The sequence below is a fragment of the Lampetra planeri genome, chromosome 51, assembly GCF_965212315.1.
Source record: "Lampetra planeri chromosome 51, kcLamPlan1.2.h2, whole genome shotgun sequence".
Lineage (NCBI taxonomy): Eukaryota > Metazoa > Chordata > Hyperoartia > Petromyzontiformes > Petromyzontidae > Lampetra > Lampetra planeri.
The window spans coordinates 5,851,110-5,920,085 of record NC_136157.1 but is presented as its reverse complement, the minus strand read 5'-3'; the positions used below and the strand labels follow the sequence as shown (position 1 = coordinate 5,920,085).

Here is a 68,976-nt window from a genome sequence, read left to right as displayed (position 1 = left end):
ACTCGCACAGAAACCCATAGACTTACACAGAGACTCATAGACTCACACAGAGACCCATAGACTCACACAGAGACACATAGACTCACACAGAGACCCATAGACTCACACAGAGACACATAGACTCACACAGAGACCCATAGACTCACACAGAGACCCATAGACTCACACAGAGACCCATAGACTCACTGAGACTCATAGCCTCGCACAGAAACCCATAGACTTACACAGAGACTCATAGACTCACACAGAGACCCATAGACTCACACAGAGACACATAGACTCACACAGAGACACATAGACTCACACAGAGACACATAGACTCACACAGAGACACATAGACTCACACAGAGACCCATAGACTCACACAGAGACACATAGACTCACACAGAGACACATAGACTCACACAGAGACACATAGACTCACACAGAGACACATAGACTCACACAGAGACCCATAGACTCACACAGAGACACATAGACTCACACAGAGACACATAGACTCACACAGAGACCCATAGACTCACACAGAGACCCATAGACTCACACAGAGACACATAGACTCACACAGAGACCCATAGACTCACACAGAGACACATAGACTCACACAGAGACACATAGACTCACACAGAGACCCATAGACTCACACAGAGACCCATAGACTCACACAGAGACCCATAGACTCACACAGAGACCCATAGACTCACTGAGACTGATAGACTCGCACAGAAACCCATAGACTCACACAGAGACCCATAGACTCACACAGAGACCCATAGACTCACACAGAGACCCATAGACTCACTGAGACTTATAGACTCGCACAGAAACCCATAGACTTACACAGAGACTCATAGACTCACACAGAGACCCATAGACTCACACAGAGACACATAGACTCACACAGAGATACATAGACTCACACAGAGACACATAGACTCACACAGAGACACATAGACTCACACAGAGACACATAGACTCACACAGAGACCCATAGACTCACACAGAGACACATTGACTCACACAGAGACACATAGACTCACACAGAGACACATAGACTCACACAGAGACCCATAGACTCACACAGAGACACATAGACTCACACAGAGACCCATAGACTCACACAGAGACCCATAGACTCACACAGAGACCCATAGACTCACACAGAGACCCATAGACTCACTGAGACTCATAGACTCGCACAGAAACCCATAGACTTACACAGAGACTCATAGACTCACACAGAGACCCATAGACTCACACAGAGACCCATAGACTCACACAGAGACCCATAGACTCACACAGAGAACCATAGGCTCACACAGAGACCCATAGACTCACACAGAGACACATAGACTCACACAGAGGCCCAAAGACTCACACAGAGACACATAGACTCACACAGAGAACCATAGGCTCACACAGAGACCCATAGACTCACACAGAGACACATAGACTCACACATACACACATAGACTCACACAGAGAATCAAAGGCTCACACACAGACCCATAGACTCACACAGAGACACATAGACTCACACGGAGACACATAGACTCACACAGAGACTCATAGACTCACACAAAGAACCATAGGCTCACACAGAGACCCATAGACTCACACAGAGACCCATAGACTCACACAGAGACCCATAAACTCACACAGAGACCCATAGACTCACACAGAGACCCATAGACTCACACAGAGACCCATAGACTCACACAGAGACCCATAGGCTCACACAGAGACACATAGACTCACACAGAGACCCATATACTCACAGATACCCATAGACTCACACAGAGACCCACAGACTCCCATAGAGACGCATAAACTCACACAGAGACCTATAGACTCACACTGAGACCCATAGGCTCACACATAGACCCATAGACTCACACAAAAGCCCATAGACCCACACAGAGACGCATAGACTCACACAGAGACCTACAGACTCACACAGAGACCAATAGGCTCACACAGAGACCCATAGACTCACACAGAGACCCATAGACTCACACAGAAACCCATAGACTCACACAGAGACCCATAGACTCACACAGAGACACACGTGGATTAGGGAACACACACCCAGTGTACAGACATTATCGTCACAATAACCTTCATCCAGCAGTGCATAGACCATGATGGTGATGATGATGATGATGATTACACAGAGAGACAAGTAGAGACACACGTGGATTAAAGAACACACACGCAGGGTAGAGACATTATCGTCACATTGACCTTCATCCAGCAGTGCATAGACCATGATGATGATGATGAATACACAGAGAGACAGAGAGAGACGCACGTGGATTAGAGAACACACACGCAGGGTAGACACATCATCGTCACAATAACCTTCATCCAGCAGTGCATAGACCATGATGGCGATGATGATGATGATGATCACAATGTTGCTTCGCTTTAACATATCTGTATGTGCCTCTATGCATCTCTGTGTGTCAATATTATGACTCTCTATGGGTGTCTGTGCACCTTTCCGACAGCAGTGCCACGATAAAGAAATTGCAGCGCCGCGCCTGTACCCACGTGCACATAGGTACGTACTGTGCATATTTCCTGCAACAGGTCAGTGAGTCGAAACATTGACATCGGTAAATAATGAACTTAATGCGTATTGCAAAGGTTCAGTAAAGTAGGAATGTACACAGACACTTCTCAACACGTCAGTTCGACTGTGAAAGTAAAAGTTATATAATAGGCGACGTTTCGGGCAACGACTCTTCTTCAAAGCACGTAGACAGGCCAGAGAGGTAGAGCTTCCACCCAGAATCATCAATAATTCGTGTGTGTACACGTGTGTGTGGGTGTGTATGAATGTGTGTGAATGTGTGTGTATGAATGTACACACACACACACACGTGTATGTGGGTGTATGAATGTGTGTGTATGAATGTACACACACACACACGTGTATGTGGGTGTATGAATGTGTGTGTATGAATGTGTGTGTATGAATGTGTATATGACTGTGTGTATATGAATGTGTGTATATGAATGTGTGTGTATGAATGTGTATATGCTTGTGTGTATGAATGTGTGTATATGAATGTGTATATGACTGTGTGTATATGAATGTGTATATGAATGTGTGTATATGAATGTGTATATGAATGTGTGTATATGAATGTGTGTGTATGAATGTGTGTATATGAATGTGTATATGAATGTGTGTATATGAATGTGTATATGAATGTGTGTATATGAATGTGTATATGAATGTGTATATGAATGTGTATATATGAATGTGTGTGTATGAATGTGTATTTGAATGTGTGTATTTGAATGTGTGTATGACTGTGTGTATATGAATGTGTATATGAATGTGTGTATATGAATGTGTATATGAATGTGTGTATATGAATGTGTGTATATGAATGTGTGTATATGAATGTGTGTATTTGAATGTGTATATGACTGTGTGTATATGAATGTGTATATGAATGTGTGTATATGAATGTGTATATGAATGTGTGTATATGACTGTGTGTATATGAATGTGTGTATATGAATGTGTATATGAATGTGTGTATATGAATGTGTATATGAATGTGTGTATATGAATGTGTATATGAATGTGTGTGTATGAATGTGTGTGTATGAATGTGTGTATATGAATGTGTATATGAATGTGTGTATATGAATGTGTGTGTATGAATGTGTGTATATGAATGTGTATATGAATGTGTGTATATGAATGTGTGTGTATGAATGTGTGTATATGAATGTGTATATGAATGTGTGTATATGAATGTGTGTGTATGAATGTGTGTATATGAATGTGTATATGAATGTGTGTATATGAATGTGTATATGAATGTGTATATGAATGTGTATATATGAATGTGTGTGTATGAATGTGTATTTGAATGTGTGTATTTGAATGTGTATATGACTGTGTGTATATGAATGTGTATATGAATGTGTGTATATGAATGTGTGTATATGAATGTGTGTGTATGAATGTGTATATGCTTGTGTGTATGAATGTGTATATGAATGTGTATATGAATGTGTGTATATGAATGTGTGTGTATGAATGTGTGTATATGAATGTGTATATGAATGTGTGTATATGAATGTGTATATGAATGTGTGTATATGAATGTGTATATGAATGTGTATATGACTGTGTGTATATGAATGTGTATATGAATGTGTATATGAATGTGTGTATATGAATGTGTATATGAATGTGTATATGAATGTGTATTTGAATGTGTATATGAATGTGTATATGAATGTGTATTTGAATGTGTATATGAATGTGTATATATGAATGTGTGTATATGAATGTGTATATGAATGTGTATATGAATGTGTGTATATGAATGTGTATATGAATGTGTATATGAATGTGTATATGAATGTGTATATGAATGTGTATATGAATGTGTATTTGAATGTGTATATGAATGTGTATATATGAATGTGTGTATATGAATGTGTATATGAATGTGTATATGAATGTGTGTATATGAATGTGTATATGAATGTGTGTATATGAATGTGTATATGACTGTGTGTATATGAATGTGTGTATATGAATGTGTGTATATGAATGTGTATATGAATGTGTATATGAATGTGTGTGTATGAATGTGTGTATATGAATGTGTGTATATGAATGTGTATATGACTGTGTGTATATGAATGTGTGTATATGAATGTGTATATGAATGTGTATATGAATGTGTATATGAATGTGTGTATATGAATGTGTATATGAATGTGTGTATATGAATGTGTATATGAATGTGTATATGAATGTGTGTATATGAATGTGTATATGAATGTGTGTATATGAATGTGTATATGAATGTGTATATGAATGTGTGTATATGAATGTGTATATGACTGTGTGTATATGAATGTGTATATGACTGTGTGTATATGAATGTGTATATGAATGTGTGTATATGAATGTGTATATGACTGTGTGTATATGAATGTGTGTATATGAATGTGTATATGACTGTGTGTATATGAATGTGTATATGAATGTGTATATGACTGTGTGTATATGAATGTGTGTGTTTGAATGTGTATATGCTTGTGTGTATGAATGTGTATATGACTGTGTGTATATGAATGTGTATATGAATGTGTGTATATGAATGTGTATATGAATGTGTATATGAATGTGTATATGAATGTGTGTATGAATGTGTGTATATGAATGTGTATATGAATGTGTGTGTATGAATGTCTTTGGGGAGCTGTAGTGCATCTTTCAGCGCGTTGCGCTACGAACCCGGCGACCCAAGTTCGATTCCCGCTCACTGGAATCCTGGGCCGTCCCCCCCTAGGTCGACTCAGCCTCAAATGAGTACCTGGTGCGGTGTGTAAACATCGCCACTGGGAAGACAAAGGCGGCTGGACGTGGTGCTGCAAATCTACCACCTTCATAGGTGCTACTACTCGCTAACAGCACTTGCCCCAACAGTCTAAGGCGAGAGGGACGTTTATTCGGCTTTGTGTATGTAAATGAGTGTGTATGCATATGCAATATATACATACGCATCCATATACATTTACATTATATATGGGTGCATGCATATGTGTATCTGCAAATAGATATGAGTGATGAAGACGCACGTATGTGTGTGTACATATGTAGGTACATATATAAATATAGCATGTTTGCATAAGCTATATATATACGGATATGCATTTTTCACTTGCGTGCGTATACATATGAGTCAATATGCTTCACGTATACACACACATCAATACCATGACCATCAATCTCACACACACACCGGTGAAACTTACACAGACAAAGATCCCCCGTGTAGCCTGTAACAGACTTTTGGGGCATGTGCTGTTAGCAACCACGCCCGGCCGCCTTTGTCTCCCCAGTGGCGATGTTTTACACGCCGCAACCAGTTACTCATTTGAGGCTGAGTCCACCTACGACCGGCTTCATATTAACTGCCGGTGGCCGTGACCGGGAGTCTAACCCAGTTCCGCCGTGTTCGTAGCGAAGCGCGCTAACCACTGCGCCACCGCTCCCTCCAACACACACGCACACACACACGCGCGCACACACGCATCACAAATACCGTTTCTCTTCTTGGCTCTTTCGGTAAAGTCACGTAGAAGGGAAGTAATAAAATAATAAAAATGAAACACAATAAAATAATTCTCACGACGTTTCGGCCACAACGCAAGCAGCCGTCTTCAGGTGAAAACCAGGTCCGTCGAGGCGACAGAGTCTGAGAATTATTTTATTGGGTTTTATTTTTATTATTTTATTACTTCCCTTCTACGTGACTTTACCGATAGAACCAAGAAGATGAATCCCTGCAGTCACGAAAGCTTTAAATCGAAATTTGATTATTTTATTATGTTTATTTTTATTATTTTATTATTTCCCTTCTACGCGACTTTACCGAAAGAACCAAGAAGATGAATCCCTGCAGTCACGAAAGCTTCAAATCGAAAGTTACCTTTTCTCTCTTTAACATCCGCTGTTGGCAAGTCCAGGAGGGCACTCGCCACCCTTGCACAGGTAAATCCGAGTTCATAACTCAATCGGCACGCGGGTAGCAACACACTGACTGATACATCGTAAACTGTTGTGTTTTACGCAGGAGTTGCGTAACGCAGCCCACATCCGCGCGCACGTGAATGGGCCCAACGTGGTCGAAACGTGGCTCACAGCGGCACGCTCCTTTCGCTATATTGAGCCACAACTGGCTACAATGAGAAACTCACAGGGTAGAGATTTGTACCAAATGTCCCCCTCTCTCTCCCCCTCTCTCTCTCTCCCTCCCTCCCCCAATCACCCCCCACACACCCCCCCCCCCATCTCCCCCACCCCCCACCCCCCCTTCATCATTATATTGTACTCTCTCTTTTTTTTCCTTGCATGCATCATCGGAGTCAATCTGCTTGCTCTTAAAACCCCTCCGATTCTTTTATGTTGTATGCAGGAATATTTAACCCGCTCGCGCCCGGCGAGGTGCGTGGCGCGAGGCCACGGGGCGGCCAGGAACGCGCCGCGAATTTCACACGAGCCTCTCACTGACTGCCTGTGTGTGTGTGTCTGTGTGTGTGTCTGTGTGTGTCTGTGTGTGTGTGTGGCTGTGTGTGTGTCTGTGTGTGTGTCTGTGTGTGTCTGTGTGTGTGTCTGTGTGTGGCTGTGTGTGTGTGTCTGTGTGTGTGTCTGTGTGTCTGTCTGTGTGTGTGTCTGTCTGTGTGTGTGTCTGTGTGTCTGTGTGTGTGTCTGTGTGTGTCTGTGTGTGTGTCTGTGTGTGGCTGTGTGTGTGTGTCTGTGTGTGTGTCTGTGTGTGTGTGTGTCTGTGTGTGTGTGTGTGTCTGTGTGTCTGTGTATGTCTGTGTGTCTGTGTGTCAGTGTGTGTGTGTCTGTGTGTCTGTCTGTGTGTGTCTGTGTGTGTGTCTGTGTGTCTGTGTGTGTGTCAGTGTGTGTTCTTCACCTGAGGACGGCTGCTTGTGTTGTGGCCGAAACGTCGTGAGAATTTCATTTTATTATGTTTTTATTATTATTTTATTATTTCCATTCTACATGACTTTACCGAAAGCTTTAAATCGCAGTCATGCGGTAGTGCAGCGGTAAGCTCGGTGGCGCTACGAACCCGACCCCCCGAGTTCGACCCCCCCCCCCCCTCTTGCTCAGTGGCGAATATTTGCACCGGTTCTTGGGGCGCTGTTCTGCCTCTAGATCGACTCAGCCTCAAATACGCCACCGTTGGAGACCGAATCTGTACCTCGGTTTGTTTTGATTCTCCTTTGATTTTCGACGACGATTTGGCGGGGGGGGGGTGGCGAGTCAAACCCTAAACCCCGAGTAGGATCTGAGTCTGGAGCGCACCCCCACACACCACCACCACCGCCTCTTCGCTGGGCCACGTGGCCGTGCCACGTGGTTCGAAACCAGCCTGAGAAAAACTTCGTCCGTACGTTGTTCCTCTTGGTCGCTGTGGATGAGTTTCTAAACTAAAACTATTTTTTTTAAATATATTTTTTACCAGGTAAGGCCCCACTGGAGCGATGTTGTTGTTGTTGTTGTTTTTTCAGAAGTGACCTGACCCTCACAAATCATAGCTCAACGAAGTGAGCTAAATCATCACGTGGTAATGTGGAGCAGACAGATACTCGAAGCGACTGTTCGATTCTGAACGTGGAGGGAACAACCCGAACGACCCGGAGAAAAATCCACGCGACCACGGGGAGAGAGACACGCAAACTCCAAATATACAGCAGCAGCAGGCGTCAGGGTCGGACTCGAACCCACGACCTCCTGCACACCAGGCGAGGTAGTTAACATCTCCTAGCTACCGTGATGATGATGAGAGACAGAGAGACACGCAAACTCCAAATATACAGCAGCAGGCGTCAGGGTCGGACTCGAACCCACGACCTCCTGTATACCTGGCGAGGTAGTTAACATCTCCTAGGCACCGCCGCTATGAAGTGAGCTTCATTGGCCAAGAAATTCGATCGAGGTGTGGACACGTGGGCACGTGGGCAACACGTGTGTGTGTGTGTGACGTCACAATAGCGTCCAAGCAGCTGACGCGTTAACGAACATGGACTGTGGCCTAAAGCAGTCACCACGTGGCCTACCACCAACACACACAAAACAATCCACCAACGAGCATCGATCTTATGCACTGGCCACTTGAAGAACAAAAAAAAGTACGTTCCGATGAGGAACGACGGGAATGAATGAAAGACAGAGCGAGAGAGCGCGCGAGTGAGAAGAGGACTTTTGGCTGAGCCGGGCGGTGTGGGTGCGATCGGTAAGCACCGGGTTAATTGTAGACAAAAGGTTAGGATGCCTTTTATTCTTCTCAGAGGAGGGACTAATCTCATTTCAAAAACCTGACATTTGAGCCTTTTCAGAATGCCTGACAAAATTATATCCGTCCTTTTGTTAATCAATGAACTGGAACCTAACGAACAAAGGAATTCAATTGCTTGGTCGGTTTAACCGCTGCCTGCGCGGAGCACAGAGCGAGAGCCCAGGCGCGTTTAGAAACGATGACCCCCCCCCCCCAGCCATCTCCGCCCCCCCCCCAAATACCCCCCGTTACGCTAACATTTCGGATAACAATTCCCACCACATGCTTGAGACACGCACGCACATCTCCAAAACCCACCGACAAAACAGAAAAAAAAATCCACGTCTCTTTTCTCTGCCAGAATCTGGCAGAATTCTTCCGATGGATTATCAACATTTTTACTTTTTTTGGAGGGGGGGCACAGGCTATCCGCGGGGTGGCCCGAGTTATATTTGCCTTTTCACATTGAGGTTTTTTTTTTGCTGGGGGGGGCGGAGGGGTAGGGCGGGGGGTAAGGACACTATTGGCAGCCCGAGCAGAAATGTCTTTGAGTTGGCGTGCACTAGTTGATGTGCATTGCAGGGTTAATGAAAAAAAAATCTGTTAAAAACTAAGGCGTCCCACAGATACATCAGCCACAAAAAACACACTTGCCCTGCATTGCTCTTTTGAATCTAGGACTTTTAATGTTATCTGATTATGGCTTTCAATTAACTCTTTGTGTGCACGACGAGACTGACTGATTGTATTACTCTGGGCACAGGCTTAAAGTGTCCGAAAGCTGTGGTAAACTTGCTGTTTATAATAATAAAAAAATGATATTTTCACATACAAAAAAACAAGACATCTCCCGTGTGTTTTCTTCACAATAATTATTCCCATCTGCGCTCTAAGTTGCCATTTCACGCGAAACTCTCCACAGCAATGCATGTCTGTGTTACAGAACTGCCCCGTGGAAGTGGATGTCACAGAACGACTTCTCTAAGAATCCATCAAGTGAGCTTTATTATCCACACACGAGGGCAGCTTTGGTTTCATGCGTTTCCCGCAATTGAAAAATCATTCGCCGTGTGGCGGCCTAACCGGATTCAGAGCTGGGAATATTAGCCACATATTTTGATTAAATAAAAATCAATTTAATAGGAGGGTTTTTAGCACTGCTTAGTGTATTTTTGGCCTAGAATATGGCCTGGGTTTTGGCATAGAATTTGGCCTGGAATTTGGCCTGGATTTTGGCCTTAATTTTGACCCGGATTTTGGACTGGACTTTGGCCAAGAATTTGGCCTGAAATTTGGTCTCGACTTTGGCCTGGAATTTGGCCTGGACTTTGGCCTGGATTTTGACCTGAAATTTGTCCTAAAATTTTTACTGGAATTTGGCCAAGAATTTTGCCTCGACTTTGGCTTGCACTTTGGCCTGGATTTTGGCCTGGAATTTAGCCTGGACTATGGGCGAAATTTTTACATGGATTTTGGCCTAGAATTTGACCAAAGATTTGACCTGGATTTTCGCCTGGAATTTGGTATGGAATTTGGCCTAGAATTTGGTCTGGACTTTAGCTTAAAATTTGGCCTGGATTTTGACCTGGAATTTGGCCAAGAATATAGCCTGGACTTTGGCCTAAATTTGGCCTAGAATTTGGCCTAAAATTTTACCCGGATTTTGTCCTGGAATTTGGTCAAGAATTTGGCATAGGTATTGGCCCGGAATTTGGCCTAGGATATGGCCTGTATTTTGGCCTGGAATTTGTCTGCCTCTGATTAAACCAGAATCTTCAAGAGCAGTTCTTTTGATGTCTAAGCCAAGTCACCAATGACAGCAAAAAGAAAAGATCAAGCCGCAAACCCATCCTCTAATAATGCCACCTGCTGCAGTGATAATGCGTGATTTAATTTGATTGACGCAGGTAAAGGAACACTCAGGCCTAAGATGTTTTACAAGAATGACCCTTCGGAGGGCCTTGGCTGTGGTACCTCCTGATTCTGGAACCTTCAAGGGCAGACATTAGCAAACACTGGGGGGCGGGATTAATCATGATAATCATTTACATTTGTAAAGTGCCAAATTTCATCCGTAGATCCCAATGCGTGGTGTGTATGGAAAATCAGGAAATACATGGACCCTGCAGGGTACATGGCCAGAACTAGATGGATAATTGCGAGTTTAAAGAAGTGAGTTTCCAAGACAGACTTTAAAAATATATCTAATGACTCAGAACCTGCACTTTGGGGGGCTCCCATCCGTGCTACGACCTCACGGTGTCAGATGCAATACTCAGATGTAAGACTCAGATGTAAGACTCAGATGTAAGACTCAGATGTAAGACTCAGATGTAACACTCAGATGCAATACTCAGATGTAAGACTCAGATGTAAGACTCAGATGTAAAACTCAGATGTAAGACTCAGATGTAAGACTCAGATGTAAGACTCAGATGTAAGACTCAGATGTAAGACTCAGATGTAACACTCAGATGTAAGACTCAGATGTAAGACTCAGATGTAAAACTCAGATGTAAGACTCAGATGTAAGACTCAGATGTAAAACTCAGATGTAAGACTCAGATGTAAGACTCAGATGTAATACTCAGATGTAAGACTCAGATGTAAGACTCAGATGTAAGACTCAGGCGGGAGGGGGGGGGGGAAGCTCACGGTGGGGTTTTTCCCGCACCCCCCCCCCCCCCACCTGAACAACTCCGCCTAAATACAGTAAAACCTCGATATACAAAATCAGAACCTCGATTTAGGCTGGAGGAGGAATCCGAAGAGCTGTGAAGCTCTGTTTTCACAGATGTCCAGTATAGGCCGAGTCAGCGAGTAACAACAACAATAACAAACAATATAAAGTAGATGCGTTCCTGGATCTTCGTATATTGAAATGCCGTACGTTGAATTACTTATCAAATTAGTACTACGATGATGCGTTCCCAGCCTGTGTGGCTTACCATGTCATACTGCAAACGCTGCATAACTTACCATTTATATTGTAAACAAAGATGAAAAAAATTTGAAAATAATATTACATTTTATCCTGTGAAGTATTAACATTTTAACCTCACCGGTAATACAAACATAGTAAAGAAATGTAATTTGATTCTTGTTTAGTAGATCGATGCATTTATTGTTTATTTCAGTGGGGCTTTTATTTGGTCGAACACTTTGGCTTTCACGACCAAAATCATCCATAATACAGGTTTTTGGGTTAGATCAATGTGTCGTTAAAACCACCACCACCCGACACAGTTAATTAGCAAGGTTAGTCAAGTAAACAGAACGTGCCAATTCGTTACGAGCACAACACACACCAAGGGGTGCTGTACTAGTAACGAATTGGTCCGTTCTGTTTACGTGAAAAACCATACGAATATGCTGTGTCGGGTGGTGGCGGGTTTAACGACACATTCATATTTACGAGATCTAACCCAGAAAAACCTCTCTGATGGGTTTATTTATTTATCATTCGACTTTTTTCTTTCTATGTAAAATAATTGGTAGCAAAATAAAAACCCCAAGACCTTCATACCGAACAATTTGTTTGCCGAATATTACATTACATTGTTTTTCGGGCCGTCTCGTTCGATGCGAATGCTTTAACAAAAAAACACCACCACGCACACGCAACACGCAAAATTAAAAACCCACATCGTTCCTTTTTTCTTCGACTAAATGTTTGGTGTTTTATTGTCTTTCAATTCCAAAGTGCTCCCTTTCTCTCTCTCTCGCGCGCTAATTCTATCCGCTCTTCAGCTAAGAACGGGAATTGTGAGTGTGTCTCCGCGTATTGTTCATCGGTCATCCATTATAAAGATTCAGAGAGCCCGCGAGTGCGGACACACAAAGGTAAAGCCCCCCCCCCCCCCACCGTGTAGCCTTCACAGACTTGTAGGGGCAAGTGCTGTTCGCGAACAGCACCGATGAAGGCCGCCAAGTGCCCACGATGGTGGTCAGAACCACGCCCGGCCGCCTTTGTCTCCACCTGAAGACGGCTGCTTGCGTTGTGGCCGAAACGTCGTGAGAATGATTTTATTAAGTTTAATTTTTATTATTTTATTATTTCCCTTCTACGTGACTTTACCGAAAGAACCAAGAAGATGAATCCCTGCAGTCACGAAAGCTTTAAATCGAAATTTAAAGGGCAGCAGGTGTTCATCTTCTTGGTTCTTTGGGTAAAGTCACGTAGAAGAAAAATAATAAAATTAGAAAATAATATAACATAATAAAATTTATATTATATTGTAATATTATTTTATTATATTATTATGTTATTTTATTATGTTTTATTTTTATTATTGTATTATTTCCCTTCTACGTGACTTTACCGAAAGAACCAAGAAGATGAATCCTTGCAGTCACGAAAGCTTTCAATCGAAATCGCACCAGGTGCTCATTTGAGGCTGAGTCGACCTAGGGGAGGCCCAGGACCGGTTCAGAACATCGCCAGTAGCCGTGAGAATCGGGAATCGAACTCGGGTCTTCGCACCGCGGCGCCACCGCTCCCCAGACACCCACACGGACACGCATTTAGACAAAAAAGTAAAAAAAAATGAAATTAAAATTCATTAAAAAAAAACTTGATACAGCAAATCTGGCTGTGACGGTCCCACCTGATGACGGAGACTTGTGTTGCCTCCGAAACGTCGTGATTTTTTAATTATTATTTTATTTTTATTAATTTTAATTTCATTTTTTTTACCTACGTGACTTTACCGAAAAAACTAAAAGTATGAATCCTCGCGGTCACGAAAGCTTCAAATCGAGAACGAATTTAGACCTCCCCTCTCACGCTCGCACACGGTGAACAAAGATCCCCCCCGTATACCCTTGACAGACTGTCTGGGGGCAAGGGCTGTTAGCGAGCACCACACACAAAGACATAAAAGACACAAGGACATAATTTTAGGGTGGCGTTTTTTTCCCCCAGACGTGTGGCATGCCAACCGGCACAGCTGTCACGAGTCCCTATTGCATGGCGCGCTTTGCTGAATGTAATTATCCCCCATTGTTGTTTGTGTTATTAGTTTTCTTTCTAAAGGTAATGTAATGGAGGGCAAATTTATCTATGGTCAAGAGAGAAACAACCCTCCCCTCCCCCCCCATTCCCCCCAATCAGAGACCAGTCTGCATGTCTACTGTCTAGATATACCGTTAGAAACCGCTCTGTCTATTGTCTAGAGACACCATCAGTGCCCAGTCTGCCAGTCTATTGTCTAGAGACCTCAACAGTGACCAGGTCTGTCAGTCTATTGTCTAGAGACCTCAACAGTGACCAGGTCTGTCAGTCTATTGTCTAGAGACCCCATCAGAGACTGGTTTGTCAGTCTATTGTCTAGAGACCTCAACAGTGACTGAGTCTGTCAGTCTATTGTCTAGAGACCTCAACAGTGACTGAGTCTGTCAGTCTATTGTCTAGAGACATCAACAGTGACCAGGTCTGTCAGTCTATTGTCTAGAGACCTCAACAGTGACCAGGTCTGTCAGTCTATTGTCTAGAGACACCATCAGACCACCGGTCTGTCAGTCTATTGTCTAGAGACCCCATCAGACCACCGGTCTGTCAGTCTATTGTCTAGAGACACCATCAGACCACCGCTCTGTCAGTCTATTGTCTAGAGACACCATCAGACCACCGGTCTGTCAGTCTATTGTCTCGAGACACCATCAGACCACCGATCTGTCAGTCTATTGTCTAGAGACACCATCAGACCACCGCTCTGTCAGTCTATTGTCTAGAGACACCATCAGACCACCGATCTGTCAGTTTATTGTCTAGAGACACCATCAGACCACCGGTCTGTCAGTCTATTGTCTAGAGACCCCATCAGACCACCGGTTGGTCAGTCTATTGTCTAGAGACACCATCAGACCACCGCTCTGCCAGTCTATTGTCTAGAGACGCCATCAGACCACCGGTCTGTCAGTCTATTGTCTAGAGACACCATCAGACCACCACTCTATCAGTCTATTGTCTAGAGACTCCATCAGACCACCGGTCTGTCAGTCTATTGTGTAGAGACTCCATCAGACCACCGGTCTGTCAGTCTATTGTCTAGAGACTCCATCAGACCACCGGTCTGTCAGTCTATTGTCTAGAGACTCCATCAGACCACCGCTCTGCCAGTCTATTGTCTAGAGACTCCATCAGACCACCGGTCTGTCAGTCTATTGTCTAGAGACACCATCAGACCACCGGTCTGTCAGTCTATTGTCTAGAGACTCCATCAGACCACCGGTCTGTCAGTCTATTGTCTAGAGACTCCATCAGACCACCGCTCTGCCAGTCTATTGTCTAGAGACCCCATCAGACCACCGGTCTGTCAGTCTATTGTCTAGAGACTCCATCAGACCACCGGTCGGTCAGTCTATTGTCTAGAGACTCCATCAGACCACCGCTCTGCCAGTCTATTGTCTAGAGACTCCATCAGACCACCGCTCTGTCAGTCTATTGTCTAGAGACCCCATCAGTGACTGGGTCTGTCAGTCTATTGTCTAGAAACTCCATCAGACCACAGCTCTGTCAGTCTATTGTCTAAAGACCCCATCAAAGATCAGTCTGTCAGTCTATTGTCTAGAGACTCCATCAGACCACCGCTCTGTCAGTCTATTGTCTCGAGATGCTGTGGCGCACAGCGAGTCCATCTTCGTTGACCCGGCAGCCAGGGTCACCACTGGTGCCGGCAGGTGGAGGCCTGGTTAATGGACTGGCTTTGCCAGCTTCGCTTTCACCGGCAGAGCAATAGACGGGCTTGCTGACTCTTGCTATCTGTATCATGTTAGCAATTGGGTCCTGACAGCTCACAAATGCCCCGCGGGACACGGTGGGTTTTTTTTGTTGTTGTTGCGGTTTCTGAATGAGCCACAGCAACGCTGAGCGAATGTAACGAATTTAAAAAAAAATGTGCATCCCGCTCCGATTGCAAAAAATATATAATCCGTTGCCTCGCGTCTCCTGGCTGGTTGGATTGCTTGCTGCTGGGCTCCTTATCCACCAGCCCTTAACGACAACAATATTGTAGGTTCAGTTTCGGTTCAGGTTCAGTCTATTTTGAATTAGCCCGGGAGCCAATACGCTCTGAAATCGTGTTTCATGAACATCGCTTCTGCAACCTACGTAAAAAGTCACAATAAAAAATAAATCAACAAGTGCATTGAGTTTCGATTTAAAGCTTTCGTGACTGCAGGGATTCATCTTCTTGGTTCTTTCGGTAAAGTCACGTAGAAGGGAAATAATAAAATAATAAAAATAAAACATATTAAAATACAATTCTCACGACGTTTTGGCCACAACGCAAGCAGCCGTCCTCAGGTGAAAAACAGGTCTGTCGGAAAGACAGCGTCTGAATGACAGACCTGTTCTTCGCCTGAGGACGGCTGCTTGCGTTGTGGCCGAAACGTCGTGAGAATTATTTTATTGTTTTATTTTTATTATTTTATTATTTCTCTTCTACGTGACTTTACCGAAAGAACCAAGAAGATGAATCCCTGCAGTCACGAAAGCTTTCAACCGAAATTTAATGCTGGTGATGTTCCTCTTCAGGCTGACCATGAGCTCAATGGGAGATGCACGGTCTGGGTTCAATTCCCAGCCGTGCACAAACCACACAACGTAAGTGACACACGCAAGGTTGGAACTGTCCTCCACCCACAACCGATAAATTTAAATTCACAGGTGTTTTTTGAAGCTTATTGTTTCTTAATGGTTCATATTAATGCATGTTATGTACAGCGCCCAGTGATCCGTGAATGAAGAGCGCAAGAAAAGTAAATTTTTCGTATCATCATTATAATAATAACCATGCAGCTGATGATGCTGCTGTTGTTGTTGTTGATGATTATGATCATGATGACGAGGAACACATTCCTGCGGAGGGAGCTGGTAGGAACGTCGGGTTGCTCGGTCAATGGCCAGGGTCAACGGCGGCGTGGTGTATTCCCCAAATATGGCCGACTGTGAGGGCGGGCACAAGCCGGCGTGAGTAGGTTAAACGTTGAGTTTTATAAGGGCACCACGGGGTGACCAGCCCCTCCCCACCCAGCCCCACCCCTCCCACCCCCCACCCAGCCCCACCCTGCCCACCCAGCCCCTCCCCACCCTCCCCACCCAGCCCCTCCCCACCCTCTCCACCCAGCCCTTCCCTGCACGACGGACGGACACAATAATCCCCTGTGGGCTGGTGTAACCAGGAGGTTCCTACCAGTATAATGGTGCTGACCCTGATGATGATGCTACTGCCGAGACTGATGATGATGATGCAGCTGATGATAATAGCAATGCTTTTTCACCTGATGCTGATGATGATGATCATAACGGATCCCTTCAGAGCAATTGTGTGTTTCCTATGGAAACTCACGGCTGACTGAATGAATTGAAGCTTTTAAAGTTCTTGCAGTGGGGGGAGCAAAGAAGGGGCTGTAATGATAGGCGTTGACAGTAAATTGCAGATGCAACACACTCATTAGGGCACAGCAGATGTTCCACATGCACACATACGCACACAATTCAGAACGCGCATGGACGTGTTTATTGTACTCACAAACACATACGCACATGTACCCGTGGACAAACAAAGACAACTATCCCCCGTATAGCCTTAACAGATTGTTGGGGCAAGTGCTGTTAGCGAGCACCTCTGAAGGTCGGCACAGCCCACGAGGAGGGGGGGGGGTGAGGTGGCCAACACTACACCGGGCCGCCTTTGTCTCCCCAGTGCTGATGTATACACACCGCACGCACCGGATACTCAATTGAGGCTGAGTCGACCGAGTCGTAGGCCAGCACCGTTTGGTGTTGGTTGCGAGTAGAAATCGAACTCGGCTGTCGCCGGGTTCGTATTGCGATGATCTTTCTCGATGATCTGTGGTCGTCGTGATGAAAACCTCGACGTGAAAATGTAGCTGTTGAACATCTTTTGCCGTACGCCAGGACAGACCCAGGTGAGATTTTAAAAACTATAAACACGTTTTTTTTTCTTCATTTTACCAGGTAAGGTTCACTAAGGTTGTTTAGCTTCTTTGGCAGAAGCGACCTGGCGCATCACAGATGATGACCCAACGGAAGGGGGCTCATCGTTACGTGGAAATTTATGGCAGCCAAAATAGCTGTGAGAGCACGTTGATTCTCAAATGTGGAGGGGAAAAAAAAACGGTGGGCCCGGAGAACAATCCACGCGAACACGGCGAGAGAGACATGCAGACTCCAAATATACAGCAGGCGTCGTGGTCGAGATCGAACCCACAACCTCATGTATACCAGGCGAGGTAGTTGACATCTCCTAGCCACCGTGATGATGATGAGAGAGAGACACGCAAACTCCAAATCCACAGCAGGCGTCAGGGTCGGGATCGAACCCACGAGCTCCTGTATACCAGGCGAGGTAGTTGACATCTCCTAGCCACCGCGATGATGATGATGAGAGAGAGAGAGACACGCAGACTCCTAACATACAGCAGGCGTCGTGGTCGGGATCGAACTCACGATCTCCTGTATACCAAGCTCCACCTGAGGACGGCTGCTTGCGTTGTGGCCGAAACGTCGTGAGAATAATTTTATTATGTTTTATTTTTATTATTTTATTATTTCCATTCTACGTGACTTTACCGAAAGAACCAAGAAGAAGACATCATTGAGTAATCATCATTTAGTCATCATCTTTTAATCATTTCGTAATCATCTTTTCATTAATCATCATATAATCGATTCGTAATCATCACCATCATTGAGTAATCAAGATCAGTGAATGTTAACTACCTCGCCTGGTATACAGGAGGTCGTGGGTTCGATCCCGACCCTGACGCCTGCTGTACATTTGGAGTTGGCGTGTTCTACGCGTGGTCCGGCAGATTTTTTTTTTTATCTCCGGGTCCTCATGCATTTATTTTATTAAGACTATTTTGCTGCTATAAATGTACACATGATAAGCCCACTTTGTTGAGCTAACATTAGTGGCAAGGTCACTTCTGGAAAAGGAGCTAATCGCTCAGTGGGCTTTTCCTGGTAAAATAAAAAATAAAAAAAAGTTTAGTTTCAATTGTAGATAGAAAATTTACAGCGATGTATACCTATACTCTGCGCTTCTATGGTGTATTCGTATTGCTTGTTGATGTTGTTACTTTCTTACCCACCCCTACGGGACATCTGTGAAAAAGAGCTTTATAGTTAATCGGATTCTTCCAGTATAAATAAACATGTGTGATATCATCCATACTAATCTTGAAGCTTTCGTGGCTGCAGGGATCCATACTCTTTGTTGGTTCTTTCGGTAAAGTCACGTAGGTATAAAATAAAATAAATAAAATATACCTACGCGACTTTGCTGAAAGAACCAAGCAGTATCATCCATACTATATGTTTCTTTCGGTAAAGTCACGTGGGTAGAAAATAAAATAAATCACGACGTTTCGGGCGCAACACAAGCGTCCGTCATCAAGAATGATACTGGTAGGAACCACCTGGTTCCACCAGCCCACAGGGGATTATTGTGTCCGTCCGTCCGTCGTGAATCCAAAAATGGGAGGGGTGGGGCTGGGTGGAGAGGGGAGGGTGGGGAGGGGAGGGGTGGGAAGGGTGGGGAGGGGCTGGGTGGGGAGGGTGGGGAGGGGCTGTGTGGGGGTGAGAGGGGTGGGGCTGGGTGGAGAGGGGAGGGTGGGGAGGGGCTGGGTGGGCAGGGTGGGTCTGGGAGAGGAGGGTGGGGAGGGCCTGGGTGGGGATGGTGGGGAGGGGCTGGGTGGGGAGGGGCTAGGTGGGGAGTGGGAGGGGTGGGGCTGGGTGGGGAGGGGCTGGGTGGGCAGGGTGGGTCTTGGAGGGGAGGGTGGGGAGGGGCTGGCTGTGGAGGGTGGGGAGGGGCTGGGTGGGGAGGGTGGGGCTGGGTGGGGGGTGGGAGGGGTGGGGCTGGGTGGGGAGGGGCTGGTCACCCCGTGGTGCCCTTATAAAACTCAACGTTTAACCTACTCACGCCGGCTTGTGCCCGCCCACACAGTCGGGCATATTTGCGGAATACACCACGCCGCCGTTGACCCTGGCCATTGACCGAGCAACCCAACGTTCTTACCAGCTCCCTCCGCAGGAATGTGTTATCATCCATAAAAAAATGTTAGATTAGATTGCTTAAATATAAATGTGTGGTTAAACCCTCCACCACCCGACACAGCCAATTTCTAATGTTTGTCACGTAAACAGAGCGTCCCAATTCGTTACGAGTACAGCAACACCGGTGTGTTGGAAAACTAATCCACAACATTTGCACTCTGAGTACGACGTTTTGCCAGTAATCACAACTAGCATCATCAGGCGGAGAGTCAGATTTATGGAGAAATCCTCCTGTTTCGTTACGTGCTGTGGATTTCACACCTGATGACGATTGCTTGTGTTGCAATCGAAACGTCGTGAGAATTTAATAGTTTTATTTTTAATATTTTATTATTTCGCTTCTACGTGACGACTTTACCGAAAGAACCAAGAATATGAATCCCTGCAGTCACGAAAGCTTTAAATCGAAATATATATTTTAATTTAAAGTTTTCGTGACTGCAGGGTTTCATCTTCTTGGTTCTTTCGGTAACTTCCTTTATTTAACCGCCCGGCGCTCCATCCGTTGTTGTGAGCGTCGCCCCCCCCCCACCCGCTAGCACTGCCCCCACCCCTCCCCATCAGCCAATAGCGGTGGGGGACGCGCGCCACGTGACCGAGTGGAGAGAGGGTGGGGCGGGGGGCTCTGTCCGTGTCGCCAAGGCAACGGGCGTGTACATAGACAAAGGTCCCCCACATAGCCCCGAGCAGACCTTTGGGGCAAGTGCAGCTTAGCGAAGTAAGCAGCACCGATGAAGGCCGTCACTGTGGCACACGAAGGGGGTGGTCAGCACCACGCCCGGCCGCCTTTGTCTTCCCAATGGCGATGTTTTACAAGCCGTGCCAGGTAACAGCAGCGCGCTAACCGCTGCACCACCGCTCCCCACCCTATAGCCACACACTCCCCCCCTCACCCAATAGCGGTGGAGGACGCGCGCCACGTGACCGAGTGGGGAGGCGGGGCTCTCCGTGTCGTCAAGGCAACGGCGTGTATACAAATTCGGCCACTCGCTGTTCGCAAACTCTTTGGTTAAATGTTCCTTGTTTTTTAACGAGGGAATACAAAACATTTTTTTAAAAACCACATCGCTAAATACAAAGTGAGGCCTCCGACATCGAGATGAGCGACTCGGTGCTCGCTGAGCTGCAATGGGACGAGGGGATGGCGATCCCAGTCGCAAACGAGGAAAACAAAGCCTTGGAGATGCAGGTAGGCCTCAACTTTCCAGCCTGTCATTTGAATTATTTAAAATATATATCTATAGAGTGATGTACCTGTTAACAATCCGTACGGCTTCACCCCGTGTTCTTGTACAGGGGGAAATTTAGTTTTTAGGTCCATGCCGCGTACAGCCGTTTTAATGCGGGGCACAAAAAAGTGTCTATTTGCAGAGGTGTGGACTCGAGTCATGTGACTTGGACTCGAGTCAGACTCGAGTCATGAATTTGATGACTTGCGACTCGACTTGGACTTGCATAACAATGACTTTGTCCCACCTCTGTCTATTTGTTTGTGTTTCTCACTTGGGAGTTTGTAGGATGAACGTTGGGATTCATAAGGGCACGGGGTGACCTCTAAGGTCTGAATTGGTCTGTAATAAGATATGATCTACATTTGTAATACATTTCGATTTAAAGCTTTCGTTACTGCAGGGATTCATCTTCTTGGTTCTTTCGGTAAAGTCACGTAGAAGGGAAATAATACAATAATACAAATAAAACATAATAAAATACAATTCTGAGCGTCATTCGGACGCTGTCTTTCCGACAGCCCTGTTCTTCACCTGAGGACGGCTGCTTGCGTTGTGGCCGAAACGTCGTGAGAATTGTATTTTATTGTTTTATTTTTATTATTTTATTATTTCCCTTCTACGTGACTTTACCGAAAGAACCAAGAAGATTTGTAATACATTTTACAATGTTGCGTTTTTAAGGTGCATTAGAAAGTGACGTTTACGAGATGCATCAGAATCGGAATAATTTATACTGGAGGAGGAATCCGATGAGCTATGAAGCTATTTTTAAATCCTTTATATTAAGTTCACTTGCTTGCTTGCTTACGACCGTGCAAATCTTTCGGTCGTTTTTTAACCCACTTCCCGTGATCCAATCGAGCTGACATTTTCCACACAGACTCGTTGTGCGTGACAATTAATGTTCGTGAAAAAAAATTCCCAAAATTTTACACTGTTTAGGGAAAACAAATTAAATATTTATTTACCAATTGCTTAATACTGGCAGACAATCATCTGACCCATAGGTGGCGGCCATCTCAAGCCAGAGGACGAGAGGACTCTAACCGCCACGCATATAAAGGATTTATATTGAAAAACTTTGTTTTTACGGGTTTACTTGTTCACAGATGTCCAGCAAGGGCACGCCACTCACAACAACATCCTATTTCCCCCAGTAAATAGTAAAGGTGCAGCCCTGCAATTGCCTTCTAATGCACACCCGCTGTCTTCTTGGTTCTTTCGGTAAAGTCACGTAGAAGGGAAGTAATAAAATAATAAAACATAATAAAATAAAATAATTCTCACGACGTTTCAGCTACAACGCAAGCAGCCGTCTTCAGGTGAAGAATGAATTTTATTTTATTATGTTTTATTTTTATTATTGTATTACTTCCCTTCTACGTGACTTTACCGAAAGAACCAAGAAGATGAATCCCTGCAGTCACGAAAGCTTTAAATCGAAATTTTATTATGTTTTATTTTTATTATTTTATTACTTCCCTTCTACGTGACTTTACCGAAAGAACCAAGAAGATGAATCCCTGCAGTCACGAAAGCTTTAAATCGAAATTTTATTATGTTTTATTTTTATTATTTTATTACTTCCCTTCTACGTGACTTTACCGAAAGAACCAAGAAGATGAATCCCTGCAGTCACGAAAGCTTTACATCGAAAGCACAACCGCTGGTGAAAGTAGCCTCCGCTATAGAGGTGCTATAGAAGGTGTTTGGCCTCCTCTTCCACGCTGCCCAATAACTCACACTTTACCCCAGTACAATCTTGTATGAATGCAATGAGTGCATTCGTTAACTGAAATTGCCCTGCGTATTTTTGCGCGGATGAGTCAATCGACTCAACGAATGCATCCTTTATCCGCGGGTTATCCAAATGAATGATTGCAGCGCAGGCGGGTTCATGTCCTCACATCTGCATTCATCCGTTCGTCAATGAATGCATTCACTCATCGTCTAGGACTACGCGGGGAGTACTCACACTTTACCCCACCACACCAGAGGTCGCAAACGGGTTTTAATTCCTTACCCGTACCCGGCCGCACCAGGGTCGCAAACGGGTACCCGTACCCGTACCCGGCCGTACCCGTACCCTACCCGTACCCGACCGGGTACCCGACCGGGTACGGGTAGGTTACGGGTATCGGGTACCCGATTGCGACCTCTGGGATGAAGCCATGTTGCAGGCGCGGGTGGGTTGATTCTAGGAACTTGAATTGTGAGAAGAGACAAGACGTTGGGAAATGAGTGGCAAACGGTTACTCACCAGTGACTCACGGTCTACCCGTACCCGTACCCGGCCGCACCAGGGTCGCAAACGGGTACCCGTACCCAGCCGGGTACGGGTAGCCGGGTATCGGTAGGGTACGGGTATCGGGTACCCGGTTGCGACCTCTGCACCACACTCACACTCCCTGTGGGTCGACTAACCGTGGTGTGTCCGTCTATGCTGCTGGGTGGACAGAGGCGGGGATGTTTAAGAAACGTGCAGCATTGTTTAAACCGCCGTTCCGGGAGATGGAATCGAACCTATAACTTCTGGTTTGCAAGCCTACAGGTTTCGCTCGCTCTATGTGCGTGTGATTTTGTGCTGTATATTTGGCCAGCATGTTTCTACCACGAATCCGCTAGACAGTACGTGGTTTGAATTCACTCAGATGCGGCTATGCAGTCGGACGTGAGACAACATGGTGTGTGTGTACTGTGTGTGTGCTGTGTGTGCATAACCATCCCCCATAATGATAGGACTGTAATATGACAACAGTGTTCTTGTGTTGGCGTGGCAGTAATGCTTGGTTCTGTCGGGTTTGTGCTGCTGCTGTAGCTGCAGAAGCGACTGCAGGAGAATGTGTCGATGGAAGGGGAGATGATGGAGCAGGAGGAACGACTTCACGCGATGGTGGAGCACCTCAAGAACGTGAAACAGGAGTTCACCAACACGCAGGTGCTCACTCAGCTATTAACTCATTCACTCGGATCGCTCACTTGCTCTTTCATTCACTTGTTAACTCACTCCATCACTCAACCACTCAAGTCACTCACTCATTGACTCACCCACTCATCCCCTCAATGACACCGTCATTCCCCCACATAACACATTCCTACTGCGGAGGGAGCTGGTAGGAACGTTGGGTTGCTCGGTCAATGACCAGGGTCAACGGCCAGGGCGTGGTGTATTCCGCAAATATGCCCGACTGTGAGAGCGGGCACAAGCGGGCGTGAGTAGTAATCTTAATTTTAGAACTTTCGTGACTGCAGGAATTATTATTTGGTTCTTTCGGTTAAGTCACGTCTAAAGATAAAATAATAAATTAAATTAAATAATAGAATACGACGTTTCGATTGCAACACAAGCAATCATCATCAGGTATAATGAAATAGCGACATAAAATCTAACCAGAAAACTATAGACAGACATATTAGCAGACAGATATCACCAAGATACATAGAGAGAGCAACACAGGTAACAGAGAGAGGTGGTCGTCTCTGTGAGGTGGCCTTAAATAGACAGAGGAGGGCGGACGCAGAGAGAGGGAGGGGGGTTAGAGAAAAAATTAGCATATCAATGAGTGGACAACAAAATGTGGTGCTGCAAGTGCGATGACACGGCAAGCAAGCCTGAAAATCAGGAGAAGGACACACTAAAATTAAATAACCTAGTAAAATATCGAAATGTAATGTAATACAACACAGAGGGTCGGTCAACACACAATTAACGCATAGCCTGGTTGATTACGTATTTCAAAAATTGCTAAGTTAGAATTTAAGTGTGAACATTCCAAAGAGAGGACACAGGCAGAGAGAACAAGTAGTCAGAGTGAGAGAAAAAAGAAGATAAGTTTAAAACTTCCCCGTAGAAGTGGTTCAATCTTAATTTTAGAACTTTCGTGACTGCAGGAATTATTATTTGTTTCTTATATGTCTGTCTATAGTTTTCTGGTTAGATTTTATGTCGCTATTTCATTATACCTGATGATGATTGCTTGTGTTGCAATCGAAACGTCGTATTCTATTATTTAATATAATTTATTATTTTATCTTTAGACGTGACTTAACCGAAAGAACTAAATAATAGGGCGTGAGTAGGTTAAACGTTGAGTTTTATAAGGGCACCACGGGGTGACCAGCCCCACCCCTCCCACCCCTCACCCAGCCCCACCCTCCCCTCCCAGCCACTCCCCACCCAGCCCCTCCCCACCCTCCCCTCCCCACCCAGCCCCTCCCTCCCCTCCCCACCCAGGCCCTCCCTCCCCACCCAGCCCCTCCCTGCACGACGGACGGACACAAGAATCCCCTGTGGGCTGGTGGAACCAGTGGGTTCCTACCAGTATTAATTCACCTACACACTCACTAACCAAAGCACTATCCCATTCACCCGGTCACTCGCCCCTCACTCGCTCGATATATAATCCTCTCCCTGGCTCACTTGCACGCTCCCTTACTAGCTCCCTCACTCACTCATTCGTAAGCTCAACCACAAACTCACACACTTTCCAAAAGCACACTACCTCTTACACCACAGTAGGACGATGGCCCAGCCTTGTCTTTTATTGCTGCTGCTGCTGCTGTGTTCACGCAGCACCACGGCTCTCCCTTGTAACATAGCCCGTCACCTGGCAACACGGGATCTTCATCCGTGGAACGGATGAAGCAAACTCAACGATGTGCGCAGTTATGACAGGGAGCCGAGTGGAGTCAGAAGGCACTTTCGCCTTCTGACGTCTTCCATCTTGCAGCGCTATATAAAACGCAGCCGGGTTTGCTCGAAAACATCGACGTCGTATAAGGCAATCACCTTGTGCTCGTACACAAATGGCTATTTCAACTTTGCCCTCGCTATCCATTGAGTCGGTGAGCCCCACGATAACAGCAGCCGGTGTTCTACAGTTTAGTTTCGATACCGTTTGCCAGACTCGTACAAAGGATACATGTCCGTGGCCCTAAGACACTCATGCCCAGTGGCTTTCTTCTGTAAAATTAGCAGACGTTAGCGCCACATATTCTGGCTGGGAGGCATCCTTTGAATTTCTGTGAGTGCAGCCTTATCTGTATGATAAGCGGCTAATAACAAAGACATTACTCTGAGAGACCCAAAAGAGGAACGCGTGGATTGTAGAATACATCCGAGGTTAAAGACTTCATTTTGACGTTAAGAAATTGTCATGATGTGCTTGGGCAAGACACATCGCTGGAAGGGACGATGGGCGGTGCTGAGAATTTCACCGGGGTGGCAGCGGTAAGAGGGAGTGTGTTCGAGGCGTGTGTGAGTCTCATTCTAAGGCCATACTTCACGTGCACATAGCCTGGCACAAGTGCTCTGGTGATGTCACCGCCACATAGTGGCGAACGGCGGTTGTTGTTGTTGTTGTATTCTCGCTGCGTGTGTGTGTGTCTCTCGCTGTAGTGCAGCGGTGAGCGCGCTGCAATGCGAACCCAGCCGGCCACCAACACCGAACCAGTGCTGGGCTTCCCCTTAGGTCGACTCAGCCTTAAACGAGTATCTGGTGCAATGTGTAAACATCGCCACTAGGGAGGCGAACGCAGATGGGGCGTGGTGATAGCCACCCACCCCCTCGTGTACCGTGTCATTCTTAACAGCCGCTCGCTAACAGCACTTGCCCCAACAGCCTGTTAAAGGCTACACGGGGGACTTTTTCGTCTTTTGGGGGTTCGCGGTTAACACACTTGTCTACTAGCATGGCAATCCCGGTTCAACTCCAGTCGGTGGCTTCCTTTACCCACAACCAAGCCACGTACCTTGCTGGCCCACACCTACCACTAATCCACTGTGCGCCGGGTCTTCATAGGTGCTCGCTAACAGCACTTGCCCCAACGGTCTGATGAGGCTATCCGGGGGGTGGCGGGTGAGTGTGGGTGGGGGTGGTGGGGGTGTCGTGGGGGAGGGGGGCGAGCCTTTGTGTTGGCGCGTGTCACTGGTGCTCGCAGGTGCTGTGCCGTGCGCGTGAGAAGGAGCTGGAGACGGAGTCGCACTTCACGACGCTTGCCGAACGCGAGGACGGGCGCCTCAAGCAGGAGCTGCGTCGACTCGACACGGAGATGCACGACGCGAGGGAGCGGCAGAACAACCAGCAGGTGCAAGCTCACACGCACACACACGCACGTGCGCGCGTGTGTGTGCGTGAGCGGTAGTGTAGCGGTTAGCGCGCCGCGCTACGAACCCGGCGACACGGGTTCGATTCCCGCTCACGGCCAACACCGGTGACGATTATCTGAACCGGTCCCGGGTCTCCCTTAGGTCGACTCAGCCTCGAATGAGTACCTGGTGCGGTGTGTAAACATCGCCACAAGGGAGACAAAGGCGGTCGGGCGTGGTGCTGGCCACCCACCCCTCGATGTACCGTTCTGGCCTTCATAGGTGCTCGCTAACAGCACTTGCCCCTACAGTTTGTTAAGGCTATACGGGGGATCTTTGTATCTTTGTACGCACACACATGCGTGCACACGCGAACACGCTACGATGGCTTGAATAGCCATGCACAGGGCTCGGCAACCAGCGTCTCCAGAGCCGTGTGTGACTGGTTACCGTCGGCATAATAATTATTTTATTCTGCTGACGATAATGTTATTGACAATGATGATGAAGGCGATGATGATGACGGTGAAGGAATTGACGATGATTATGATGATGACAACGATCATGAAGGCAGTGACCATGATGGAGGCAATGACGATGATGGAAGTATCGACGATGATGAAGGCAATGACAATGATGACGACGATGAAGGCATTGACGATGATTATGATGATGACAACGATCGTGAAGGCAGTGACCATGATGTCGGCAATGACGATGATGGAAGTATCGACGATGATGAAGGCAATGACAATGATGACGACGATGAAGACATTTCAAATTACGACGACGACGACGATGAAGGGGATGACCGCGACAGCCGCTACGATGACAATTTTTGGCGGTGGTGGTGGCGGCCGCAGAACGAGCTCTTCCGGGCGACGCGCCGGCTGGAGGAGAAGCGAGCGGAGCTGCGCTGGGACGAGCTGGCGCTCGACGCGTGGCTGGAGGAGGCGGCGCGCCGGGACGAGGACATCGAGGCGCTGCAGAGATACGCACGGCTCGACGAGGGCAAGATCCGGGTGAGGATCGCTCGCCCGCCCGCCCGCCCACGCGCCCGCCAGCTTACACGCTCACTCGTCCACTCGCTCACTCGCTTGCTCACTCACCTACACGCTTACTCGCTCGCTCACTCGCTCACCTACACACTCACCTACACACTCACCTACACGCTTACTCACACACTCGCTCACCCACCCACTCACCTACACGCTTACTCGCTCGCTCACTCGCTCACCTACACACTCACCTACACACTCACCTACACGCTTACTCACACACTCGCTCACCCACCCACTCACCTACACGCTTACTCGCTCGCTCACTCGCTCACCTACATGCTTACTCGTCCACTTGCTCGCTCGCTCACTCGCCTACACACTTACTTGTCCACTCGCTCACTCACCCACTAACTCACCTACACACTTACTCGTCCACTCGCTCGCTCACTCACCTACACACTTACTCGCTCGCTCACTCACCCACCCACTCACCTACACGCTTACTCGCTCGCTCGCTCACCCACTCACCTACACGCTTACTCACTCGCTCGCTCACCCACCCACTCACCTACACGCTTACTCGCTCGCTCACCCACCCACTCACCTACACGCTTACTCACTCGCTCGCTCACCCACCCACTCACCTACACGCTTACTCGTCCACTTGCTCACTCGCTCGCTCACTCGCCTACACGCTTACTCGCTCGCTCGCTCACTCACCCACCAACTCACCTACACGCTTACTCGTCTCACACGCTCGCTCACACACTCACCTACACACTTACTCGTCCACTCGCTCACTCGCTCGCTCGCTCACTCACCTACACACTTACTCATCCACTCGCTCACTCACTCACCTACACACTTACTCACTCGCTCGCTCACTCACACACTCACCTACATGCTTACTCGTCCACTTGCTCACTCGCTCCCACACTCACCCACCAACTCACCTACACGCTTGTTAATCCCACTCACTCGCTCACAGACTCACCTACACGCTTACTCGTCCGCTCGCTCGCTCCCACACTCACTTGTTCACACGCTCACCTCCATGCTTACTCGTCCACCCGCTCGGTTACCGACCCACCTACCCACTCACTCACTCACCTACACGCTTACTCATCCACTTGCTCGCTCCCTCACTCACTCACTGCACTCGCTCACCCGCCCACCCACTCACCTACACGCTTACTCATCCACTTGCTCACTCACCCACTCACCTACACGCTTACTCATCCACTTGCTCACTCACCCACTCACCTACACGCTTACTCATCCACTTGCTCACTCACCCACTCACCTACACACTTACTCATCCACTCGCTCGCTCCCTCACTCACTCACTGCACTCGCCCGCCCGCCCACCCACTCACCTACACGCTTACTCATCCACTCGCTCGCTCCCTCACTCACTCACTGCACTCGCCCGCCCGCCCACCCACTCACCTACACGCTTACTCATCCACTCACTCGCTCCCTCACTCACTCACTGCACTCGCCCGCCCGCCCACTCACTCACCTACACGCTTACTCATCCACTCACTCGCTCACACACTCACCCACGCACACACCCACTCACGCACACACCCACTCACGCACGCGCCCACTTAAGAATGAATATGCTGCCACCATTGATGCTGATGATACATTTTCTGCCACTTGATGATAATGGTACTTTTGCTGCTGATGATGCTGATGATGCTGATGATGTTGCTGCTGGTGACTTCACTGCTGTGCCTCTGCGCATCATGACACGTGGTGCAGGAGCTGATGTTGAGACTGGACCGGCTCACGGATGAGGAATCTCAAAAGAAACGATCCCTCGAGAATGAAGTCACGGAGACTGTGATGACGCAGGTGACTCTCCAAACACAACTTTGTGCATGCGTGTGTGTGAGAGTGTGTGTGAGAGTGTGTGTGTGCGTTAGAGTGTGTGTGTGCGTGTGTGTGAGAGTGTGTGTGAGAGTGTGTGTGAGAGTGTGTGTGTGCGTGTGTGTGAGAGTGTGTGTGAGAGTGTGTGCGTGTGTGTGTGTGTGCATGTGTGTGTGTGTGTGAGAGTGTGTGCGTGTGTGTGCATGTGTGTGTGCGTGTGTGTGAGAGTGTGTGTGTCAGTCTGTGTGTGAGCTCTACGAAGTGGCTCATCGTGTGGACATCCAAAGCAGCAAATATAAAATACCACCAGCGGTGGCTGTGCTCTCCCGCTGCCTGCTACTGCGTCCGGGGGCTCCGGCTGATGGAGGTTTTCTTTTCTTCGTCTTCCCCGTTTTGCCTCCTGCAGGTGGAGCTGGACAAGGCCGCGGAAGAGTTCCGCCGGGCGCATCGGGAGCGGCAGCAGCTGCTGCAGCAGTGGGAGGAGACGATTCAGCAGATGCAGCGGAGAGACCGGGACGTCGAGCGCTGTGCGCTGGTGCGCGCCGCCCTCCGTCACCTTACCCCACTCGCTCGCTCGCTGGTTCGCTCGATTGATCGCTCGATTGATCGCTTGATCGATTGATCGCTCGATCGCTCGCCCGATCGATCGATCGCTCGCTCGATCGCGTTCCCCCCGATGATGGTGATAGGCCAGCGTCTACGCGCACGTGGTTTAAACACGAAGACAAAGGTCACCTATGTAGCCTTGAACAGGTCTCTCCGAGCACCTATGGGGGGAGTGGTGGTGCCGTTCGCGGCGCTACACAACCAGGCGACCAAAAGTTCGGTTCTAGCTCATGACCAGTCAAACAGCCAACGCCAGTGACGATTATGTGAACCGGCCCTGGGCGTCCCCTAGGTCGACTCAGCCTTACATGAATACCTGGTGCGTTGTGTAATCATCAGCACTGGGGAGACAAAGGCGGCCGGGCGTAGTACTGGTCAACCACCCCCTCATGTGCCATGTGGGCCTTCATAGGTGCTCGCAGTTGACAAACAGATATCTGCACATTTACACGTAAACATACACAAGTGTACGTGTCAGTGGACGTGTCACATCCAGCAGGGAAGGGGCGATTGGTGTGAGAGCAGTGGATTGGTAAAAATCTGGCCGTACTTCCCACAATGCCCAAGTGAAAAGCCACTTTGCGATTATAGTGACATCCATAATAAAGTTTTATTTGGGTTAGATCGCGTAAGTAGAAATGTGTCTTTCGATTTAAAGCTTTCGTGGCTGCAGGGATTCATATTCTTGGTTCTTTCGCTAAAGTCACGTAGAAGGGAAATAATAAAATAATAAAAATACAACAATACAATTCTCACGACGTTTCGATTGCAACACAAGCGATCATCATTGGAAGGATGTGATTAACCATTTCGGGTCTTGATTGATTGTGTTCACGTTTACGGTGACTTTCAGACCGCGTTCCATTCTCATTCTCTCCCCCCTCCTCCGTTCCGAGCATCGATGGACCCGTCCATCTGAACAATGCCAGTCGCTGTCCGTGGTGCTGACATTAAGAAAAAAACGCCACTTTAAAAAAAAAAATGATCTTGCTGTGGTTTTCACACCTGATGACGATTGCTTGCATACTGTTAGGTTTTTTCGGTAAAGTCACGTAGGTAAAACAATACAATTAAAAGTTAATAAAAGTAATAATGGAAATAAAATAATAAATCACGACGTTTCGGAGGCAACACAAGTCTCCGTCATCAGGTGGGATCGTCACAGCTAAAATTACTGCATCGATGGAGTAATATGTGACTTTACCGAAAAAAACCTAACAGTATGAATCCTTGCAGTCACGAAAGCTTCAAATCTAGAATGATTGCTTGTGGTGCAATCGAAACGTCGTGAGAATTTTATTGTTTTGTTTTTATTATTTTATTCTATCCCTTCTACGTGACTTTACCGAAAGAACCAAGAATATAAATGTTGTGTCGTAACCCTCCACCACCCGACACAGCCAATTAGTCAGGGGTTTGGCAAATCGCCCGATGATGATGCTGGATGTAACTACCAGCGCAACGTCGTACTACTCAAATTGTAAATGTCGTGGATTTACTCTCCAACACACCGGTGGGGCTGAAGTAGTAAACTAATTGGACTTTTGTTTACGTGGCAAATCTCTTACTGATTGGCTGTGTCGGGTGGTGGAGGGTTATGACACATTTATAATAAAAATAAAACATAATAAAATAATTCTCACGACGTTTCGGCCACAACGCAAGCAGCCGTCCTCAGGTGAAGAACAGGTCTGTCGGAAAGACAGCGTCATTCAGACGCTGTCTTTCCAACAGACCTTCACCTGAGGACGGCTGCTTGCGTTGTGGCCGAAACGTCGTGAGAATTATTTTATTATGTTTTACTTTTATTATTTTATTATTTCCCTTCTACGTGACTTTACCGAAAGAACCAAGAAGATGAATCCCTGCAGTCACGAAAGAAGCTTTAAATCGAAATACAACATTTATACTTACGCGATCGAACCCAAAAAAACCTTTATTATTAATAATATTGGTCGCGAAAACCCACTACGTTATAGTCACATCGCCCACATATCTAGACTTTGTCCACTGCCCCGGATGAATCCCCTTCTAATGCTGCTAGACGTCATTACCCACTCTGCTTCTGCTTATTCCACTGCTTCTGCTGTTTCTGTTTTGGCTCCTGCCAATGCTGCTGCCGCTGCGTCTTCCCCTATCACCGCAGCTTCCAACGATGTTATACAACCGCTGATCACGCTTCTCCTGCTGCTGCTGCTGCTGTCTGCTACCGCTGCTTCCGCATTGCCGCTGCTGTTTTTTCTTCAATTCCTTCCCCTGCTCTCCCCGCTGTCTCTTCTGCTTCTGTTGAATCTTTATTTTAAAAACATGTTTCCGCACCTTCATCTGTTGCTTCTGATGCTCCCTGTGCTCCTACGTCTGCCCCCTGCTGATTTTGCCACTTCTCCTCTCCTCTCTCTCTTCCACTCCCACCGCTCCTCCTGTCCCTCTACTCCTGTCCCACTACTCCTGTCCCTCTACTCCTGTCCCGCTCCTCCTGTCCCTCTCCTCTCTCTCTTCCACTCCCACCGCTCCTCCTGTCCCTCTACTTCTGTCCCGCTCCTCCTGTCCCTCTCCTCTCTGTCTTCCACTACCACCGCTCCTCCTGTCCCACTACTCCTGTCCCTCTACTCCTGTCCCACTACTCCTGTCCCACTACTCCTGTCCCTCTACTCCTGTCCCTCTACTCCTGTCCCTCTACTCCTGTCCCTCTACTCCTGTCCCTCTACTCCTGTCCCTCTACTCCTGTCCCTCTACTCCTGTCCCTCTACTCCTGTCCCACCACTCCTGTCCCACTACTCCTGTCCCACTACTCCTGTCCCACTACTCCTGTCCCACTACTCCTGTCCCTCTACTCCTGTCCCACTACTCCTGTCCCTCTACTCCTGTCCCACTACTCCTGTCCCACTACTCCTGTCCCTCTACTCCTGTCCCACCACTCCTGTCTCTCTACTCCTGTCCCACTACTCCTGTCCCTCTACTCCTGTCCCTCTACTCCTGTCCCTCTACTCCTGTCCCACCACTCCTGTCCCTCTACTCCTGTCCCTCTACTCCTGTCCCACTACTCCTGTCCCACTACTCCTGTCCCTCTCCTCCTGTCCCTCTCCTCCTGTCCCTCTCCTCTCTCTCTTCCACTACGCCCGCTCCTCCTGTCCCACTACTCCTGTCCCTCTACTCCTGTCCCTCTCCTCCTGTCCCTCTACTCCTGTACCTCTCCTCCTGTCCCACCACCCCCGCCTCTCATCCTGCCGTCACCGCTCCACGCGGCACGCTGCGACCCCCCCCCCCCGCTCTGCCCTCGCGCCGTCCAGGACCTGGCGGAAGCGCGTCAGGAGCAGCGCGGGCGCAAGGAGCTGCTGCGGCAGAAGCGCCAGTTCCTGGAGCGCGAGGCGGAGAACAACGCGGAGCACGAGAGGCGCACGGCGGGCAGCGAGCGCCTCGCCGCAAAGCTGCGCCGGGCCCTGCTGCAACTGGACGGCGCGCGGGAGCAGCTGCACGACCAGGTGCGGCGGACACGGCGGGGAGGGCGGGCACGTCACGCCGTCGCATTAAAACTAACGATGGCGCGTTGAACAATCGCAGGTACAAGACAAACGACGTGTGTAATGCGAGCGTAAACGGGGTTCGCTGCTGGGCTCTGGCCCAATCATACGGGCCGGGGTATTGGGGGGCGGAGCCCAGTATGGGGGGGCGTGTGGGAGGGGCCGCCGTTCACCTCGGGTCCAATCGGAAGCGAGGTGAGTGGGGGTGAAGCCAGCAAGGCGCTGTGGGAAGGCCGGATCTGACGTTCCGGAAGGGGAGGAGTCAGGATCACGTGGTGAAGGGGATATAGGTGGGAGCCCGGAAGCGCTCCGGCTCAGTTGGGAGAGTCACGAAGCTGGACCACGTTGGGTGGCCGGAGGGGATCCGCGCCATCGGCCACGTGGCTGCAGGAGCTTCGGCACAGCGTCGGCCAGCGGTGTGCGGAGTGGGGGAGCGGAGGAGCTGACGAGGGAGCGCGTGCGGGGCGCGCGTGAGGAGACGTGGGTCCGCTGTCGGGACCAGCGGGGTGCGAGCAAGAAGCTAAATAAAGAGCAACGGAGACCAGCAGTGTGTGTGACGAAGTCCTTTATTGCACATATATATACTATTGAAACGAATTAAAATAAAATCTTGATTTGAAGCAGGAATCCATACTCTTTGGTTCTTTCGGTAAAGTCACGTAGGTAGAAAAATAAAAGGTCGCGACGTTTCGATGGCAACACAAGCAAGGAAAAACTGCTGCTTTGTTCTTGCTGTGGTTGTCCCACCCGATGACGATTTGCTTGTGTTGCGATCGAAACGTCGTGATCTTTTAGTTTTCTACCGAAAGAACCAAAGAGTATGAATTAAAATAACATCGTGTGTATTGTGTGTGTGTGTGAATGGAGTAGTGTAGTGGTTTAGCGCGCTGCCCTACGAACCCGGCCACCCAATTTAGATTCCCGCTCACGACCACCAACACCGGTGAAGATTACCTGAACCGGTCCTGGGCCTCCCCTAGGTCGACCCAGCTTCAAATAAGTACCTGGTGCGATGTGGTGCTGGCCACCCACCCACTCGTGTGCCGTGCCGGCCTTCACATGACGCTTCTCGTTAACAGCATTTGCCTCAACCGCCCGTTAATGGTACATGGGGGGGTGGGGGAGACCTGTCTCTCGTCTGTGTCTTGTGCGTGGTGTGCAGCTGGAGACCCTGAAGGGCACGGTGGAGCGCACGGCCACTGAGCTGGAGAACGCCCGGGCACAGGTGTCGAACCTAGGCAAGGAGGCGCAGGACAAGACGAACCGGTGGGCGCAAACTCCGACACCACCCACGGCACACGATCGCTGCGTGCTTCACGTGACACATTTGTCTCCCCGTTATTGATGGATTCAGAGTGCTGGCATGGTGTCATGCACCAGGTAAGGGCCACTGGGCTGTACAGTGTTTTTGTTTAGACGCGACCTGGCTAACACAAATGATAGCTCAACGATGTGGCTTATCGTCGTGTGGAAATGTATAGCAGCAGCAACAATACTCTGAACGCGTGATGTGGATTCTAAATGTGTGGGGAAAAACCCGGGCGGGGGGACCGGAGAAAAAAATCCACGTGACCATGGGGAGAGAAACATGCAAATTCCAAATATGTAGGAGTCAGGGTTAGGATCGAAGCCACAACCTCCTGTATACCAGGTGAGGTAGTGAACATCTCGCCACGGTGGCAAGATGTTGTTTTAGTGTACACCGTGTGCTGTACGGTGTTATACGATACACCGTGCGCTGCTCTGTACGGTGCTATAGATCGTGATGATGATGTTGGTGGGGGTGGTGGAGGGGGTTGACCGGTTGAGGGGCCCTCTCCAGTGTAACGCGTCGAGCGAGACCACCGCTTCGAGTGTGTTGGGGACCGAAGATCGCGATGAAATATCGAATCCGCACCATCTGCAGGCGGACCGCGCACTCCTTAGCCAACGCAGAGATGAGAATCCTCGCAGCGTCAAACCGCGTACGGCCGAAGATTCGCACTCCGTGTTCCCTGGAAAATGTACCTCGATAAGTAAAATCGTGCACAGCTGAAACATGCCTTCGATTTAACAGCCTTGGGTAAGGTGTGACCGACTTTGACGGCCGATACCTGGATCATGAAATGGCAGAAAATGTTGGTGTTGGTCTCAGGACACATGAGATCGAACACTTGCACAAGCGCGAACAGCAGTTTTCGTCCGGGCTGATGCCACGTAAAAAATGCCCCGACTTGGAATCAAAACATTCATAACGGTGTAAACTCCACCAACAGATGGCTCTGTAGAATACTATTGGGCTCAAAGCAGGTCATTTTTTTTGGTCACAGCTTTCGAGCGGGATCAGGGTACCCGTTCACATTCACCAGAAGGAATCACAACGTTTGGTGAATTGGCTACGGTTGCTCAAGGCTGTACGCTCGATTCTGTCTGTCGGATGCTGTGCACTGTGGTGATTGTATGCTCTAAGCCAGCAACGAAAATAACAAGAAGAGACAATGTTTTTTCTAATTCGATAAAAAAAACTGAATATTGCATGAGCCGCAATGCATGTGAATACGAGGCGGTCCTGAATAAATAACGTCATGAAGCAGTGCTTAAAGAGGTATAGAGTAGGTCATCGGTTCTATCACGACCCTGACGCCTGTATATTTGGAGTTTCCATGTCTCTGTCTCTCTTTGTGGTCGTGCGGTTTCATCTCCGGTTGCCGCGGTTCTTTCACTCCACGTTTATAATCAACTTGCGTTCAGAGTATTCGGCCGCGACACATTCCCACGCGACGATGATAGGCCACTTCCGTTGGGCTGCTATGATTTGTGGCCAAGGTAGCTTGCGAATAAGTATAACCCGTAAAAACAAAGTTTTTCACTATAAATCCTTTATATGCGTGGCGGCTAGAGTCCTCTCGTCCTCTGGCTTGAGATGGCTGCCACCTATGGGTCAGATGATTGCATTGCACCATTAAGCAATTGGTAATTAAATATAATATTTTTGTCCTAAAAAGTGTAAAATTTTGGAAAAAAATTTTCACGAACATTAATTGTCACGCACAACGAGTCTGTGTGGAAAATGTCAGCTCGATTGGATCACGGGAAGTGGGTTAAAAAACGACCGAAAGATTTGCACGGTCCTAAGCAAGCAAGCGAACTTAATATAAAGGATTTAAAAAAAGCCACACAGCTGAGAGGGGCCTTTTACCTGCCAAAATAAAAATTAAAAAAATCAATATAGCACGCGGCTCTGCAACCGCAGGTTTTCGACCCATGCTCCAAGCTGTTCGATCTGCACCAATTCTCTTCATTGCAAGGCCCGTGGGCCAATAGCGGCCCCTGGTGGCCTTTAGCGCGGCCTCTGACGTGTGGCCCCCGACAATACACAACACGTGACGTGATGACACCCCATCGTGCTGTCAAACCCAATGGCGGGCCTCACACTGATGTCTTATTGGCGGAAAAGTGGTCTCCCCCCCAACTCTGAAAATGAGTGAAGAAGACTTCCATAGATTCGTGCAGAGACCCATAGACTCGTGTAGATACCCTTAGATCAGTGGTCTGGATTGCAGGGCCCGTGGGCCACTGGCGGCTCCTGGTGGCCTTTGGCGCGGCCCCTGATGTGCCGCCCCCGACAATACACAAATGTGATAACGCTCCCCATCATCAAAGTGCTGTCAATTCCAATGTTTTCAAATGCGTGGTGGTAGCCCTCACACCGATGATGTCTTATCGGCGAAAGTGCCCCCCCCCCCCCGAAAATGAGTGAAGAGCACTGCTCTAGAGGGTCTCCTGTAGAGGAGCTCTTCTCGATGAGACCCTCTAGAGGAATGTAGTCTACAGCCTCCGCCTCTCTCCTCTTACCGGACGATGCACGAACGAGCGGTGGATCAGTTGACTCGGCAGCAGCAGCTACAACGCCGGGGGGGTGGGGAAGGTGGGGGAGCGACCCCCAATGTCGTGGCCGCGACTTCTTTGGGCCCCGTCTCGTTATTGGTCACTGGGCGAGAGGTCGGGACGGGTTCCCTGCACTCTCGGGCAAAGATTCTGATTCCGTGACAGCAGCAGGCAGGAGTTAGGGTGGGAGAGGGACGGTGAAGGTGGGATGGGAGGGTGACTAGGGGGGGAGGGGAGGGGCGGCTGCTGTACCGAGTTCTATAGCAGACAGCAGGAGTCGGGACAGGGTGCACTGCTGTCCCAAGCCCTGTAGTTCAGGGCTTGGGACAGCAGGAGTCGGGACAGGCTGCGCTGCTGTGCCAAGTCCTGTAGTTCAGGGCTTGGGACAGCAGGAGTCGGGACAGGGTGCACTGCTATGCCAAGTCCTGTAGTTCAAGGCTTGGGACAGCAGGAGTCGGGACAGGCTGCGCTGCTGTGCCAAGTCCTGTAGTTCAGGGCTTGGGACAGCAGGAGTCGGGACAGGGTGCACTGCTATGCCAAGTCCTGTAGTTCAAGGCTTGGGACAGCAGGAGTCGGGACAGGCTGCGCTGCTGTGCCAAGTCCTGTAGTTCAGGGCTTGGGACAGCAGGAGTCGGGACAGGGTGCACTGCTATGCCAAGTCCTGTAGTTCAGGGCTTGGGACAGCAGGAGTCGGGACAGGGTGCACTGCTATGCCAAGTCCTGTAGTTCAGGGCTTGGGACAGCAGGAGTCGGGACAGGGTGCACTGCTATGCCAAGTCCTGTAGTTCAGGGCTTGGGACAGCAGGAGTCGGGACAGGGTGCACTGCTATGCCAAGTCCTGTAGTTCAGGGCTTGGGACAGCAGGAGTCGGGACAGGGTGCACTGCTGTGCCAAGTCCTGTAGTTCAGGGCTTGGGACAGCAGGAGTCGGGACAGGCTGCGCTGCTGTGCCAAGTCCTGTAGTTCAGGGCTTGGGACAGCAGGAGTCGGGACAGGGTGCACTGCTGTGCCAAGTCCTGTAGTTCAGGGCTTGGGACAGCAGGAGTCGGGACAGGCTGCGCTGCTGTGCCAAGTCCTGTAGTTCAGGGCTTGGGACAGCAGGAGTCGGGACAGGGTGCACTGCTGTGCCAAGTCCTGTAGTTCAGGGCTTGGGACAGCAGGAGTCGGGACAGGGTGCACGGCTGTGCCAAGTCCTGTAGTTCAGGGCTTGGGACAGCAGGAGTCGGGATGGGGCGGGAGGTAACGGGAGGGGGGGCTGCTGTGCGCATGCCGTGCGCTGCATGGGGTGTGCTGTGCCGTGTGTCCGCGCAGGCTGCGTGCGCTGGAGGGTGAGCGGGAGTCGCTGCGTGAGAGGCTCAAGTCGAGCCAGGAGACGGCGCTGAGCGCGGAGGAGCGGGCGCTACGCATGGACGAGATGTTCGCTCAGGAGCAGCAGCGCATCAAGGTGTCGCGGAAGCACGTCGCTCGGACGTACACGCATACACGCACCCGGGCACACGTGTGCACAGATACACGCGGATATGCACACGTGCAGATATAGACAAATACACACGCGCGCATAAAGATGTACACAAATACACAATACACAAATGTAAATGAATACGTCACGCATATACAAATATGTGCGGATACACACGCATGCAAATGTACACGTATACATGCATACATATACGAGAGCACACAATACAAATTCAAATATTATACAACTAAAACAACAACAACAGTCGCCGTTCACCACCAAGTGTCAGTGACGTCACCACGGCACTTGTGCCAGGCCAGGTGCACTTTGAGGCCACTTGAGGTGTCGAAGGCTGCCTGCGGGCAGGACGTCACGGGACAGACCCAAGTGTTATGGGTTGACCGACGTGCCAGGCTAGGTGCAGGAGATCACGACGGCACACGCCCAGGTGTTACGGTTGACTGACTGAGATGCGCCACCAAGTGCCGCCAGGGGCTCCGCTCGTTGTTGCCAGCGTCGCTCCTCTTCCCCCAGTTGTTGTTGGGAGGGCACCTGCTATCAGTGGCCCAGTAGCGTCCTAAACGATCCTCCTCCATACGTACACAGGCAAAGATGAAGATCCCCCCTATACCCTTGAACAGACTTTCAGCGCAAGTGCTGTTTCACGAGCGCCCTTAAAGACCGGCACGGCACACGAGGGGGTCGGTTGGCCAGCACCACGCTCGTGCATCCTGTGTGCCGCTGTGTGAACGTAACGAATCCTGTGATGGTGCCGCTCTTGTTTGCCCTACGTTGCACCCAATGTCCTGCCACTCAGCCTTTGTCAATTTCACCGGTACAGCGACCACCTGGTGTAGCCACGGAGCACAGCAACACAACCCTTCCCTCCAGCTCTTCTCACTCTCCCCCCCACCTCCTCCACGTCCTCCTCGTCTCTGCGTAGGAGCTGGAGCAGACACTGGCGCAGGTGAAGAACCAGAAGTTTGCGCGGGAGCAGCAGCTGCAGGAGGGCAGGGTGCGCGAGCGGCAGGCCGAGGTGGCGATGGCCGGGGCGAGGGCCTCGATCGCCGGCCTCGGCAGCAGACTCCAGCGCCTCGACGCGGACGCCATCAAGCAGAGCAACGTCATCTACAGCCAGGTGGGACGACACGCGGGGAGACACGCGGGGAGATGCGGGGAGACACGGGGAGATGTGGGGAGACGCGGGGAGATGTGGGGAGACGCAGGGAGATGTCCAGACACCGGTGAGACGCGGGGACATGCGGGCAGACACGGGGAGACACGGGGAGACGCAGGGAGGCGTGGCTACACACGGGGAGACGCAGAGATGCACGCCTGGAGACACACGGGGAAATGTGGGGAGAATGGCAGGGAGGTGTCCAGACACCGGTGAGACGCGGGGACACGCGGGGAGACACGGGGAGATGTGGGGAGACACGGGGAGGCGTGGCTACGTATGGGGAGACGCAGAGATGCACGCCTGGAGACACGCGGGGAGATGTGGGGAGAATGGCAGGAAGGTGTCCAGACACCGGTGAGACGCGGGGACACGCGGGGAGACACGGGGAGATGTGGGGAGACGCAGGGAGACGTGGCTATGCACAGGAGACGCAGAGATGCACGCCTGGAGACACGCGGGCAGGTGCCCAGACACTGGTGAGACACGGGGACACAAGTGAGACGCGGGGATACAGGTGAGATGTGGGGACACGCGGGGAGATGTAGAAAGGCATGCCTGGAGACACGCGGGGAGGTGCCCATAAACTGGTGAGACGGGGAGATGCGGGTGCGATGTGGGGAAATGGGAGAGACGCAAGGGGTGATACGGGGACATACGGGGGTGGGGTGGGGGGGCACAGGGACACACTGTGGCAGAAGCGAGACACCGGGAGACACGGAGAGGCACGGGGGACACGTGGGACACGTGGGGACACGGGGGAGATGCAAGCGATGCGCAGGAAAACCTCAGAAAATAAAAAAATCCATAAACAAATCAATAAATAGCCCCAAAACAACAGAGGCACAAACAACAACCAAACAGAGAAGTTAGTCCATTCAGTCCCAACATCGCAGAATACAGTCCGCACCTCCGATAAGCACGGTTGGCTACGTACGGTGCGACAGAAGTCCACACCCGAGACGGCTTTCCTTAGAGCCTAGTCTCATATGGGTTGGACCAGATGACGCCAAAAGGCGCACAACTCAAAGACAATGCACCATCAGAGTATGAGAGCTCGGGGCAAGCATCTACACTATGGGAACCTCATTTGCCAGTAAAAATATGATAATTGGTTTTTTACCCTTCTATCTGGCAACAAAACTGACACCTTTTTACAAGGAGTCATGTTTGCATAGACCGCAATACCTGCAGTCATATTACAAACAAAAGAACATAACTGATAATGTGCACTGTCCTTGAAGTTGATTGGTCCACACCCGAGACAGCTTTCCTTAGAGCCTAGTCTCACATGGGTTGGACCAGATGACGCCAAAAGGCGCACAACTGGGTTCAACGCCTACGGCACTATCAGCATGAACGCGCTCCATCTCGTCGGAAGCTACGCGGGATTTCGCGCCCGCTGCGTACTTGGGTGGGTGACCGCTTAAGGGGCTTGCCAGATGTTGCACGCGTGGTGCTGCGGGTTAACCGGGAAAGATGGGGGCTCTGAGCGTCAACCTCCCCGTGGTCCTGGGTCTTCACTGCGTCCTCTGGTTGCCTTCCACATCATTGGAACCTCATTTGCCAGTAAAAAATTATGATAATTGTTTTTTTTTACCCTTCTATCTGGCAACAAAACTGACACCTTTTTTACGAGGAGTCATGTTTGCATAGACCACAATACCTGCAGTCGTAATGCAAACAAAAAACACAACTCTGATAATGTATGTACCGTCCTTGAAGTTGATTGGTCCACACCCGAGACAGCTTTCCTTAGAGCCTAGTCTCACATGGGTTGGACCAGATGACGCCAAAAGGCGCACAACTCAAAGACAATGACCAATCAACTTCAAGGACAGTGCATACATTATCAGAGTTGTGTTTTTTGTTTGCATTACGACTGCAGGTATTGTGGTCTATGCAAACATGACTCCTCGTAAAAAAAGGTGTCAGTTTTGTTGCCAGATAGAAGGGTAAAAAAACAATTATCATTTTTTTTACTGGCAAATGAGGTACCAATGGTGTAAAGGAGGAATGATGATGAGGCAGTGCCAGAAAGCTACAACCAATTTAGACCAATCGGGTACAAGTATCCAAAAAAATACAACGCAATCAATTTCGCACAATGATGCCAGCGTGCGCGCATCGCCGCCGCGTTCGCGCCGTCCGCGTTTTGCAGGACTTCCAGCTGGCGCAGCTGGAGCGCCGCCTCGCCCAGCTGCAGGGGGACATCTCCAACGAGGAGAAAGAACAGCTGGAGGCTCAGGTGGCGAAGCTCAAGGCCCAGCTGAGCGAGAGGAACGACACGCACGCCCTGCTGAGCGCACAGCTGCGCAGAGTGCAGGTAAAGCCTTTGAGGTCGTCGTCATCATCAGCCATGTGCCGCCCTGCATACTTTAAACACGTGACGTTGATCCAAGTGCGGAGGGGAGAAACAGGAGGGCCCGGAGAAAAATCCACGCGACCACGGGGAGGAGAGGGACGCGCAAAGGATGCAACATGCTTCTTGGTTCTTTCGGTAAAGTCACGTAGAAGGGAAATAATGAAATAATAAAAATAAACCTATTAAATAATTCTCACGACGTTTCGGCCACAACGCAAGCAGCCGTCCTCAGGTGAAGAACAGGTCTGTCGGGAAGACAGCGTCTGAATGAACACCACCAGGCTTGGCAGCGTATATTTAAGCTGGGTGGGAGGGGGGAGGGGCGCCTTGACAAAGGAATTTGCATGTCAAGATTGGTATTACCTTAGAGTCGCGGCATCTCTCCGACAGACCTGTTCTTCACCTGAGGACAGCTGCTTGCGTTGTGGCCGAAACGTCGTGAGAATTGTATTTTATTATGTTTTATTTTTATTATTTTATTATTTCCCTTCTACGTGACTTTACCGAAAGAACCAACAAGATGAATCCCTGCAGTCACGAAAGCTTTAAATCGAAATTTATACAACATGCGTCGGGGTCAGGATCGAATCCACGACCTCCTGCATACCGGGCGAGAGGGTTAACATCTCCTAGCCACAGTGGCACTAGACCCAGGGCTAGAAACCCAGTCTTCTAGCGGTGCTGACTCAGTGTTCCAACCCTGCCATGTCCATTTAGAACCTTGTAAGAGAGAGTTAGAGAGAAGAGTTATCGTCTTCCACACTTGATGTATCTCCGTGTGATCCACCACCGCAATGCCTCTTGAGATTCCAGATCACATGTGTGTGTATTCTTAGGTTTTTTCGGTAAAGTCATGTAGGTAAAAAAAATGTTTTATTAAAATTAATGAAAGTAAAATAAAAATAAAATGAAAATCACGACGTTTCGGAGGCAACACAAGCTTCCGTCTTCAGGTGGAACCGTCACAGCACGATAGCTGTATCACTTGATACAGCTGTCACTTGATACATCTCTCACTTGATACAGCTATCGTGCTGTGACGGTTCCACCTGAAGACGGAAGCTTGTGTTGCCTCCGAAACGTCGTGATTTTTATTTTATTTTACTTTTAATTATTATTTTTACCTACGCGACTTTACCGAAAAAACCTAAAAATATGAATCCTTGCGGTCACGAAAGCTTCAAATCTAGAATGTGTATGTATGTTGAATTTCGTTCGCGCCTTACATAGCCAACCGTGCTAATGGGAGGCTAACACAGGGGATCTTTGTGTGTGTGTGCGTGCGTGCGTGCGCAGGATGACATAAGGCACACTCGGAGAGACCTGGAACGCTCGTCTGCTGAAAAGGCGGAACTCACGAGCAAGATTGAGCAGCTGGACCTGGAGAACAGTTCAGCCGAGAAGGAAATGAAGAAAATCACGAACGCCAAGCAGGTTTGATTCCACAAAGACAAAGATCCCCCGTATAGCCTGAGCAGACCGTTGGGGCAAGTGCTGTTAGCGAGTAACACCTGTGAAGGCCGGCACAGCCCTCAAACATTGCTCATACGAAAGATATTACGCTGATAATTATTTTTTTACCCTTCTATCTGGCAACAAAACTGACACCTTTTTTACGAGGAGTCATGTTTGCATAGACCACAATACCTGCAGTCGTAATGCAAACAAAAAACACAACTCTGATAATGTATGCACTGTCCTTGAAGTTGATTGGTCCACACCCGAGACAGCTTTCCTTAGAGCCTAGTCTCACATGGTGTTGGAACAGATGATGCCAAATATGCCAGATAGAAGGGTAAAAAAAACAATTATCATATTTTTTACTGGAAAATGAGGTTCCAATGGTGAGATATTATGCTGTCGGGAACGCATCTCCATATATATAATGGTATCAACGACCCCTCTTTAGCTCCGATTCGATTAGCGCCCCTACCTGGACTTCTGCGCGAAAAGAAGCTTCATAGCCCATCGGATTCCTCCGGCATGAATACACATTCCGATGAAGAAATTTTACTGATTGATTTCAGACGCTGTCTTTCCGACAGACCTGTTCTTCACCTGAGGACGGCTGCTTGCGTTGTGGCCGAAACGTCGTGAGAATTATTTTATTACGTTTTATTTTTATTATTTTATTACTTCCCTTCTACGTGACTTTACCGAAAGAACCAAGAAGATGAATCCCTGCGGTCGCGAAAGCTTTAAATCGAAATGTAATATTTACTGATGTTATACTGAGTCTCTTACAAGGCTACTGGGGGGGGTGGCTGTGGGGGCATCTGTGTCTGCGTAGGAGCTGCTGGTGGAGGAGAGCCTGCTGAAGCTGGAGTGCCGGCGCGTGCGGGCGCTGGTGGCCGCGAGCGCCGACGGGGTCCTCTCGCTGGAGAAGCGGCAGCAGGCGCTGCAGACGGCGCTGAAGGAGCGCTCGCTGGAGAACGACGCTCGCAAGCACGAGCTGCTGACTCTGGAGCGCGGCCTGCAGCAGGAGAGGCAGGCGCTGAGGTGGGGGCGCGGGCACTGGCAACAACAACAACAACAGCCATTCGCCACTAAGTGGCGGTGACGTCACCACGACGCTTGTGCCAGGCCATGTGCACCTTGAGGCTACCACGTGAAGTGTCGAACGCCCGATGGCAGGAGGTCACGGGGCAGACCCAGTTGCCACGGGTCGACTGACCGAGATGACCGAGATGACTGGCTGATGCACCACCTGTGCCCACCGGCAACACACGCGCACACACACGCACACACACGTGCAAAAGACACGGGCTGTTAGCGAGCAGCACCTATGAAGGCCGCCACGGCACACGAGGGGGTGGGTGGCCAACACCACGCCCCGGCCACCTTTCTCTCCCCAGCGTCGATGTTTGCACACTGTACGAGATACTAATTTGAGGCTGAGTCGACCTAGGGGAGGCCCAGGACCGGTTCAGATAAACGTCACCGGTGTTGGCCGTGAGCGGGAATCGAACTCGGTGACCGGGTTCGTAGCGCAGCGCGCTCACCGCTATGCCACCGCTTCCCACAAACTCCCCTACGCGCACGCACACAGACAGACGTGCAAAAACAAAGACGCACACGCGGAAAAATGTGCACATTTAGATACGAGCGCACGCAGAGAGTTAGAGTGACAGACATGCACAAAAGCGCATTCACACACAGCCGGAGATGTGATAATGACAGAAAGCCAGAGAGTGCTTTTCCTCGCAAAGATTAACGCCTCGAATGTTTCAAGTGCACCGCACCGCACTTGAAAAGGAACAAAACATCACGGCGTCGGCAAGGTCACTCACGCAAATCTGCGTTGGGCCTTGAACGTTTCCCCTTGGCCCTTGAAATACATTGAAGCGTAATAATTTATCAGGTTTGGTGTCCGCGCCATGCTGGGAGCGCAGGGTTGATGTTTATTTTAATATTGCGTTTGCCCTGTCTTTGGTAATCTCTCAGCTTGGTCAATGGTAGTCTTGAGCGATATTAGTTAGCCTGGGAATAGCAGTCTTAGTCTGTGGGTAGTGTTAGTCTGTGGGCAATGCTAGTCTATGGGGAGTGTTAGTCTATGGGTAGTGTTAGTCTATAGGTAGTGTTAGTCTATTGGCAGTGTTAGTCTATGGGCAGTGTTAGTCTATGGGTAGTGTGAGTCTATGGGCAATGTTAGTCTGTGGGTAGTGTTAGTCTATGGGCAATGTCAGTCTATGGGCAACGTTCGTCTATGGGTAGTGTTAGTCTATGGGTGATGTTAGTCTATGGGTAGTGTTAGTCTATGGGCAGTGTTAGTCTATGGGCAGTGTTAGTCTATGGGCAGTGTTAATCTATGGGCAGTGTTAGTCTATGGGTAATGTTAGTCTATGGGTAGTGTTAGTCTATGGGCAATGTTAGTCTATGGGCAATGTTAGTCTATGGGCGATGTTAGTCTGTGGGCAGTGTTAGTTTATGGGCAATGTTAGTCTATGGGCAATGTTAGTCTATGGGCAGTGTTAGTCTATGGGCAATGTTAGTCTATGGGCAATGTTAGTCTATGGGCAATGTTAGTCTATGGGTAGTGTTAGTCTATGGGCAATGTTAGTCTATGGGTAGTGTTAGTCTATTGGCAATGTTAGTCTATGGGCAGTGTTAGTCTATGTGCAATGTTAGTCTATGTGCAATGTTAGTCTATGGGCAATGTTAGTCTATGGGCAATGTTAGTCTATGGGCAGTGTTAGTCTATGGGCAATGTTAGTCTATGGGCAATGTTAGTCTATGGGCAGTGTTAGTCTATGGGCAATGTTAGTCTATGGGCAATGTTAGTCTATGGGCAGTGTTAGTCTATGTGCAATGTTAGTCTATGTGCAATGTTAGTCTATGGGCAATGTTAGTCTATGGGTAGTGTTAGTCTATGGGCAATGTTAGTCTATGGGCAATGTTAGTCTATGAGCAATGTTAGTCTATGGGCAATGTTAGTCTATGGGCAATGTTAGTCTATGGGCAATGTTAGTCTATGGGCAGTGTTAGTCTATGGGCAATGTTAGTCTATGGGCAATGTTAGTCTATGAGCAATGTTAGTCTATGGGCAGTGTTAGTCTATGGGCAATGTTAGTCTATGGGCAATGTTAGTCTATGGGCAATGTTAGTCTATGGGCAGTGTTAGTCTATGGGCAATGTTAGTCTATGTGCAATGTTAGTCTATGAGCAATGTTAGTCTATGGGCAATGTTAGTCTATGGGCAATGTTAGTCTATGGGCAGTGTTAGTCTATGGGCAATGTTAGTCTATGGGCAATGTTAGTCTATGGGTAGTGTTAGTCTATGGGCAATGTTAGTCTATGGGCAATGTTAGTCTATGGGTAGTGTTAGTCTATGGGCAATGTTAGTCTATGGGCAGTGTTAGTCTATGTGCAATGTTAGTCTATGGGCAATGTTAGTCTATGGGCAATGTTAGTCTATGGGCAGTGTTAGTCTATGGGCAGTGTTAGTCTATGTGCAATGTTAGTCTATGGGCAATGTTAGTCTATGGGCAATGTTAGTCTATGGGCAATGTTAGTCTATGGGCAATGTTAGTCTATGGGCAATGTTAGTCTATGGGCAATGTTAGTCTATGGGCAATGTTAGTCTAAGTGCAATGTTAGTCTATGGGCAATGTTAGTCTATGGGCAGTGTTAGTCTATGGGCAATGTTAGTCTAAGTGCAATGTTAGTTTATGGGCAGTGTTAGTCTATGGGCAATGGTAGTCTATGGGCAATGTTAGTCTATGGGCAGTGTTAGTCAATGGGCAATGTTAGTCTATGGGCAATGTTAGTCTAAGTGCAATGTTAGTCTATGGGCAATGTTAGTCTATGGGCAGTGTTAGTCTATGGGCAATGTTAGTTTATGGGCAGTGTTAGTCTATGGGCAATGTTAGTCTATGGGCAATGTTAGTTTATGGGCAGTGTTAGTTTATGGGCAGTGTTAGTCTATGGGCAATGTTAGTTTATGGGCAGTGTTAGTCTATGGGCAATGTTAGTCTATGGGCAATGCAAACTCCAAATATACAGCAGCAGGCGTCAGGGTCGGGATCGAACCCACGACCTCCTGCGCACCAGTCGAGGACGTTAACATCTCACCACTGTGGCGCTCCTGAACCGCATTGCTGCTGCTGCCATCATCGTGCACAAGAATAGAATCAGGTGTTGGGTTTTTATTTTTGTTGCTTACCGGTTGCCATTCCCCAACATCGCAGCAGCCTAAAGCGCCCTGCGTCGCCCGCCTGATGTTGTTGCGTTGTTGTTGTCTTCTTGGTTCTTTCGGTAAAGTCACGTAGAAGGGAAGTAATAAAATAATAAAAATAAAACATAATAAAACAATTCTCACGACGTTTCGGCCACAACGCAAGCAGCCGTCCTCAGGTGGAGAACAGGTCCGTCAAGTAGACAGAGTCTGAAGACTTTACCGAAAGAACCAAGAAGATGAATCCCTGCAGTCACGAAAGCTTTAAATCGAAAAATGCTGTTGTTGTTGTTGTTGCTGTTGTTGTTGCTGTTGTTGTTGATGTTATTGTTGTTGTGTCGCGATTGTTTCCAGCGCTGAGCTCCACGAGAGGCTCTCGAAGGTCGACAAAATGCGCAAGAGGTACGAGATCTTGACGGTCGCCATGGCCCCCCCGGAGGGCGATGAGGATAAATCGCAGGCTTACTATGTGATCAAGGTGAGTGCCGGGCCCGTGTGCGTGCGGGTCGGAGGGTACGCGCGTGCGTCCCCGCGCCTCCCATGAGCACGGCTGGCTGCGTACGGTGCGAAAGAGGATTATCATATTTTTTCTTCTGGCAAATGAGGTTCCAATGGTGTAAATACAGGTATGTATGTTGAACTTCTTGGTCAGAGGTTGGCAATCGAAATAACAAGAAGAGCCATTTTTTTTTCTTTTTTTTTGGTATTTTATTTCAAGAGCCTCACTGCAGTCCTTTAAAGAGCCACATGCGGACCCCTGGACACGATGAAATGCTCGTGGAGTGAGGGGTAGGGGAGCACGGTCGCGGTGTCGTTGACACGGTCGCTTTTCCTCGGGTGCCCAGGCCGCCCAGGAGAAGGAGGAGATGCAGAAGCAGGGAGACGAGCTCGATGCCAGAATCCGCCGCGCCGAGAAGGAGATCCGCGCCATGGAGAACACGGTGCAGGTGGTGAACGGGCGCAACGCGGCGCTGCGCCGGTCTCACAGCAAGGTCCCGCAGGGCGGTACGTACACAGGGGTGACAGTGGTGTGTACACGGTGGTGTGTACACGGTGGTGTGTACACGGTGGTGTGTACACGGTGGTGTGTACACGGTGGTGTGTACACGGTGGTGTGTACACGGTGGTGTGTACACGGTGGTGTGTACACGGTGGTGTGTACACAGTGCTGTGTACACGGTGGTGTGTACACGGTGGTGTGTACACACCACTGTGTGCACAGTGGTGTGTACACAGTGGTGTGTACACGGTGGTGTGTACACGGTGGTGTGTACACGGTGGTGTGTACACGGTGGTGTGTACACAGTGCTGTGTACACGGTGGTGTGTACACGGTGGTGTGTACACACCACTGTGTGCACAGTGGTGTGTACACAGTGGTGTGTACACGGTGGTGTGTACACGGTGGTGTGTACACGGTGGTGTGTACACGGTGGTGTGTACACAGTGCTGTGTACACAGTGGTGTGTACACGGTGGTGTGTACACGGTGGTGTGTACACGGTGGTGTGTACACAGTGGTGTGTACACGGTGGTGTGTACACAGTGGTGTGTACACGGTGGTGTGTACACGGTGGTGTGTACACGGTGGTGTGTACACAGTGGTGTGTACACGGTGGTGTGTACACGGTGGTGTGTACACGGTGGTGTGTACACAGTGGTGTGTACACGGTGGTGTGTACACAGTGGTGTGTACACAGTGGTGTGTACACAGTGGTGACAGCGGTGCACACACAGCGGTGCACACACAGCGGTGCACACACAGCGGTGCACACACAGTGGTGACAGTGGTGCACACACAGCGATGCACACACAGTGGTGCACACACAGTGGTGACAGTGGTGCACACACAGTGGTGTGTACACAGTGGTGACAGTGGTGCACACACAGTGGTGACAGTGGTGCACACACAGTGGTGACAGCGGTGCACACACAGTGGTGTGTACACAGTGGTGACAGTGGTGCACACACAGTGGTGACAGTGGTGCACACACAGTGGTGTGTACACAGTGGTGACAGTGGTGCACACACAGTGGTGACAGTGGTGCACACACAGTGGTGACAGCGGTGCACACACAGTGGTGTGTACACAGTGGTGACAGTGGTGCACACACAGTGGTGACAGTGGTGCACACACAGTGGTGACAGTGGTGCACGCACAGTGGTGTGTACACAGTGGTGACAGTGGTGCACACACAGTGGTGACAGTGGTGCACACACAGTGGTGACAGCGGTGCACACACAGTGGTGTGTACACAGTGGTGACAGTGGTGCACACACAGTGGTGACAGTGGTGCACACACAGTGGTGTGTACACAGTGGTGACAGTGGTGCACACACAGTGGTGACAGTGGTGCACACACAGTGGTGACAGCGGTGCACACACAGTGGTGTGTACACAGTGGTGACAGTGGTGCACACACAGTGGTGACAGTGGTGCACACACAGTGGTGACAGTGGTGCACGCACAGTGGTGTGTACACAGTGGTGACAGTGGTGCACACACAGTGGTGACAGTGGTGCACACACAGTGGTGACAGTGGTGCACACACAGTGGTGACAGTGGTGCACGCACAGTGGTACGTACGGCACGGGACACGCACAGCGGTACGTACGGCACAAGCTAAGGCAGACGGTCCGGTGCTCGCGCGGCGAGCGTCAACACGAGTTTGAATCGGCGAGCAAAAGTTGCGTCGCTGCAGGCGGAGCCCGCACAGCGCCACGGGCGACTGCTGTAGCCTACACAGCACCGAGGGGTCTCTCTACCCCCCCCACTTCCCCCCTCTCCCCCTCTCCCCCGCCGTGCGTACCGTGCGCTCACGCAGGCGCCGAGCACGAGGAGAGGCTGCGTCTGGAGGAGCAGAAGCGATCGCTGGAGGAGAAGCTCAAGTTTAAGAGGCGGCAAGTCCGCGAGCTGCAGCACGACCTGCAGGTGAGGGCGCGGTGATGCGATGAGCACGCACGCACGCACACTGATAAAGATCCCCCGTGTAGCCGTGACAGGCTGTAGGGGCAAGTACTGTTAGCGAGCGCCTGTGAAGGCGCAACGGCACACGAGGGGGTGGGTGGCCAGCACCACGCCCGACCGCCTTTGTCTCCCCGGTGGTGATGTTTACACACCGCACCAGGTACTCAGGCTGAGTCGATCTAGGGGAGGACCAAGACCGGTTCAGATAATCGTCACTGGTGTTGGCCGTGAGCGGGAATCGAACTCGGGTGGCCGGGTTCATAGCGTAGCGTGCTAACCACTACACCACCGCTCCCCACGGATACACACGAACGCACACACACACGCACATCTACGCAACATTACACAAATACATACGCAAGTGTACACCCAAATCTGCACGCACACACATGTACACAGACACGGCGTGTAGAGCGCCGTTTCGTGATAACGTTCTTTGTCTTCCTGCACAGATCAGCCCATGTATGGAAGATAGTGGGCATGGCGTTGCCCGTAAGGGGCATGTCTCTGCCCACGTACGGCCTTGTGTAGCCCCAATCGAGGTGTCTGTTGTATCGATTCTGCTCACGGATGATCCGACAGCCACGTGAGAACCGTCGAATCGTCGCGGGTTAAATCGCCGCCGTGTCGATCCATCGGCAAGCGATCCACAGCGAGCGAGTAGTCCCATTGTACTCATGCAGGTTAAACTTCTCTCGCACCGTACGTTTGCCGACCGTGCTAATCGGAGGTGCGGGTGAAGGTCAGCAAACTGAACTCAAAAAGCAGTTCTCAAGAAATGAGTTCAGTCGTGTGAATCGCCCCCCCCCCCCCTTTTTTTTTCCTCTTTGATCGTCTAACATCTGCACCATCGGTGATTGGGTCACGGCTCGTAAGGGGGCAGCCGTCGGCTAGGTTCAGCCGACCGCTGGCTCGGCCCGCGTGAGAAGGGGGCATCCTACACCAGGGTGAGGTCCTGAGGTTGGATTTCCAAAGGGGGCCTACGAAACGGTGATCCTTGTTTTTGTTCGACCTCAGAGACATGCCGTTGAGGACAATGATCTTGATCATCATCATCATCATCAAGGGCGCCACGGTGGCTAGGAGATGTTGACTACCTCGCCTGGTATACAGGAGGCCGTGGGTTCGATCCCGATCCTGACGCCTGCTGCTGTATATTTGGAGTTTGCGTGTCTCTCTCTCTTATCATCACGGTGGCTAGGAGATGTTGACTACCTCGCCTGGTATGCAGGAGGTCGTGGGTTCGATCCCGATCCTGACGCCTGCTGCTGTATATTTGGAGTTTGCGTGTCTCTCTCTCTTATCATCACGGTGGCTAGGAGATGTTGACTACCTCGCCTGGTATACAGGAGATCGTGGGTTCGATCCCGACCCTGACGCCTGCTGCTGTATATTTGGAGTTTGCGTGTCTCTCTCTCATCATCATCATTATCATCACGGTGGCTAGGAGATGTTGACTACCTCGCCTGGTATACAGGAGATCGTGGGTTCGATCCCGACCCTGACGCCTGCTGCTGTATATTTGTTCTGCCCGTGGTCGCGTGGATTTTTTCTCAGGGTCCTACGGTTTTTCCCTCCACATTTAGAATCGACGTCTCGCGTTTAGAGTATCTGTCTGCTGCTATAGATTGCCACGTGATGATACGCCACTTCGTTGAGCTATCATTGGTGATGGCCACGTCGGTTCTGAAAGAGAGATATACAGCTCAGTGGGCCTTACCTGGTAAAATACAAAAACAATAAATTTCGATATAAAGCTTTCGTGACTGCAGGGATTCATCTTCTTGATTCTTTCGGTAAAGTCACGTAGAAGGGAAATAATAAAATAATAAAAATTTAACATAATAAAATACAATTTTCACGACGTTTCGGCCACAACACAAGCAGCCGTCCTCAGGTGAAGAACAGGTCTGTCGGAAAGACAGCGTCTGACGCTGTCTGTCATTCAGACGCTGTCTTTCCGACAGACCTGTTCTTCACCTGAGGACGGCTGCTTGCGTTGTGGCCGAAACGTCGTGAGAATTTTATTTTATTATGTTTTATTTTTATTATTTTATTATTTCCCTTCTACGTGACTTTACCGAAAACCAAGAAGGCAAACACAATAGTTTAGTTTTGATGATGATGATGATTTGATGTGTAATTATTTTTCCCGTTAGTGATTCAATGGAATCGCCACGATTCTCCGTTGTGATTTCATTGAAGAATTAATTTTTGTTTTTCTCCCTTTAATTTGTAATTGCTTTTATCCGTTACCATTTTTCCCGAGCTTTTCACCTCTGCTTGTCGCATAACAGTGACATTTCACACATAATCCTCATGAAATTTGCAATAATTGCACACAATCGATTCCTGAATGCACGAATTCAACGAAGCGTGAGCCTAGTAATCAATATTAATTGATTAAATGATGACGATGTTGGTGATGAACTGAATCCATTCAGCCGGCATGACGAATACATCCATTGCCTGATATCTAAGCCGCCGGTCCTAGTTGATAGGGCCTTTAAATGAGTACCTGCTGGATTGTGAAACACATCGACACACTGGAGGGAGACAAAGGCAGCCAGGGCTTGGTTCTTTCCACACCGCCAACTTGGGTGCCAGATGCGTTTCTACGGCCGTCTTGAACGCTCTTGCTTCTGATATTAGGAAGCCACGTTTAAATCATCATCTAGATCAGGCGTGGGGAACGTCCGGCCCGCGGGCCGTATGAGGCCCCGCGAAATCATTTGGTGTGGCCCTGCCAATTCAATAAATCTCGGAGCAAACCTGGAAAAGAAGTTGCGAGTAGCAGCAACATCATCGATACCAGCTAACATCACCACGCGCCTCGCCAAAGAGAAGCAGTTCCAGCCATGACATTAGGGGTGAGTTAATTAAATGTTTGACCAAATATAACGGTTCTAGATTTGAAGCTTTCGTGACTGCAAGGATTCATACTCTTAGGTTTGTTCGGTAAAGTCACGTAGGTGAAAAATAAATTATAATAATAAAAATAATAGACTTTACCGGAAAAACCTAAGAGTACAAATATAACGGGCTAATTTTTAAGTTGATCATTTTGTTCATATCCAAATGGCCCTTGGCAGAAAAAAGGTTCCCCACCCCTGATCTAGATTGCCAAACTCATTCATTCACACTTTTTAAATCCTTTATATTAAGTTCACTTGCTTGCTTGCTTGCGTGCTTGCATGCTTGCTTGCTTGCTTGCTTACGACCGTGCAAATCTTTCGGTCGTTTTTTAAGCCACTTCCCGCTATCCAATCGAGCTGACATTTTGCACACAGACTCGTTGTGCGTGACAATTAATTTTCGTGAAAAAATGTTTCCAAAATTTTACACTTTTTAGGGAAAATTTTTAAATATTTAATTACCAATTGCTTAATGGTGGCAGACAATCATCTGACCCATAGGTGGCAGCCATCTCAAGCCAGAGGACGAGAGGACTCTAGCCGCCACGCATATAAAGGATTTATAGTGAAAAACTTTGTTTTTACGGGTTAATTTTTTTTGAGTGCAGCTTGTTGTCCCCCCCCGCGCCGCACCTCCGATTAACACGGCTGGCTACGTGCGGTGCGTAGGCGAGTTCAACGTACACGCACGCGCACGTGCTTCCTGTCGCGCAGGTGATGAATGAGAGCATGGATGAGCTGCTGAGTGAAGGGGACGCGCAGGAGGGGGACCTGGAGGGGCACAGCGGCAGCGTGCAGCAGCTGAAGAAGGAGATCAGGGAGCAGCAGGAGAAGATCGAGCGGGGAAACAAACAGGTGAGCGGGCCAAGCCCTGTTCCATTCCTAGCCGTGGGGAGCCGTCGCGTCAGAGGTCGCAACCGGATACCCGATACCCGTACCCTACCCGATACCTGGCTACCCGTACCCGGCTGGGTACGGGTGCCCGTTTGCGACCCTGGTGCGGCCGGGTACGGGTACGGGTAGGCCGTGAGTCACCGGTGAGTCACCGTTTGTCACTCATTTCCCAACGTCTTGTCTCTTCTCAAAATTCAAATTCCTAGAATCAACCCACCCGCGCCTGCAACATGGCTTCATCCCAGAGGTCGCAATCGGGTACCCGATACCCGTACCCTACCCGAGGGGCTGGTCACCCCGTGGTGCCCTTATAAAACTCAACGTTTAACCTACTCACGCCGGCTTGTGCCCGCTCTCACAGTCGGGCATATTTGCGGAATACACCACACTGCCGTTGACCCTGGCCATTGACCGAGCAACCCAACGTTCCTACCAGCTCCCTCCGCAGGAATGTGTTAATGATGCTACTGCTAAGACTGGTAATGATGCTACTGCTGAGACTGATGATGATATTGATGACCCTGATCATGATGCTACTGTTGAGACTGATGATGATATTTATGACCCTGATCATGATGCGACTGCTGAGACTGATGATAACCCTGATGATGACTCTGATCATGATGCTACTGCTGAGACTGATGATGATATTGATGACCCTGATCATGATGCTACTGCTGAGACTGATGATGATACTGATGACCCTGATGATGATGCTACTGCTGACCATGATGATGATGTTACTGCTGACCATGATTATGCTGATGCTACTGTTGAGACTGATAATGATGCTACTGCTGAGACTGATGATGAACCTGATGATGATGATACTGATGACCCTGATCATGATGCTACTGCTGAGGTTGATGATGACCCTGATGATGATGCTGATGAGCCTGATCATGATGCGACTGCTGAGACTGATGATGACCCTGATGACCCTGATCATGATGCTACTGCTGAGACTGATGATGAACCTGATGATGATGCTGATGACCCTGATCATGATGCTACTGCTGAGACTGATGATGATGCTGATGACCCTGATCATGATGCTACTGCTGAGACTGATGATGACCCTGATGATGATGCTACTGCTGAGACTGATGATGATACTGATGACCCTGATGATGAGAGATACTGATGACCCTGATGATGATGCTACTGCTGAGACTGATGATGACCATGATGATGCTACTGCTGAGACTGACGACGCCACCGCCACCGCTGAAGCCTGGTCGCGCGCTCTTCGCCGTTCCCCCCGACCCCCCGTCTCTCTCCGCGCCGGCCTGCAGTGCTCCAAGCTGTCCCGCGAGCTGCGTGCGGCCGCCAAGAGCCGCGAGGCGACTCTCGCCGAGAGGGACGTCGCTCTGCGCGAGCTCCGCGACTTTGGACGCGCCGTGACGCGCCTGCTGTCCGACAGCCTGGGCCAGAGCCCCGAGCTCGCCGAAGACGTGAACGTGTTCTTCCAGCAGGTCGCGCCGCTGCGTCAGAGTTGTTTTTGCGTTGCGCGCGTGATTAGTTTGTTGTCCTTACCCAGCCCCCGCAGCTCCGATGAGCAGGGTAGGGCTGCGTACGGTGCGAAGGAAGTTCAACATCCATACACACAGAGACTCGCACAGAGATTCATAGACTCGCACAGAGACACATAGACTCACGCAGAGATTCATAGACTCACACAGAGATTCATAGACTCGCACAGAGATTCATAGACTCACACAGAGATTCATAGACTCACACAGAGATTCATAGACTCGCACAGAGACACATAGACTCACACAGAGACACATAGACTCACACAGAGATTCATAGACTCGCACAGAGATTCATAGACTCACACAGAGATTCATAGACTCACACAGAGACACATAGACTCGCACAGAGACACATAGACTCACACAGAGACCCATAGACTCACACAGAGACCCATAGACTCACACACACACATAGACTCACACAGAGACACATAGACCCACACAGAGACCCATAGACTCACACAGAGACTCATAGACCCACACAGAGACCCATAGACTCACACAGAGACCCATAGATTCACACAGAGATTCATAGACTCACAGAGACCCATAGACTCGCACAGAGACCCATAGACCCGCACAGAGACCCATAGACTCGCACAGAAACCCATAGACTCACACAGAGACACATAGACTCACACAGAGACACATAGACTCACACAGAGACACATAGACTCACACAGAGACCCATAGACCCACACAGAGACACATAGACTCGCACAGAGACACATAGACTCACACAGAGACACATAGACTCACACAGAGGCCCATAGACTCACACAGAGATACATAGACTCACACAGAGACCCATAGACCCACACAGAGACCCATAGACTCACACAGAGACCCATAGACTCACACAGAGACCCATAGACTCACACAGAGACCCATAGACTCACACAGAGATTCATAGACTCACACAGAGACACATAGACTCACACAGAGACCCATAGACTCACACAGAGACCCATAGACTCACACAGAGACCCATAGACCCACACAGAGACCCATAGACTCATACAGAGACCCATAGACTCACACAGAGGCCCATAGACTCACACAGGAACCCATCGACTCCCACAGAGACCCATAGACTCACACAGAGACCCATAGACTCACACAGAGATTCATAGACTCACACAGAGACACATAGACTCACACAGAGACCCATAGACTCGCACAGAGATTCATAGACTCACACAGAGATTCATAGACTCACACAGAGACACATAGACTCGCACAGAGACACATAGACTCACACAGAGACCCATAGACTCACACAGAGACCCATAGACTCACACAGAGACCCATAGACTCACACACACACATAGACTCACACAGAGACCCATAGACTCACACAGAGACCCATAGACCCACACAGAGACCCATAGACTCACACAGAGACACATAGACTCACACAGAGACCCATAGTTTGTTATCCTTCCTCCGCACCTCTGATTTGCACAGTTGGCTACGTATGGTGCAAAAGAAGTTCAATGTACATATGTACATTTCCAAATGAATTGACTTCGCAAGTAATTTACCAAATCTGGGCCATGGCAATAGCCAAGTTTTTCATCTCTTAGCATCTCCATTCTGTCATCACTAAACGTTCAAGTGTTAATGTCCTTTAACAACGTAATTGTACATTTTTTAAATGAAATCTGTTCTTTGAAATCTGCAATTGTGGAATGTTTTATGATGTCTGCCGGCTGAGCCGGCCCCCCTTGATGAAGAGCGTCTTGGCTCTACCGGCTTTTTTCGATGGGGAAGTAAACTTCTTGATTCTCAGGATCATTACACTGGTCAACAATAAAAAAAAAATCTGGCCTGGACTTTTGCAGCTGTTTTAGACTAATTTCAGGGTGCCGATTCCAAATCTGATCTCAGATTTGCTCTATCACATCTCATTTTTATGCTATCGGCATACCCCATTTTCATTGATTTTACCCGAAATTAACTCTGTCACTTATGATTGCAAGTTGTTGCGAGTCAGTGACTGCTTTAGTGTTAAAATATGGTGCTGTATTTTTAGGATAGTGTGTTTATAATATCATTTCATGTAGATATCCACATTTATTTAATATTTTTCTTCCGCAGTTTTTATTGAAAATGCAATATTTGATATCTCAACAACCCGATGTGATAGACAAAAACTGATGCCAGATTTGGAATCAGCACCCCAAAATTACATTTAAACCCGTTGGAATACCTTATGCCAGAAAAAGTGTGTTGACCAGTGTTATCAGAGTTGTGTTTTTTGTTTGCATTATGACTGCAGGTATTGTGGTCAATGCAAACATGACTCCTTGTAAAAAAAGGTGTCAGTTTTGTTGCCAGATAAAAGGGTAAAAAAAATGTATCATATTTTTTAATGGCAAATGAGGTTCCAATGGCATACATTTTCTGTTTTTATTGAAAAAGCAATATTTGATCTCTCAAAAACCTGATGTGATGGACAAAAACTGATGCCAGATTTGGAATCAGCACCCCAGCAAATTACCTTAAAATCGTTGGAATACCTTATGCCAGAAAAAGTGTGTTGACCAGTGATATCTTTATTTATCCCAGAGGAAAAAAATCCGATGAGCTATGAAGCTCTTTCCACAGATGCGTACCTGTCAACCCACACGGTTTACCCGTATTCTTGTGCAGGAGAATTGAGTGTTCACTTCCATGCGGCGTACAGCCGTTTCAGTACAGGCAACAACAAAGCATCCACTTGTTTGTGTTTCTCCCTTGTGATGGGATTTTGTAGGATGAACGTTGAGATTTATAAGGGCACGGGGTGACCAATAGGGTCTGAATTGGTCTGTAATAAGGTAGGGCACTGATAAGGGGTTGACAGGTGTGCAGATGTTCCAGCATTTCCACGGACGCCCCCTGGCAGCAAAAAATGATTGTTGTATTAAACGCCCATACCGACGCGGCGGTACTCATGAGCAAACCCTGGGCCGTCGATTTAACGGGCTGCGACGTCTTTTTGTTTGTTTGTGTTTTTCTCTCGTGGGAATGCCGCAGGCTGGGATCACTTTGCCATCACCATCGTCTTCCACGTCATCGTCATCTTCCAGCAGCAGGCAGAGCTCACGACTATCTTCTGCAAGATCCTCTGCATCATCAGTCCGGTACCGTAATGTCGATGTTTTCTACGTATCATTTGATATATATACGTGGCGTAGATGCCCCCCGTATAGCTTTAACAGGCTGTTGGGGCAAGTGCTGTTATTGAGCACCTATGAAGGCCGGCAGGGTACAGTGAGGAGGTGGGTGGGTGTAGTGGTTAGCGCACTACGCTGCGCTACGAACCTGGCAACCAAGGTTCGATTACCGCTCACGGCCACCACTGGTGACGATTATTTGAACCGGTCCCGGGTCTCCCTTAGCCATACAGATATACAAACACAGACATAAGATGGATTCAAATTGAGCAATCATTGGAAAGATGTGATTAACCATGTTAATGACATGTTAATGACATGTTAATGGCATGTTAAACCTCAATCGCCACTCTCCCCCCCCCCCCCCGCTCTACGTGCTGTATATTTGGAGTTTGCGTGTCTCTCTCATCATCATCATCACGGTGGCCAGGAGATGTTATCTCGCTCGCCTGGTATGCAGGAGGTCGTGGTTACGATCCTGACCCTGACGCCTGCTGCTGTGTATTGGAGTTTGCGTGTCTCTCTCCGTTGGTTGCGTGGATTTGTTTTTCATCGGGCCCTCCGGTTTTTCCCTACATATTGAGAACCAACATCACGCGTTGAGGATATTTCACTCACCAGTGACTCACGGCCTACCCGTACCCGGCCGCACCAGGGTCGCAAACGGCTACCCGGCTACCCGTACCCGGCCGGGTACGGGTAGCCGGGTATCGGGTAGGGTACGGGTATCGGGTACCCGATTGCGACCTCTGCCTGTGCCCCTACTGGAGACGTTTGATAACCCATCGGATTCCTCCTCCAGTCGAAGTAAACGATTGCGATTCTCCCTGCCTCTGCGCCGCCGTCACCAGCAGCGGCGTTGGATCCCAGCGAGCCTCGCCGGGGGCTGCGGTGGTGACGACCGTGCAACTGGGACTGGAGCTGCCGCCACCCTCGCCGTCGTCTCCGCACGGGGGCACCCCCGCGGGCAGGAGCCCTGGCCGTGGCTCGGTGACCGAGAGCACCAAGGGTGAGAAGCGAGGCCGCAGGCCCGCAGGCTTGCGTCCGAGCTCTGTGGTCCTCTACGTGTTGAGATGCTTTCAGCCAGCCAATGAGTGGTTGGTGCACGTCGGAGGAAAACTTTGAGCGCTCCGGAGTAGACCCACGCACGCGAGGGTGCAACACTCTATCCCGTACAGTTCAAAGTTCAAAAGTTCAAAGTTCATTTATTAGGTATAGCCCTGTGAGCCATTCGGCTCTTGAATCGAGTGCAACCGCAACAAACAAAAAAACATGAAAAAGAAAACATCTTAAAGTGAATATGTGACTATGTGCAAACAGAAAATCAAAGGAAAGACAGCAAAATATTGCAGAAAAATCACCGTACACAAACCCTGTGCAAATATCCCAGTGGGATGCAAGTCAAACAACAATAACCACAAGGCAACTTAGATTAAGGCCATCAGTCTAACTCTGTACTACAACAAACAAACATGGCTAAACCAAATTTTTTTTCGAAAATCACCAAAAATAAAGCCATAAAAGCAGAAGGGACGGATGGACATTAGCCCACATTATTATCCCGTGCTGTTTTACAGCCTTATCCTGACCAGCCATAGCATGCCACTCGACTCCTACGGGAAGGGAGTTTCGCAACATCCGTGCGGTTGGTCCGCCAACCCTCGCCGCCGCCGCCACGGTGCTGGAGGTTCAGAGGTCACGTGCGGCGTCACCACCAGCAGCCGTGTGTGTGTCAGAGGTCGCAAACGGGTTTTGATTCCTTACCCGTACCCGTACCCGGCCGCACCAGGGTCGAAAACGGGTACCCGTACCCTACCCGATACCCGGCTACCCGATTCCCGGCCAGGTACGGGTAGGATACGGGTATCGAGTACCCGATTGCGACGTCTGGGATGAAGCCATGTTGCAGGCGCGGGTGGGTTGATTCTAGGAACTTGAATTGTGAGAAGAGACAAGACGTTGGGAAATGAGTGACAAACGGTGACTCACCAGTGACTCACGGCCTACCCGTACCCGTACCCGTACCCGGCCGCACCAGGGTCGCAAACGGCTACCCATACCCGGCCGGGTACGGGTAGCCGGGTATCAGGTAGGGTACGGGTACGGATAGCCAGGTATCGGGTAGGGTACGGGTAACGGGTACCCGGTTGCGACCTCTGGTGTTTGTGTTTGTGTCTGGGCGTAGTGCCGTGCTGGTCACCCACCACCTCGTGTGCCCTGCCGGCCTTCATCGGCGCTACGCGCGAACAGCACTTGCCCCACACAGTCTGTTGAGGCTATAGGGCGATCTTTGTCTTTGTGTGTGTGTGTCTGTGCAGGAAGTGCAAAATCATCTCGTCCGAGCAGTCGTGGAAGTCAGAGCAGCACTCGGCGATAGCGCCGTCTGTTCCAGCGCAGCCGTTCCCGGCGCGTGGTCCACTCGGCAACCCAAACACAAACTTCCAACACAGACGAAGACAGGGCAAAGGTCCCCCGTACAGCTTTGACAAGGGCCGTTCGCGAGTAGCGCCTATGAGGGTCGGCACGGCACACGAGGGGGTGGGTGGCCAGCACCACGCCCGGCCCCGGCGGCGATGATTACGACAAACAGATAATCTAGATTTCGATTGAAAGCTTTCGTGACTGCAGGGATTCATCTTCTTGGTTCTTTCGGTAAAGTCACGTAGAATGGAAATAATAAAATAATAACAATAAAACATAATAAAATAAGTATAAAACATAATAAAATAATTACTTAATCATGCTTTATTTTTATTATTTTATTATTTCCATTCCAAACATAATAAAATAAATATTGTGATAAAATAAAATAATTATTTTATAATGTTTTATTTTTTGTATTTTATTATTTCCATTCTACGTGACTTTACCGAAAGAACCAAGAAGAAGATAATCTAGACTTCAGCAAAAAAAATGTCTTGCTGTGGTTGATGTTTGCTTGCGTTGCAATCGAAACGTCGTGATTTAATTTATTTTATTTTCTACCTACGTGACTTCACCGAAATAACCAAAGAGTATGGACAAACAGATGCTCATGGGACCGGCGTAGTTCAGATAATCGGCACTGATGTTGACGGCCGTGAACTCGTGTCGCCGGGCTCGCAGCGCAGCCGGCTACCAACCGTTGCGCCACCGCTCCCCAACGTAGAACATGGGAACAAACCAACGCAAGGGGCTTGGTGAATCGAGCCTGTACTCCAGCACAGGAGGCAAGATTGCAACTAAGCAGACAACGCGCCTCACTCGCTCACGTACATGTCCTTCCACGGGAACAAGATGACGTTACTTTTGACGCATCCCATCAGCTAGCCGCACAGCCTACTGGGAGGGCGAAATTTTTGGTGAGCGTTGGTTCAGTACAAGCAAAGCTGTGGCTCAGATTTCTTGAAGCAGGGATTGGCGATCGATGAAGATTTGTCTATAGGTCTCTGTGTGCGTCTGTGGGTCTCTGTGTGAGTCTGTGGGTCTCTGTGTGAGTCTAAGGGTCTCTGTGTGCGTCTGTGGATCTCTGTGTGAGTCTGTGGGTCTCTGTGTGAGTCTGTGGGTCTCTGTGTGAGTCTGGATCTTTGTGTGAGTCTATGGGTGTCTGTGAGTCTAAGGGTCTCTGTGTGAGTCTATGGGTCTCTGTGTGAGTCTGTGGGTCTCTGTGTGAGTCTATGGGTCTCTGTGTGAGTCTATGGGTCTCTGTGTGAGTCTACGGGTCTCTGTGTGAGTCTATGGGTCTCTGTGTGAGTCTATATATGTACGTATGTTGAACTTCTTTTGCACCGTACATCGTCAACTGTGCTAGTCGGAGGTGCGGGTGGAAGGACAACACACCACCGTTCCTTCGTGCATCGTGTCCAGCCCAGGCCCATGTACTTTTCTTCGCAGTCAACTGGAGTTCTCGAATTATCGATTGTTCCCCGCTTCCGTATGTCCCTCGTTTTGCCGGCTCTCGGTGTAATATTCAAAAGGGTGCATCTCTCCGTTGTTTGCGTAACTTCTCTGCTTTGTTCCATCTTCATTGGCGTAGGCGATACGGACCGTGAGTGTGTGTGTGTGTATATTCGTTTAGACATGTGATGTGCAATTTAAACTATGAACTAGTTTTATTTTACCAGGTAAGGCCCCACCGAGCTATGTAGCTCTTTGTCAGAAGCGACCTGGCCGCAAATTATCGCTCAACAAAGTGGCTCATCACGTGGAAATGTGGAGGGGAGAACCGGAGGACCCGAATAAAAATCCACGCGACCACGGGGAGAACAAGCTCACTCCAAATATTCAGGGGTCGGGATCGAACCCACGACCTCCTGCGTACCAGGCGAGGGAGTTAACATCTCCTAGCCACCGTGATGATGATGATGATGAGAGAAACACGCAAACTCCAAATATACAGCAGCAGGCATCAGGGTCAAGATCGAACTCACGACCTCCTGTATACCAGGCGAGGTAGTTAACATCTCCTAGCCACCGTGATGATGATGAGAGAGAGAAACACGCAAACTCCAAATATACAGCAGCAGGCGTCAGGGTCGGGATCGAACCCACGTCCTCCTGTATACCAGGCGAGGTAGTTAACATCTCCTAGCCACCGTGATGATGATAAGAGAGAGACACGCAAACTCCAAATATACAGCAGCAGGCGTCAGGGTCGGGTTCAAACCCACGACCTCCTGCGTACCAGGCGAGGTAGTTAACATCTCCTAGCTACCGTGATGATGATAGAGAATCAGACTCCAAATACACAGCAGCAGGCGTCAGGGTCGGGATCGAACCCACGACCTCCTGCGTACCAGGCGAGGTAGTCAACACCTCACCATCGCGGCGCCCAATTTACAATCGTTTATCTTTTACGCATTCGCCTCTTCTTAGTAAAGCATCCGTGTTACTGATCCACGCGTGCTGGATAAAATGGTGATGAAATTTCAGAAGTCTTGCGTTAACTCAAGTGATTCGTGTATTTGTGGAAGTGTACACATCGGTTAACTTTACACTTGATTAAAATTCCATTTTGGAAAGTGTGGAATTGTGTACGTGGATTCATATGCATCGGTGACACACTGAGCGGCGGTTCACCCGTGCCACTTTCAGATGCGCTTCTGCGTCCGTCTGGAACGCTCTTCCGATATTAGAAAGCACTTTTAAATCGTCTAGATTAAAAACTAATTTCTTTAGAGCCGCTTTTTGTGTTTAGTTTGTTGTCCTTCCCCCGCACCTCCGATTAGCACGGGTTGGCTACGTACGGTGCGAAAGAAGTTCAACACACACACATACAAACACTGTGAACCCGGCCACCTGAGTTCGATTCCCGGCCACGACTAACATCAGTGCCGACCTGATGTCAGAGCCATTCTTGGGCCTCTCCATTCATCAACCTGCAATGAACAGCTGTGGTGAAGTATGGTCAAACAAACCCTCCTGACCAACAGCATGGCGACACTTTTAACGAGCACTGGACTGATGATAAGCTGTCAATTATTATTTTAAAATATATCAGAATCTTAATATTTATACTGGAGGAATCCGATGAGCTATAAAGTTCCTGTTTCACAGATGATCCTTATGGCGGTACCCCAGGCTACCAAATAATGCAAACTGGCCGAGGCAATTAAATATTTTATTTCTGGGTAAAAAGTTGATCGAAACAGGTTTCCAAAATTTGTCGACCCTCCCGTTTTTATTTAATTTTTTAGCCATTTATACCTACCTCTACATATGTAGTGGTTTCATTTGAGACGCACACTTGACTTAGGAGGCAACACGTTTATTCTCTCACCACAACGGGGTAACTATATAAACGTACAACGGGATAACTATATAGTGGTAACCACCACGGGGTTACTATATAACCGGGTCAGTTAACACACTGCCCCTGACCCACAATGCCGAGCGTGAAGACCGTAGCAAGGCGAGGTTCCATTCCAGAAGACAGCCCCGATCGGATCTCGGGACCTCCCTTTTATGCCCCTGAGCGTGGCCTGGCTCCGCCCTCTTCTGAATCCTCCCAGAAGGTTCTGGGCCATACACCACGTGTCCCTCTCGCCACCTTTGGGCCACATTCTTAGCCTGTCCTGGTCACGTGCCCTCTCGGGTTCAACCAGACTACCACGTCCTCAACTGCCCTCTCTCTGACAGCAGGGGCGGTTTCTTCATTAGGGCGATTGGGCGACGCACCACCAATATCATTCAACCACAGAGTCACGCTAGCCGTCACTGTGCCTCTGGATATAGTCCAATCAGCGTCATGCTACGTTCTGTGGAGTACCGCCTCTTTTTGGGCGATTTCACTCCGGCTGAGAATCGCCCAGAGTGGTCCCATAGACTTACATTCAAAGATGTTTTTTTTCGAACGGGGGGCGCTGCAATGCATTCTCCATGGCTTCCGGGAGGGCTCGCACTAACGTGCTTACGTCATCATACGTAAGCACGTTTCATCCAACAAAATTATTTGTCGCCACCTAGTGGAATCTTTAAGAAAAGAAACATGAGTGGATTGTATTAATAGTGAGTATAGAAACAAACAAGATGTATTGTAAGAGTCACTTTATTTTCCATTAATATTAAAGAAGTGAAGTTGCCTTGACATGCTTAAACTGTTAATTTATCCTTTGCATGGGTGGACCTTATCCTTATCAATCATCCAGACATTTGCCCCCCCCTGAGAGATTTTGCAGGAGCCGCCACTGTCTGACAGTCACCAGAACCATGCCCCTGAGGACCCCCTTCCATGCGGTAGATACTCTGGTGCCAGAGAGAGGTTCTAAGACTTGCAGTTCCACGCTTCTATCAGTAGCTAGCGCTAAACGCCGTAGTGACCCAACATAGATCACTACACAAACAATAGAGTCAGTAGATACTACTGCAGAGTCAGTAGATACTACAATAGAGTCAGATACTACTGTAGAGTCAGTAGATACTACTATAGAGTCAGTAGATACTACTATAGAGTCATCAGATACTACTGTAGAGTCAGTAGATAATACTATAGAGTCAGTAGATACTACTGTAGAGTCAGTAGATACTACTGTAGAGTCAGTAGATACTACAATAGAGTCAGTAGATACTACTGTAGAGTCAGTAGATACTACTATAGAGTCAGTAGATACTACTATAGAGTCATTAGATACTACAATAGAGTCAGTAGATACTACTATAGAGTCAGTAGATACTACTATAGAGTCAGTAGATACTACTATAGAGTCATTAGATACTACTGTAGAGTCAGTAGATACTACAATAGAGTCAGTAGATACTACTGTAGAGTCAGTAGATACTACTATAGAGTCAGTAGATACTACTATAGAGTCAGTAGATACTACTGTAGAGTCAGTAGATACTACAATAGAGTCAGTAGATACTACTATAGAGTCAGTAGATACTACTGTAGAGTCAGTAGATACTACTATAGAGTCAGTAGATACTACTATAGAGTCAGTAGATACTACTGTAGAGTCAGTAGATACTACAATAGAGTCAGTAGATACTACTATAGAGTCAGTAGATACTACTGTAGAGTCAGTAGATACTACTATAGAGTCAGTAGATACTACTATAGAGTCAGTAGATACTACTGTAGAGTCAGTAGATACTACTGTAGAGTCAGTAGATACTACTATAGAGTCAGTAGATACTACTATAGAGTCAGTACATACTACTGTAGAGTCAGTAGATACTACTATAGAGTCAGTAGATACTACTGTAGAGTCAGTAGATACTACTGTAGAGTCAGTAGATACTACTGTAGAGTCAGTAGATACTACTATAGAGTCAGTAGATACTACTATAGAGTCAGTAGATACTACTATAGAGTCAGTAGATACTACTGTAGAGTCAGTAGATACTAATGTAGAGTCAGTACTACTGACTCTATAGGATGTAGGGTGTGTATGCTTGCATGCATATATCTGCACACAAGGTGGGGGGGGGGTAGAGAAATGAGGACATCGTTTGGGGGGCGAGGCGTGAAGCTTTGAGAACCCCACCGCAGGGACTCAGAGTTCAAGGGGGTGGCCGCGAAACGTCGAAATTCTCCGTGTCAAGAAAAGAGGCTCAGGGTCAGGCCGGATGCTGGGGGGGCGGGGTGCTCAATCACTATTTAAACACCGAACCGGGTTACTCGTTTGAGGCTGAGTTGACCTAGGGGAGACCGGTTCAGGATAATCGGCACTGGTGGTGGGTGGCCGTGAGCAGGGATCGAACTCGGCTTCGTAGGCGGAGGGGGGGTGTCCCTAGCGCAGCGCGCTAACCGCTGCGCCACCGCTCCCCACGCGCTCTACCCACACGCACCCCAGACGCGCGTGTACACACACACACACACGTGTACACACACACACACGCACACACATACGTGTACACACACACACACACACGTGTACACACACACACACACGCGTGTACACACACACACACACGTGTACACACACACACACACGTGTACACACACACACACGCACACACATACGTGTACACACACACACACACACGAGTACACACACGCACACACACACGCGTGTACACACACACGCGTGTACACACACGCGTGTACACACACGCGTGTACACACACACACGTGTACACGCACACACGTGTACACGCACACACGCACACACACATACGTGTACACACACACGTGTACACACACACACGAGTACACACACGCACACACACACGCATGTACACACACACACACACGTGTGTACACACACACACGCACACTCACACGTGTACACACACACGCAC

General features: G+C 48.9%; 1 protein-coding gene across 2 annotated transcripts; it reads left to right on the top strand.

Moving 5' to 3' along the window:
- The first annotated feature begins 20,598 nt into the window (after positions 1–20,598).
- On the top strand, positions 20,599–65,258 carry CCDC39 (coiled-coil domain 39 molecular ruler complex subunit). 2 transcript variants are annotated; one of them, XM_078616524.1, is made up of 21 exons: positions 20,599–21,109; positions 23,971–24,090; positions 27,093–27,239; positions 28,104–28,262; positions 30,009–30,101; positions 30,523–30,651; positions 34,013–34,204; positions 35,406–35,509; positions 39,421–39,553; positions 40,512–40,706; positions 42,907–43,071; positions 44,407–44,544; positions 45,401–45,609; positions 49,139–49,262; positions 49,630–49,789; positions 51,608–51,714; positions 55,380–55,520; positions 56,855–57,034; positions 60,116–60,222; positions 61,110–61,264; positions 62,574–65,258. In XM_078616524.1, exons 1-21 carry the CDS (start codon positions 21,020–21,022, stop codon positions 62,630–62,632), a joined length of 2,907 nt encoding a protein of 968 aa, XP_078472650.1. In that variant the 5' UTR covers positions 20,599–21,019; the 3' UTR covers positions 62,633–65,258. The 2 variants fall into 2 exon arrangements, with proteins under 2 accessions (XP_078472650.1, XP_078472649.1); XM_078616523.1 differs by having other exon boundaries at positions 61,107–61,264.
- The last annotated feature ends 3,718 nt before the right edge of the window (positions 65,259–68,976 follow it).

Bases quoted from the DNA above. Each gene is read 5' to 3' on its own strand.
- CCDC39 (XM_078616523.1), top strand. From the start codon at position 21,020: ATGAGCGACTCGGTGCTCGCTGAGCTGCAATGGGACGAGGGGATGGCG. The intron at 30,652-34,012 runs GTGCGCGCCGCC...CGCGCCGTCCAG, and splicing joins ACGTCGAGCGCTGTGCGCTG to GACCTGGCGGAAGCGCGTCA. The intron at 45,610-49,138 runs GTGGGGGCGCGG...GATTGTTTCCAG, and splicing joins CAGGAGAGGCAGGCGCTGAG to CGCTGAGCTCCACGAGAGGC.